Consider the following 72089-nt stretch of genomic DNA (forward strand, 5'->3'; position numbering starts at 1 on the left):
CTATTTATTTCTATTGTTAATAACCAGGACTCCTGACTTCTTGGGATTCCTTATGTTCAAGACTTCTTGAAATGGCAAACACTTTTTAGCATGTTCTATGTACCAGACACTATTCCAAGTACCTTACAAATATTGCCATTTAATCTTCCTAACTACTTTATTATGAAATAAATGATTATCCTTGCCTACAGACTAAGAAACTGAGGCAAAGGGAATTTATAATAGCTTGCCAGAGGTTAAAATCTGAAACAGTGTCTTATACTGAAAAATAATGGCTTCATTCTAGAAAATTCTACATCTTGGCTAAAACCACCTCTCTAATTTACCTTTCACCTATAGGTGTGAGCCCCATGTCTAAGACTTAGCTGCTATGAAGGAAATGCTATGAAGGGAAATTCTATTCTCCTTTTTCTGGTTGAGTGTCCCACTGGCTTCACTTTGTATCTCAGGTCGGTACTGTGATACAGGCTCTTACTTCAGGATAGGATTTACTGTTTTACTTTATTTTCCTTTCAGGATGCCATGCCAGAGTGCTTTTGAAATTTTGTTATTCTCTGCATCAATGATTTGTCCTTTGAAATAGAGAAATAACATTTGTCATCTTGACATTTGTAGATCTAGACTGTGCCATTTGTCCCTTCTTAGCCTTGTTTTAGGTAGTAAATCAGGCAAGGCATGGGGTACCCTGCTTGGAGAAGAGATGTTATCCATAATAAGAGCCTCTTGGTGTCAGCATCTTGGGGATATAAGATTTGGGATTTTTTTTGAACATTTTTACCTCATACGGAAATGTTGTTTTTCTTCTTATAGATTTTTTTTTTTTTTTACCTTCTCCTTTCTTCTTGTCAAGGGGTTCAGTTTGGCTGTTGGGGCCTTAGCTCTTCTGACATAATATCAAGGATATCTCTATTTATTAGTCTTCATTATTTCCCCAAGATGACTTTGGGGGTACAAGTCTCAGAACTAATAATTTGATCTGGCTTTTAAGATGATGAGATTAAATTACCTTTTTATTAGTCTTTCCATATAGATCACAGTTATTTGTGTGTCTATTTCAAATTTAGTAAAATTTAGTAAACAGTTTTAAGAATCTCTCAACTTAAATTTAACCAGATTTTGAATCTCAAAGCAAAATCCTACAGCTGTGATTAAGAGAACAGTAAGTGACTTTTTGGTCAATGTTGATTTTGAACTGTTGTAAGAATCATATTTTTAGATATGTAGGAAGAAACGTTTAAGAATGGAAAACGTTTAACTTTGCCTCATTTTCTAGTTCTCTTTTGTGCTTTGGGTACTCTTGGATCATGCTATGTTTGACGTAATTAGGTTGGTGAATATAATAGAAGGCAATTCTTTCATGTTTTGTATATATATATATTCAGTGAGAAACAATGAGAGGTAAATAATGTGTTGCTGTGTGAGATTTTCTGAAACCCTAAACTAGGGTTGCCAAATAAGTATAGGATACTCAGTTACATTTGAATTTCAGTTAAATAGTGAATAATGTTTTAAATATAAGTGTGCACCAAATATTGCATGCAACATATTTATACTAAAAAAATAATCATTTATGGTGTAACAGAGTGCCCTGTATTTTTATTTGCCAAATTTGGCAACCCTGTCCAAGTTGTGGTTGGATATAACATTGCCTTCTCCCTTATTGGACTCTGATTTTCCTCCTGGGCCTTCTATTCATAGTTAAGAATTTTGGTGGCCCAGGGTTCGCCAGTTCAGATCCCAGGTGCGGACATGGCACGGCTTGGCAAGCCATGCTGTGATAGGCGTCCCACATATAGGATAGCGGAAGATGGGCACGAATGTTAGCTTACGGCCAGTCTTTCTCAGCAAAAAGAGGAGGATTGGTGGCAGATGTTAGCTCAGGGCTAATCTTCTTAGAAAAAAAAAAAAAAAGAAAAAAATTTGTCATTTCTGAAAGTCAAATCAGCCCCAAAATGGGATTTAAAACCATTGTGAAAATGATCAAATAGATAAATAAGTAAAAGATATCCGTGAAAGGGTTGTGATTAATCTATTTCTGTCCATCTAGGGCCCCCAAGGAAGAACCAAAAAAATGCCCCCTATGCCAAATCTGTCCTGGAGACAGACTAGTAGCCCAGGAGGGGAGCACATTAAGGCTTATCCCATCAGCCTGGCCGCCCCACCCAGTCAATTCTGCGGCTCTTGAGTCTGGACTGTTCTTTAAGCACAATTGACAGCAGTGCTGCACAGGATGTGAAAGCAGCTCCAGACCATCTAGTTGCTACTGGCAAACACTGGCAAATTGTGTATTCAGTACACTTCCTTCCCCTTGGTCCCCTGCCTCCTTCTTGTCCCGCCTTTTGTCTTTCTTTGCCCTATACAAAGAGACTTTGCCACATCCATCAAACACTGTTGAGGGACCACAACTTATTTATAATCCACTCCCCAAACTTGCCCCCAATACTTAGCACAATGTTTTGGACCTTGTAGATATTTAAAAAATTGTTACACAGATAAAAATGCTATAAACTTATCACAGCAAAGGCCAAAAAAAAGTATTCAGATTTCATTTAGGATGTTGGATTAAAAAAAATTATTTGGCAAAATCCTGTTTGAAAAATTGTTGTCGACTGGGCTAATGGTGGTATCTGCCATGATAGCGTTGACCTCTGTCGTGGAAATGGTTCTTTTCTATGAACCTTAAATTACCAAGCCCATCCCATACTAATTTATGTAAACGATAGTTGTTATTAAAAGCATGATAAATGCATATTTCCTGTCTTAGACACAAAATAATGAGTGAAAGTGACTTCATCAGGACTAAGATATGAGATTAAGCCTATTTAATTTGATTCACTTTCTCTATTTCGTTTTTGTTTACACAAGATACTTTCCTCACGTTTTCTTAGCTTGCTCTTTCAATTTCTCTAATTGTTGACCTAATCTGTTGAAAAAATAAACTAAAATTAGTCCTGATATAAAAAAAAAGTATAATTTCCTTTGCTGGATCTCATTTCACTCACGTCTTTTTGTCTTTCATAGAGTGTCCATCTTTCTGTGGCTAAAACAAAGTGTCGTTTGTCTGAACTTTGATCCAGACACGCACATTCAAACTTCAGTATTCTTAATTACATCTGGAGAGATGGTTACCAGGAGGGCTTTTTCTCCTGCCTTAAACACTTATCATCTTCAAGAATATCATTGATCCAGGTATTTGAATCATCTATATCTCTTTGTTGAAAAAGAAAAGGTTGTTGGTGGAAAAAGAAACTTCTTAGAAAACTGAGTCTCTTTTTTTAGCCCCAGAAATGATTAACCACCTATTGGAAAACCTTGAACTAAGGAAAATATATTCAGAATACTGACAGTTCAGTCAGGATTGTTATTCTAACAGAAAAATATTTGAACTCTAGGCAAGGACTTTGACCCTGTGCTCTTCCCCCCAGTGGGCTGTCTGGCTGTCAGACACTCAGATAACTTTTTCTATCCTATGACAGCTTCTGCAGTGGAAGTGACAGTCTGTCTACAGGGGGACAACATGTGGCTGCTTGATGTAGTGTAGCAGAGGGGAATGTCATTGTTTTTCTAAGGCTCTCACATGTGACTGGTTAAGTTAATAGTGAGAGTGAGGTCTATGCAGTCACTCCCCAGGGACCAGACAGTTCAAGACAACACACTTTTATTCAAATCAGTTGAGGTAATGGCAAGCAGAGCATTCTTTGATTTTAGTTTTCTCAATTCCTTCTCCTCACAAGGTTACCTTGTGCTGGACACTGGGGTAAGTAGTGTTTCCATCTCATTTCCTCACATATCAAAACTCTAGGAGGTCTTTTTAATCAGGCAAGGGAGAGGGAGGTAGGTGTGAGCAGCTAAGAGAAAGATCCATTACCATGGCCAATATTGTATTGATTTCATCTTTGTACAGAAATGTACCACCATTCAAATATTTTTGGATCCTTTCCTTCTTTAGGGCAGTGTGTGAGCCTTATTGCCTGGAATCATCATCCTTATCAACATATTTATTTGAGGGATTATTTTGCGCAAAAAATAGTGTTCTATAGTGAATTTTCCAGGTTTTAGTCACACGACCTTAAGAAGCCCAAGTTAAAGCTAGTAAGCTGAACTGCCTTGTGATTCTGAGTTTCAGACAGCACAGTAAAGGTCAGAACTTTCACAACTGGGTACTGGTCTCCCAGCTGGAGACTGGGGTTCTTGCCGTGGTTCTACCACACATTTCATGTTTAATCCTGAAGAGGCTTAACTCTGGCCCTGAATTTCCTCATCATTAACAAACAAAAGGGATCAACTGAATGGTCCTTAAAAGATTCTCCAATTCTACAATCTGGTGATGTTAGGTGACCTTTTAGTCAAAGGGCTTCTCGTGATCATGAGAGTTAAGTGACCTTCATTCAGACCCTTATGTTGTGTTACTCTTTTTATTTAATTTTTTTTTGTCTTGTTCTATAGGGATTGTGCTGTGCCTGCACAACATTCTCTTTCAAAAGGCATACTCATAAAGACCATTTTCCAGGTTGAATTTAGAGACACTATCTTCTAAGCATGATATTTATGGCTCTCTCAAGCTCCAAGGTATAATATTACTCAGAATGATCTTCTCGTAAATAGGCAGGGTACAAAACACATAGACTTTTTTTTGATGAGGAAGATTGGCCCTGAGCTAACATCAGTTGCCAATCCTCCTCTTTTGCTTGAGGAAGATTGTCCCTGAGCTAAAATCTGTGCCAGTTTTCGTCTATTTTGTATGTGGGACGCTGCCACAACATGGCTTGATGAGTGGTGTGTAGGTCCACACCCAGGATCCGAAACCATGAACCCCAGGCTGCCAAAGAGCATGTGAACTTAACCACTATACCATCAGGTCAGCCCCTATAGACTTTTTTTAAAGTAGGCTGTGCCTCTATGTGGTTTAAGACTGCTCTTAAGTGTTTATATATTGACTCTATTTTTTTCCCAGAAAATAGCCTTATTCTCCTTGTCACTACTTTGAATAAAAACAACAACAAATTGATTGGAATGCCTCATTTGTGGGGGAAGGTGGAGGGCAGAGAGAAGGACAGGATGTGTGTGAGTGTGTTTGTTGTGTATTTGGGGGAGGTTCAGGGAGGAATATCATTTGCAAAATATTTTCCTGGAGGAACAGTTTAGGATTTGTTTGGTGTAAATTGAACCAGAAGCTTGAAAATAAGAAGAGACTTCATAAACACTTGCTCTCTGTATAACCACCTTCTTAAATAAATGCAGCATTGGGACCAATTCCATTTTTCTAATTCCATTGTACACTTGGGAAGGCAGAAGCATTTTGCATCATGCAGAATCTGGTGTTTGGTTATTTGGAGAAGGCTGCTTTACCCACTGGGTCACAGTAAATGGCTACAGATGCTAAGAATATGTTGACAGTGTCAGCAGTGAAATCTTTGCCACACAGATTGTGAAAAATTACAGGAGGGCAGGAAATAATTTATTTTGCTAACAATCTATTTCCCGTCTGCAGCTTGTACCTGTTGAAGTTGAACGTGTACTCCTTGTTTTCAGCCTGTCCTTGCTGCCCCTCCCCAGCCTGTCTCCTTTCTTTGACAGACATGCGACACTTGAAGCCTTAAGTTCAGATGAGCATTATTAACAGCAACCTTTACAGTCCACTGGGGATTAATTCAATTTTTTTGGTATGTGTTTTTACAATAGTTTCAAGATGCTGGAATGTAGATATTGTTCTTGTAAAAAGTATTTTAGACAGGTTGATTCATTTAGTTACCCAGCAGGGTCTGATTGCTTCTTCTAAAATTAAATTCCAAAGAACAAAATCTTACAACCCCATCCGCAAGCACACACCACACAACACACAAATACTAAACGTAATGTGGTAGCAATGCCCAGATCTGGCAAGATGTGCTGTCCCACATGGAAATAGATTGAGTTTTAATTAATTTTTTAAATTAATTTTTAAATTTTAAAAATACTTGGGCCAATTTTCCCCTTGGATGAGCTATGACATATTAAGTTGATATTTGTATGATTTTGTTCTTACTGAATCCTTATTTTTCAGTAATCGAACCCTCCAGATTCTAGTAGAAATTAAGAGATTGTTTTCTTTATGCTGTGGGTAGGTGGGTGTATTTTATTTTACCTGTTTGGTTGTAGCTGACACAGTTAGAAAACTCTTTTGTCCTATTTTGTCAAGCTGCATGGGAATTCCATTTCAATGCTGAATAGGTAGGGAGAGCTGTAAATTACATGTGTTGTAGATGTGCTAATAATAAGCTATTCTTTTCTTATGGCCTTTCTGGGAAACCATTCTGGAGGAGCAGCAGCGGGAAGTATGTCTTGCTGTTTTTGGAGCACACAGAGAGTGACTGATACTCAGAAAAAAATGAAAATGTTTAATTTTTATACTTTCACCTCAGTTTGAAATGCAGATGAAAGTTGCATTTTTATTTATGGCTTGAAGGATAGCAGGGCCTGATAACAAATCATGAAGAAAGATGGAAGCCTCAATAGCAAATTTCATGCTGAAATTTTCATCATTTGTCACATCAGTTGTTTTACAAAAAGGAGGAAAACCCTGAATTTGTGCAATACTCCAAACTCCGAACATGGCTGAAATTGTGATGTGTGTGAGGCCATTTGAAAAGCATATGCAAAGACCTGGGCTGTTCTCTTTTTTAAAGGACAGTGTAGAAAAGTGGAATGCCCCCAGCACTTTCTTTTATCAAAGATATGTTGATGTATTACAAAGATTTTCCCTAATGCTCAATGCCTTTGGTCATGTAAGGACCCATGGTTTGCACAGAAAGACAGGGGTCAAAAAGGGAGCTAGGAATATTGAATTAGTGCATTTGACAGTGTGGAGGTTAGAGGGCAAGCAGCCTCAAGATTTCTCACGGTCACCCAATAGTGGTAATGTTCTGTAAAATTAACCCAATTTAGAGCAGTTGGACTCCAGGCAAACCTTGAAGTAGAAGTTTTTATACTGAGCATTCCGTTTTAATACCTCACAGCTATCTTTTTTCCTTTCTCCAATGTCCAAATAATACTCTGCACTCTTGCCCACCATCCACAAACACACGGACACAAAATAAGACAGACCCAACCCCTGTTTCTGTTTGGACTTGATCTCACCAGATTTGCTAGCTGATGTCCATTACTTTCCTTCTAAAATGTTACCTGATCATAGTTAGATGTGTGACCCTGAGGGTGGCTGTGTTACACAAGATTGTATGTCACATAAAGAAATAATTGGCAGTGGAGAAGATATTCTGGGCTGGGGGTCTTTTCAAACACTATCATACACATGGTTACTTTCTCTGTTTGAAAGAATGACAAAACTTAGATAATCAAAGATTGATGGAAATAAAAGAGATACAGAATAAATAAAACATGGCTTCTTACTTCTTAAAAAATAGGATTATATTTCTATAAATCCTTTTTTGGGTCATATTTCTTTTAGAACTTTAAAAAAATATTTGGACAACATAGGGAGACCTGACTGATTAGAAATAAATTGAAAAGATTTTAAATGTTAATTTTTATGCTATGATGTAATAAATGGAAAGACAGTGTCTACAAGTAGACATTGGAATCAGGCGACCTGGGTTTTTTATCTCAGTTCTCCCTTCTGTTAGCTGGATGATCTTGGGCAAATCGTCTGGTTTCTCTGAACATCACCTCCTTTGATAATAAAATAGAAATGGTTATCAAAGGATCCTAATGAGCCTGTGCAAGTAAAAGTCTATATAAACATGGTGGGTGTGTGAAAATGTTAGATATCATTAATAATAAGTAGTTTCCAACCCTTTTTAGAAACATTGTCTGCTTGCAAGTTAATTAAAAACCTATTAACTATGATATGTGTAGTGGAAAAAAGAGTGAACAAGGAGTGGCTAAGCAGACTTCTAAAAGATTGGGACAATTATGTAAATAGCTTGAATTTATTGACTTAATGCTAATTATTTTTAGCTTGAGTGAGTTTGTCAGATATATAATGTACATTAATATATCTTAGCTAGTTGAATTGGTTTAATTTTCCATGTAATTTTCAAGGCAATATTGAGCAGCCACTAGCTATCATATGGGATATTAGAGAACATTGCAGTTACTTTACACTAAAGAGTTATCATTTTGGGCAATGGTTTCAGAGAAAAGTATAGTAATGAATGCACTCTTAGATTTATACTTAGCCATTCTATTGGAAGAGGTTCGAAAGAAAAGAAAATAAATATCAACAACCCTAATGAAGTCAGTTTTATTTCAATGATTTACACATAAAACTTTCACTCTTAATACTATAATGAAAAGAGAATAGTAGAGACTGTCAATTCCACTAAAGATGACTGTTAAAGTGGTACAAAACTTCCCTAGTTGGAAACAGAAGAGCCACTCTTCATAAATAAGGCTAGTGCCCAAAATATCCTTGACCAGTATTCACAGAAACTAGTGACCGAAATTTGTTGCTGGAATATGTGATTTCTTAATAAAACTTCTGGAAATCCCTAGGCCTCAGGGGAGTATATGTAGGCTAGGAGAAATAAGAGTAAACTATTTCTGTGGCTATTTATAAGAGGAGTTTTTAGAGAAGCCTACAAAAGGCTATAATTCATCACGAGACACCAAGAAGGGGCATCCAAGAAATCGCTCCAGTGTCCTCCAAGGTGCATACTATGTTTAACTTTCTGCAGCTTCCAATTATGTGCTAGGGCGTGTGTCTGGATTCCTGTTGGAGACAGTGACAGGAACAATCCTTAAGCTACCAACAATCAGAGTGCTAGAAATTCAAGAGCCTTTAACATCGTCTGATTTAACCTTCTTGCTTGGTAAATGAGATAAAAGTAGTTTGTCTGAGTTTCACAAATACTTACCGCCCCAAGAAATCAGGGTGAGGGTAGTTAACAATTATTATATACTTGTTATTTTCAGTATATTCTATGCCACAAGCTATATTTGGGAATTGTTATATCTATTTCACAGATAAGAAAATTGAGGTTCAATGAGGAGAAGAAACTAAAAAATTTCACTTGTTGGTAATTTTCAGGATTTAGACCCAGAATGATCTCATCTTTCCACTATGTCACAGCATCTCCTCAGAACTAGAATTAATTATAACAAGGAAATCCACCTTGATTTTAAAACAGTGGTTTCTTGTTCTTTTGTATTATGATTTGCTGCTAAAGGGTGGAATATGTTTAGACAAGGCAGAAGAAATAATTCACGAAAGGAGACAGGAAGGCAAAAATTCTATGGAGATGAAGGAATACCACTACCAGGATGAAGAAATTGGTAAGTGGATGAATGTGACAAAGCAAAGTAAGAGAAAAGAAGAAAATTCACTACTTTGAGAGCTGTGTAAAGACCTGAGAGCCTAGAAAATTAAGCTTTACCTTTACTGGAAGATACAAATACTAGACTACGTGAAATCCTAATGATGCACGAAATGCATGGGAATTGGTTAGTAGATAAATACAACTGTAACTCTTAAGAATTACTGGCCGTTAATATCTTTCAACTGAGGATTCTAGAAAAAGGTAAATTGACATTATCCAGGAGCTGAGCTGTTTTCTGAGGGCATAAATCTAAGCTACAAATGAGACCTGCTTAGACTCATTAAACCCACTAATCAATTAAGTCCAACTGGGATTGAAAGAATAACCAAGAGATTTGTTTCTAAACCATTTTCCAAAGGAAACTTCCATAAGAAGGGAAGAAATGCTCTGTGCTGCAATAAGCTCAGGCAATATTACATGCCAAGTCTTTGCTCTTGGACCGTCTCAGGAAAGAAACCTGGTAGACTTTGTTTAGCCCAGAATTTTCCAAAGATATTTGACTATGGAACACTTTTTCAGTAATAGATATATTAATGTATGGAACAGAGTTTTTCATCATGTGGTTCTTGAATACATGGGGATACTCATTGACTTGTCAAGTGATTTTATATTTACAAAGGAAAAAAGGAAAGATATAGTTTCGTTTACATATATTTCACATCTTTGAAATAGAAGATCAATTATTAGATTTTCAGAAATTCCAGTACTTTTTTACAATCTTGTATGTGCTTCATGTACTAAATTGTTAAGTTCATCTTGGCTCAAATTCAGTTATTAGAGAATAATTTGTTTTGGCTAAAGTATTTGCACATCATTTGCTTATTGTTTAAACTAAGTTCACATTTTATTTTTACAATTGTTGTGCATTTTAACCCCAATTCATGAAAAATTGATTGAAGTGTTTTATAAAAGCATAAAATCAGTGATAAAAATTGTAAAGTAAATGTATCATCTCAAAATAATCATGTGAATATAGAACATAAATCTATATGTTCTCAGAAAAAAATTATCAAATGTCATAAAAGTTCACATAAGCAGCCAAAAAGAAAAACACAGATAAGACATACAATGAATATTCAGATGAATATGTGAAAATGTAGTTTATGGTATCTGCAATCTATTTATTTCTGGAATTTTATCAAATATAGGCAAAAAGTTATATTTACTATGATGCTATTATCAAAGTACCGGTAAATCAAGCAATGAAATCAAATAAATACAGATTTTTCTCGAACAAGAATGAGAATAAAACTGTTTATTCAGAGAACACTGGAATCTCCACGTTGTTGGAGCACAGCAACCACAAGCTTTGGTGATTAGAAAGGAAGAAAAAGTTAACTGATGAAACTGAAAAGCTGGAGAAACTCCAAATATTTGAGAACTAAAAAAAATTTTTACTCTACATAGGAAATTATTGAGTCTTATCATCAAATCAAAGAGGATACAAAAATTACTGCGGGATTGTTTTGATACTGCATTCCTCAAAAAAAAAAGTACAAGTCCTGATATTGCCAAAAAGATTATAAACTAGTATAATGTTGAAAAAGAAATAAAAAATTATTCGTAAGTTACAATTTTTGAATCAAGACTTTTGGATGTTGCCTATATCAAGCACTTATGACTTAGAAAAGCAGTTATTGTAATGCACTTACTAGACACTAAGCAATTTCAGTTGGTTACAACCGGTGATGTGCTGAACATGAATACATCCTTAGTAAACATGCAGTGAGTATATGAGAGAAAAGTACTCAGTGACTCTACATTTTGGTCCTCACTAAATATACTGCTGCAGAAGAGATTTAAAAAAATTGTTAATGATTATCTTTGAGCTGTGCTGCAGAGTAGAAAGGTTCTTCTGAGATTGGTAGGGCAGAATGTGAGCCATTTGTACAGGAAGGAATAGCATTATTTGGTGGATAAGAGATTGCCTTGAACACCACGGAATAAACGGCTTAATTCACAGTAAACATTTGATTGGAAACAATTTCTTTTCATTCAATGAAATGAAATAGTGAAAATTGTGAATACAATGAAATTATTGTCAGTGTTTGTAGTTCTTTTTAGTGTGTTTGAGAAGAAATGGACAGAATTTATAATAATGGTTTTCCACTGGAGTATTCTGGCTATCAATGGGGAACAAGTGCTCTCACCAGTTTTTGAAATGAAGATGATATGAAATATTTCTTCTTGATACTTATTATGTCAATAATTTCAATGGCTTATTCAAATGCTGAATCTTAGTGATAGGTTTGAATCTGGAAAAGGCTAAACCTATTGCTTAAAAACAGAAATATCATGACTTTATTTTTTGAAAGTATAACAGGATTTTAAAAAAGACTAAATTATGGAACAGATAGTTCAAACCATGAGTTTGATTCTTACCCAGTGCTTGATGATTTTCTTCACCTGTCAGAGAAAAACATGGGTAACATATCATGATTATACTTTACATTGATATCTAAATGCCACCACAAAATTACTTTCCAGGGCCAAATACAATGTAGCAAACGAAAATAAATCTATTTGCTGCAATCTTCCAAATTAAATCATTTTCATGTGGTGTGGTTGCCAATTTATGTTCTGAAGGAGGATTAAAAATAGCATTTGATGTAAAATCTCTTCATAATTTTTGGATCAATGTTTAACTTTTTAGCCAGAACTATCTAAATTTGCTGTCATTCTGGTTGACTTGTAATACTAAGAAAATAAAACCAGTCCAGATGGGTACCTAACCTATATCTAATTTTACTATTTATCACTGGCATGAGACAGAGATCTCAGTGAAAGATTAGAAACAAGATTTTCCCTATTATTGATAGGAAACAGTACTAATTTCAGCATGTTTTATTTCTGTAGCTTAAAATCATAAAGCTTACCTAAAACTACTGATATGGATGTGTGTTGAATAACTAGTACATATTTTGTAGATAAAATGTTTGAGAAACACTAATGTAAAAGAGTATTTTGGAAAATGCTAGATGAGGAACTCAAGGGTTTGAAGGCACTGAACAGAAAGACCACTAGCAAAGGAAATCTGATGGTTTCCAATACCAAAATTGAAATAAGAGAAATGGCATCAGATGCTCAGGTAATTCCATAAAGAGAGTTCCCGAGGACAGATGTGACTGAGAAAAAACTATACTGGAGAAATACTAGTGGGAATTGGGAAATAAGAAAGAATGGAGGGAACAACACTCTTGAGTGCTGATTCTTTACTAATTCATCCAATTTATAATATAATAGTATTTTCTAAAGCTAGAGAGGTTAAGTAGCTAGTTGATACAGAATTTGGTTAGCTGTCTGAGGTAAGACTAGAGCTTGTGTCTGTTTGAATCAGAACCAGTGCTCTGGACCTTCGCTGACTGCCATTGACTGAATAATATGACCAGAACAAAGACCATGTTTTGAAGACATTTTTCATAAGCTGGACTTGGCTTGTGTGAAATCAAGGGCCTATGAGATATCTGCCTGGGATATCAATTATGCAGTTGGATATAAAGGTCTGGTGTTCAGAGGAGCTGTCTGAGCTGGAGTCATCAAAGTAGCTGTCATTGTGTTACATACAAACCCTGGAACTGATATAAATTCAACTAAGAAAAAAGTGGAAGGTGCAAAGAGACAAGAGCCTAAAAGAAAATAGTCAATATTAAAAAGTTAGATAGAGGAAGAGAAGCAGTAAGAGGAAAAGAACAAGTAAGAGGAAAATCAGTGGAGTGTGATGTTACAGAATTTGGAAGAAGAGAGTGTATGAGGAGAATGGTCAACTATGTGGAAGTCTGCATAGAAGTCAGGAAAAATGAGGAGGGAAAATTTCACATTGGCTTTAATGCATACAGGTATTGTTGAGGTTTGCAAATCGGTGGAGCATTTATGACAAAGCACTGAATATGGGTCTAAAAAGAAAGTATGGATAATAGATGCAAATTTAGACTCAGGATTCTAGCAGAAGTTATCCATATATCTGGATATGGTTAGGTTTAAATGAATTTGGATGTCAGCTGGACCCTTTGGGGGTCCTCTATTTAAGAGTGATTGCATAGCCTTCAACGTGTAGGATACTCAACATTTGCATTCTGGGCCCACAAACACAAAGTTTAAATAGGGTTGATTCACCATTTGTTCCTCTTCCCTTTGGTTTCTTTTCACACATCAATCTCCTATTGAGGGGTGTGTGTTTGTGTGTGTGTGTGTGTGTGTGTGTTTGAGTGGGCACAGTTTAGGGGGTCATGGGATAGTTTTAATGTTGGAATATGGAATTAGGAAAAGAAATGTTTCCAAGTTATTCTACGGGACAGTGTAATGACATAACTGAATTTAAAGGCAAATTTTCAAAGTTACTGTCATAGTTGAATAATATGTTTTATGTTTTGATGAGGAAAAGTGTTTAATTTTATTCTAAAGTTATAAACAACTATACCAAGTTCTGATTTCATAAATATGTTTATTTTTAGAAAAGCAATTGTTAACAGCCCGTTTCTGCAAAAATATTATATGCAAAATAGCAGTCAAGGAAAAATCTTCTCTCTTTGACCATTTTACTATATATATGAATAGGGATTTATTTAATATTATATTATATTTTGTAAAATAAAATTATTATTAGGGGCCGGCCCAGTAGCTGAGTGGTGAGGTTTGTGTGCTCCTCTTTGGCAGCCCAGGGTTTTGCTGGTTGGGATCCTGGGTGTGGACATGGCACCACTCATCAGGCCATGCTGAGGCGGCATCCCACATAGCACAACCAGAGGCACTTCAAACTAGAATATGCAGCTATGTACTGGGGAGCTTTGGGGAGAGGAAGAGAGAAAAGAAAAAAAAAGATTGCAACATGTTAGCTCAAATGCCAATCTTTAAAAAAAATTATTAGAAAATAAAGAAATGATGAGAGAAAAGGACCATCCTAATTTATTAGAAAGTTTTGCTCATTTTATAAAAAAATCTTTGCTTCCTCATCAACTCTTTCAAACATAAAGCTTACACCATAGAAGCAAGGTCATCTAGGTATTAGGGGTACAAACTGTAAGGTTGTCTATTTTGTCTGGGTTCTTAATTAGTGAGTCTGCTCCATATGGTACCCAAATTTATAGACTCTGCCTGAGTCACTTTATGATTTTACCCAAGATTTGTAAAATTTATTTTTGATGTGGTAGACATGATCCTACTTTAAATTATCTGTGTATTTATTTCCTAAAAAAACTGAACATACTAAAAAAGTATTTTGCTTTCAAAACAGAAATCAATTCTGGTTAAATTTAAATGGAAAAGGTATTTGTTTGGAAGAATTCATTCATTCCTTCCATTTATCCGACAAGTAGCAACTCCGCACCTGTCACAGGCATAGCCTCACTCTAGGCTTAGGGGAGAAAAGAGAACAAAGCAAAGTCCTGCTCTCAGGAAGCTTATGTTTCCACTAGGGAAGATGGTCACTAAACAAACCAACATGTATTATGTTGAATGGTGAAAAGTGATGTAAAGAAAAATAAAGCAGGGTTTGCAAATTGGAATTGATAAGAAGTACATGAATTAGGCTCAAAAAAACGGGAATTGTGAGAGGTTAAGCACTTATGGTCACAGCCAAAACAGTCTGGGAAGGATGCTGCTAACTCTACGTTGGAAACTGTGAGCACTGGGAACTCATGACCCTACTTGTGTTCCTTGCTCCAGAGTCAGAGACTGGCAGAGGCCTCTGACGGCTGAGTCTAGGTCTTGCACTCATACCTGAGCCCTGTGGAGAGATCATCTGCTCCCCTACGCCTTCTAGTGGAAGTGAGTGTCTGTCACCCAACAGTCTTAGGTTTTCCCCAAATTGGGGATGCCAGATAAAATGCAGGATAACAAGTTAAATTCAATTTTAGATAGATAATGGCTAATTTTTTGGCATAAGTATGTTCAAATTTAAAATTTGTTTTTCATAATTCTGACAGCCCTACCCCAAATAGGAAAGGTGTTTGGATGCTGAGCAGTCCCAAAATGACAAATGTTCATTAAAATTAGTTAAATGTCAAGATTTAAGAAAGACCAATACATAAAACCGGTATCATAATACAGTGTACTCAGTGCTGTAATAGGAGTATTTATAAAGATCTGTGGGGGAACATCCGAAAAAGGGATTTTTTTTCTGATTAGAAGTTGGATGGAGATTTTGGTAAAGCCACAGATTGGGGGTGAATTTTGAGCTGGTTCTCAAAATGAGCAGGAGTTTACCAAATAAGAAAGAAGAGAGAGAAGGACTTCCCCAGCAGAAAGAGCACTATGGACCGAGGCACACTGTCATAAAGTGACCGTCATGAGTTTGGTGTGGTTTGCATGAAGAATTCGTGTGTACAAAAAGTGATTGGAGACAAAGTCTGGAGAAGGATCTTGGGGTGAGGTTGAGAAGGTTTTTCTGTAGTAGAAGAAACATGGATTCTTTTGATACTTTTGAGTTAGAGCTTAGTTTTGAAAGCTAGCTTTAACTGCAGAGCTGCTCTTCATGAACTTGATTTTGGTTTTATATGTTATTAAAGCATCTTGAGTCCTCAAGAGAAAAAAAAATGACCTTAAGTCACTCATTTATTATTAAAAATGTGCTTGTTGGGCGGGAAGAGACTCTCTGTGCCTGGTTTGTGGGGGCTTTAAAAGGGTGGCATAAAGCCAGGACAGATGGTAAACCACAGAGTGAATTACAATGTCGGGTGACAATAGATGGTGAAAACCAGTTGGGCAGCAACAGTGTGTTTGGTACAGTGCACTGAGATGGCAATTAGGCCAGCTTAAAATGAGTGTAAGACAAGAAAGGAACCTCTGAGGTGACAAGTGAGTGAAGGTGCATTAGATGTGTCGCAAGTTAATGAGGTGATGAGTAAATAAGTATAATGACTTTCTAGGACTTTTCCTTTAACAGTGCGTTTATCCATTCGCCCTGAGCAACTCAAGGAAGAAAAGCGGAACCCTTGAAGTTAAATCATAGGTTTTACTCTTTCACTCAAGGAGAAAGTGTGTGGTAGCAGAATGCGTAGTCGCTGTTTTATTACTTCAAGATTTTTTATTCTGAGAACAGACTCCTGTGGACTTTGGTAAATATTTGTCTGTGGTTTTTCAGGGGAAATCGGTAGGAGATTTTCGAATAGCTATGCATGCCAAGACAAATTCACTTCTCACCCAACTGGCTTGTAGTTTGAAGACTTGAATCAAATAGAAGTGTGATCTCAATTCTTTTTTCCCTGGCTTAAAATAATTTTCACCATATCAGTTTTTGCTTCATTCAAGTGCCATTTCATTGGTTTTTAGACATATTTCAGGCACTTTAAGTCACATCAAGTCTGAAGACTTTTTGATATATCAAATTAAACACTTCCCTAATTTCATCTTTTAAAAATATGTTTGCATATTCTACATCTTTGAGGTATATATTTTTAATGCTACCTCTTTCTCAGGATATACTGATATATTGGAGAAAGAGAACTGAGGGACAAAACAATTAACAGTGTCATGCTTTAAATGGCTTTTCAAGAATTGTTAAGAAACTGTACTTGATTACTTGTAAATTTCATTATTTTTAAATCTGCCTCTGCCTCCACTTCCCAAATTAATATGAATAATGAGGAGTTTGTGTATAAAGATTCTGAATAGTCTCGACAGTTATGCATGTGACAGATTTATACCATTATGTTGTAGGAGATATATACATACATGTATATACACCTTTATTCACATGCAATGCAAAGGCGCCTTTTGGGAATTCATGTTTTGTAAAGAGCCAATAATTGGTGTTGAGCACAAATAATGGAAGAATATACAAACTAGGGTCAACTTTGCTAAAGCGTAGGAAGTGTGCATTGAGATAAGGGAGGATTAAATAGAGGTGAAGGAAAAACTGGACATAGTGAGAGGAAATGTTGGGAGAAATATTTAATCTACTTTAACTTAGCTGGGTTTCTGAGAATATAGACTTTCTTCCAAAGGAATAACCTGTGAAACCAGTGGACAACTAGGGGAAGTAGGGCGCCATGTTGAGGGTACCAAGGGAGTGCCAGAAAGGCAATTTTGGCCTGATGCAAAGGATTGTAGGCCTTACATGGTCAGAAAGGACTCTACTTTTGAAGATCTGTTATAGAACCTCACTGACCACAGAACAGAATGTTCTGGAGATTAGAAAAGAGCCTATGTCAGATAAAACTGTATTCATTTCAAAAAAGTTCTACAGTTTCCCTGTGGAAATCCTGACTATCCTTTGGTAAATCTCTTCTTTGGTGCTCTGTATTTGATGCTACTGTAAAATGCTGTCTTTTCCTTTCAATTAAGTTTTCTAGTTGTTTGCTGCTCTCATATAGATATGCAACTGACTTTGTATATCCAGCCACCTTGTCAATAGATCCAATAATTTTGAGTTTTTAAAATACAGTTGAGATCACTTGCAAATAATAGCAACTTTATTTCCTCTTTTTAAATCTTTATGTTTCTGATCTCTTTCTATTGTGCTAGTTAAGGCCTCTAACTCAGTACTGAATAGAAATAGTAATAATGGGCATTCTCGTACCATTCCTGACTTTATTACTATTTTTAAAATTTTATTTTATTGTGGTAAGAACCTTTAACATGAAGTTTACCCTCTTAACAAATTTTTAAGTGTACAATATGGTATTGTTAACTATAGTCACAATGTTGTGTAGCAGATCTCTACAACTTATTCGTGTTGTGTAACTGAAACTTTATGCCCACTGATGAATTTCCCCTTCCCCTGGTTCCAGGCAATCACCATTCCACTCTCTGTTTCTATGTGTTGACTATTTTAGATTCTTCATATAAATCGAATCATGCAGTATTTGTCCTTCTGTGACTGGCTTATTTCACTTAGCATAACGTCCTCAAGCTTCAACCATGTTGTTGCATATTGCATAATTTTCTTCTTTTTGAAGGCTAAATAATATTCCATCACATGTATGAACCACATTTTCTTTATCTGTTCTTCCATCCATGGACATTTAGTTGTTTCCTCATCTTGGTTATTGTGAATAGTGCTTCAATAAATGTGCAATGGACAGCTGCTATCTCCTCGATTGTTATTCCAATACTTTTGGATAAATGCACAGAAGTGGGATTGCTGGCTCATATGGTAGTTCTATTTTTAACTTTTTGAGGAAGCACCATACTGTTTCCCATAGTGGCTACACAACTTTTCATTTTCACCAACAATATACAAGAGTTCCCATTTCTCTGCAGCCTCCCTCTCACTTGTCTTTTGTTTTTTCATAATAGCCATCCTGATAGGTCATCCTGATAGGTGCGGGGTGAAATCTCGTTGTAGTTTTGATTTGCATGTCACAAGGATTAGTGACATCGAACATCTTTTCACATATCTGTTGGCCATTTGTATGTCTTCTTTGAATACATTTCTTTTTAAATCTTTAGTCTATTCTTAAACTGGTTATTAGTTTTTTTGTTGTTGAGTTATCGGAGTTTGCTATGTATTTTGGAAATGAACCCCTTATCAGATACATGGCTTGTACATGTTTTCTCCCATTCTGTAGATTGATTTTTCACTCTGTTGATGGTTTCCTTTGCTGTGCAGAAGCTTTTTAGTTTGATGTAGTCCAGCTTTTCTATTTTTATTTTGTTGTGTGTGCTTTTAGTGTCACATCCATGAACTCATTACCAAGACCAATATCCTGAAGCTTTCCTGCTGTGTTTTCTTCTGTGAGTTTTACAGTTCAGATCTTAAGTTTAAGTCTTTAATTCATTTTGAGTTGATTTTTGTGTATGGTGTAAAATAGGGATCCAGTTTCATTCTTTTTCATATGGCTGTCAAATTTTCCCAGCATCATTTATTGAATGAAGAGACTATCTCTTCCCCATTGTATATTCTTGGCTCCTTTGTGGAAAAGTAATTGATCATACATGTATGAGTTTATTTCTGGGCTTTCCATTCTGTTCCATTACCTATATGCCTGTTTTTATGCCAGTACCATACTGTTTTGATTACTATAGCTTGGTAATATATTTTGAAATCAGGAAGTGTGATGCCTTCAGCTTTGTTCTTCTTGCTCAATGTTGATTTGGCTATTCAGAGTCCTTTGTGGTTTCATATGAATTTTAGAATTGGTTTTTCTATTCCTGTAAAAACTTCCATTGGGATCTTGATAGAGATTACATTGAATCTGTAAATCACTGTGGGTGGTATGGGCATTTTAACAATGTGTGCCTTCCAAGCCATAAACGTGGGATGCTTTTCCATTTGTTTATATCTTTACCTACTTTCATCAGTGTTTTGTAGTTTTCAATACGTCAGTTTTTCACCTCCTTAATTAAATTTATTCTTCAGTATTTTATTCTTTTCGATGCTATTGTAAATGGGATTGTTTCTTTATCTTCCTTTTCAGGTATTTCATTGTTAGTGTATAGAAATGCAATTGATTTTTTGATCTTTTTTTTTTGAGGAATATTAGCTCTGGAGCTAACATCTTCGCCAATCCTCCTGTATTTTGTATGTGGGACACTGTCACAGCATGGCTAGATAAGTGATACATAGGTCTGCGGCCAGTATCTGAACCAGCAAACCCTGGGCCACTGAAGCAGAGCGTGTGAACTTAACTGCTGCGCCACCGGGCCAGACCCAGAAATGCAATTGATTTTTGTTTATTGATTTTGTATCTTGCAACTTTACTAAATTTGTTTATTATTTATAACAAGTTTTTTATGGAGTCTTTATGGTTGTTTATATATCAGATCATATCATCTGTAAATAGGGACAATATTACTTTTCCTTTCTGATTTGCATGACTTTTATTTCTTTTTCTTGCCTAATTGTTCTGGCCAGGACCTCTAGTTGTATACTGAATAGAAGTGGTGAGAGTGACCATCCTTGTTTTGTTTCTGATCTTAGAGGGAAAAGCTTTCACTTTTTCATTGTTGAGTATGATGTTGGCTGTGGGATTTTCATATTTGTCCTTTATTTTGTTGAGGTAATTTTCTTCTATTCCTAGTTTGTTGAGAGCTTTTATCATGAAAGGGTGTTGAATTTGCCAGATGCTTTTTCTGCTTCTATTGAGATCATGTGATTTTTGTCATGGTGTAAGATCCTTTTAATATACTCTTAAGTTTGGTTGCCTAGTATTTCTTGGAGATTTTTGCATTTTTATTATCTTTATTATTGTTATGGATATTGGCCTGTAGTTTTCTTTTCTTGTGGTGTCTTTGCTGGGCTTTGGTATCAGGGTAATTTTGTTCTCATAGAGTGAGTTTGGAAGCGTTCCCTCCTTTCCAATTTCTTGGAGGAGTTTGAGAAGGATTGATAGAATTTACCAGTGAAGCCATCTGGTCCTAGGCTTTTGCTTTGGGAGGTTTTTGGCTACTGATTGAATCTCTTTACTTAGTAATTAATTTCTTCAGATTTTTTATTTCTTCATGATTGAAGAAATAAAGTCTTGGTAGGTTGTATGTTTCTAGGGATGTATTAATTTCCTCTAGGTTGTCCAATTTGTTGATGTATAATTAATTGTTCATAGTAGTCTCTTATGATCCTTTTTATTTCTGTGGTATTAGTTCCAAACTCTCCTCTTTCATTTTTAATTTTATTTATTTGAGTCCTTTCTCTTTTTTTCTTGGTAGGTCTAGCTAAAGATTTGTCTATTTTAGTTGTCTTTTCAAAATCCAGCTCTTAATTTCATTGATCTTTTCTGTTGTCTTTGTAGTCTCTATTTGATTTATTTCTACTCTCGTCTTTGTCATTTCCTTCCTTCTACCAACTTTAGGCTTTATTTTTTTCTTCTTTATCTAATTCTTTGAGCTGTAAAGTTAGGTTATTTATTTGAGCTCTTTCTTTTTTCTTCATGTGTAGGCATTTATCACTATAAACCTTACTCTTAGAACTGCTTTTGCTACATCCCATGAGTTTTGATATGTTATGTTTCTATTTTAATTTGTCTCAAGATGTTTATTTCTCTTTTGATTTATTCTTTGACCCACTGATTGTTCAGCTGCGTGTTGTTTAACCTCCACATATTTGCAAACTTTCCAGTTTTCTTCTTGTAATTGATTTCCAGTTACATATCATTGTGGCATAACTGGGGGATGGGCATTTTCCCCTGTTTGCTCTGAGCTGAGCCCTGAGTGGACAGCTGTGGTGAATGCTTGCATGCCTGTTAACAACTCCATCTTTGTTTGCTGTGTAGTCTTAGGATTCTGTGGACACACGCCTCACTGGCTTTCAGAGTTAGGTGTTTTAGAGGCCCATCCCTTGGGTGGGAGTCTTAAAAGTTGGGGTGCTAAATGTAGGGCCAAACCCTTTGCTCCTCAGGGAGAAGCTGTGAGTTTGGGGTTGCCTCCTGATTGTATGGCACTGTTCCAGGAGTGGGGCTTATAGTGAGAGTGTGTTTCAGCCTTTCTTATCTCTTTCCATGTGGGTATTTTCTCATTTGCCTGATGTGTAGCAGTCTCTCAGTTAGTTTCTGGATTTCTTTCAGAGGAAATTGCTTTGTGTGTAGCTGTACATTTGGCATGTCTATGGGAGGAGTAGAGTTCATGAGGCTCCTATGTCACCATCTTGGTTGACTCATACACATGTGTTTTAAATTAATATATCCTTTTGGTAAATTGAGGCCTTTATCATTATGTAATTATCCTCTCCATTCTTAATAGTGTTGTTTCTTTTAAAGTGTAATTTATCTGGTATTAAATAGGTATTCCAGTTTTATTTTGGTGGTATTTCCCTGATAGGCCATTTCTACCACCCCGCCCCCCATAGTTGCTTGTTCTTATGTTTTTGATGTGTTACTTACAAACAGCATGTATCTGTCAGTCTTTAACCTTTCTTATACCCCTTCTTGTCACTCAAATGTGGCCACAATAGGTTTCTGTTCTATGCACTTTCCCTCTGACATGGGACATGACATCCAGGAAAGATCCTACCTGTCAATAAGGGACAAAAGGCTGCTGAAACCAGAAAAACCTGACTCTTCATCAGCAATGCTTTTAGAGAAAGATCTTGATCAAAAGGAGAAAATGTGAAAATTAATAAACAGATATCTCATTAAAAAGAAGTTAGGAGGCCAAAAGGGGAAGCCCTCATACCCTAGGTGGATATCTGACTCAACAGGAAGAAGAAAGACTTCCTCCCCATGACCTGCAAGAAGGTCAGCCGATGAGAGACTGTCACAACTCAGCCATTGAAAAGCCACTGCGTGTCAAATTCCATCTCCTCCAATGGACTCTGTATAAAATAGCCCTCCTAACTTTCTCTTCCCCTCTATAAAAGAATTTCTCCTCTCTTTCCTGCTGGAGACTTGCATGTGGCTCACCATGTTTATAGACCCCAAACTACAATTCTTTGCTGATCCTGAAAAAAACCATTTTTGGTGAAGAAAAACCTGACCGTCTATTTGTCTAAGATCACCATTTTCCAATTTAGTATATTTATGCTTATATTAATTATTGATATACTTTGGCTTATTTTTACTAACTTTACCCATTTATTATTCGTTTATTCCTTAAATTCTCTGTTTCTTTTTAATTCTCTATAACTTTTATGATTTGAGTTGGTTGAGTTTATTACTTTTATTTATATCTCTCTCTGAATAAGACAGGAACTTAGAACTTTCTCTATCGATGGATTTCCCACCTCTAAACTAAGATCAATGCCACGCCCCACCCCCTGCCCCCCAAACCTTCTACACACACATGTATAGACACTAGTTCAAAATAGCTCCTCATTATTCTGGGAATTTCACAGTTTTCTTCATTTTCATTCTCTAGTTTTTTCAGAGTTGGTCCTGACCAAGGAATCCAACAGTTTTAGTAGATTTATATCTTATCAGAACTGGAACCCTATTTTTCAGAGTCGGTATTTATTCTACAACTATTTTCAACTGTAACTTGTGTACTTCTGTATAGCTGGTCCCTGAGATTCCTTATGCCATAGTTAAGTAGATTTGGGATTATAACCACTATGTTTTGTGTTTTGCTTTACATAAGGCACTTTGGATGAAGGGTACAAGTGGTCTGATTTCTTCTTCTTTTATTTTGGAGGGGATGTTAAGGTTTAATGTAAACCTTTTTTAAGGTTAAAGTTAAAAATTTATTTCCTCATAAATTTTTTATAATTGATTTTTATTTCAAATTTGGAGAGATAGGAATTACTATCTCCAAATTGGCCTATCTACTCTCACCCCATTTGAAGAAATATTTATGGTTACTCAAAACCATTGGTGTAGTTGAGATGTACTAACCCTTTTTAGGTCAGGGTTATCCACAAGTTCTAGAACACATTTATTAGATACTATTATGCACTTTTTCAATATCATGGCAATATTTAGGTGTTCACATCCCTTACCATGTTGAATTTCCATTTCTCATCATTTGGCACTTGACTGTATGGATATTGAAATATGGTTTTGTCCACTCTCTAAGACACTTTTCTCAGGAGTGAACTCATTTTAACACCTTATCTCACAACTGATATTTTAAAGCAGACTTTCTATTATGTCTATTTATTAAACAAAAATTACTGCTATGGGGACTAGATTACCCTAAGGGTGTTTGGAATGTACATTCTTAAAATTCTTTCAGTCAGAAAATATTTATTGAGAATATGATCTATGTCAGACTTTGCCCAGGTAATGGAAGATTTAATGATAAATAAGTCCAGTTATTTCTGCCTTTTTAAATGACATAAACTTAGGGAACAGAATTACTACTGTAGAAGATTCAGACAATTTTTAAATTTACTATAAAAATTTGCTACACAGGAATCAGAATTTTAAGTCTGTGAGAGTCTCGTGTTCTCCCTTCCTGTGGACACATCAGCATAATCAGCAGGTAGCTGGTATGTGTGGATTCAGAAAAAGGGTTTTGCCCATATATTAACTTTAGTCTAATGCGAATGGATTACAATGGGGATTGTCCTATAATTTGCTGGTTTTTTCTTTTTTATGAACAAAGATGTGAGAATGGTCATCGTCAACATATACCTTGGTCAATCCTCTCAAATGGAGAAACTTTTTCTTTAGATATCATATCAGGAGATAACCTAGTATTACTGGCTTTGGAACCATTCTACTTCATTAGATAAATTTGTATCTAAATTTGTTTTGATTTTTTGTTATGGGTTGGTCTTAAACAGTAGGATTAATTCTCAAGAGGGCATTCTCATTTCTATTTTTCAGGGTTTTTTTTTTTTTGGTGGGGCATCTTAATATAGATACCAAGTACAGATGATAAATTTTATCATTTTCTTTATTATTTCAAAAGTGCTAGTAATTTCATCTTAATTTACAATAAACCTCTTTCAAATAGAATTGTAATTATAATTTATTTTTAATTGCTTTTTTATTTGTAATTGAGCTTTGTCTTTGAATTTTAGATAAACTGATAGTGTGCCAAGGGTTGTGAGTTCTGGGTGTGCCAGTCCTCTGATAAAGTATTTGCAAACGTGGCACTTTTATATATGGAATATCACTTACAGTTTATTCCTTTCCATACATTCATTCCAGAAACCAAATATATAGTGTATTTGATATGGCCAGGCTCTTGTTTGTAGGCCAGGTGTAGTCTAACTTGCTATATGAATATCCTGGCTAGTGTTAGAATATGGAAATATTAAGAAAATTCACATTAAGGCTTGAAGAACTGTAGTGAAAATTAATTGTGGGAACATTCTCTCATTATTTCAATTTTTTTGTTGCCAATCTTTATTTCAATGTTCTTCACCTCAACAGTGTCATATTTGTGTTCCTTAAGTTTATGTCATTTAGAAAATTAGATTGTGCCAAAACACAAGAACACACAATTGGACTGTAGCTGTAATATATTTTTGTCATACTCTCTGTTATAGTTACGTTAGGAATATATATAAAAACCTTTGGTTTACAGCAAATGGTGTTTTATTTTATTCTGCTGAAGTCAAGGGCTGAACTCTTAAGGAAGACACTTTGACAGCATCAAATTTGGTGGTACTGTCAGAAGCTACCCTATGATTTGGTGTAAAGCCTGATTTATTAACTGAAATGAGGTCCTAAAGAACTCATGAAAACAGATATAGTGGAACCAAAATCTGTCCAGATTTGATGGCTAAGCTCATGAGATTCCAAAGTAACCTATGGATAAAAGTTTAATTTCTCTTCAAAAAATGGGCTTATTGTGTACATCTAACTTTAGTAGTTGAGTGAAAGGAAAATTATTTTTTCTCTGTGTGAGTGGAATGGAAAAAAGCAAGTTATAGATTTTTGTATAATGGCAAATTTTATGAGAGGAATGAAATTGAAATTGGTGTCCCTCATTTGCATAGTTTCCAGAGAGTTGTAGAGAAGAGAAACAAAACCGAACAAAAGAAACCAGGAGAGCTCCACTCAGACAAGTCAGAGTTCTGAAGAAGCAAACAGCCTGGACAAGGCCAGGGGGCTGCAGAGCTTCCGTAGCTTTATTGGCAAACCATGTGCTTTAAATTCAGTTGATCTGTGATCTCTGGGTCAAAATCTCTAACCATGACAGAGATGTATGCTGTGAGATGGGCTGGTAGTAAACCTATCATGAATTGCAGAGCTGCTTTTTCAGGGCTGACAGTGTAAAGGGAGGAGTGAATTCTAAAGCTGCCACTTGCAAGAGTGAAAGATGTAAGGTTTGAAGTCATGGACATCTTCTCTATTTGTCTTCATTTGCTTTATAACACTCATATTGACACTAAAATGACTCTTTGGGGAAACATGCTGTGTGTGTGAGTGTAGTGGTAGATTTATGAAAATAAAATTGGGGAAAAGAGAACGAGCTTGAATATTTACCTTTTTTTATAAATACCTGCCTGTTTTTGGGAAGAATGTAACGTATGTCCCACTCAAATGCTAGAGATTGAGGTTGTGTGATTAGGGTTTACAAAAAGAGATTTGTATGTAGGAGATTTGCACTGTGAAAAGAATCTATAAGGATTCTTCAATCAAAATAGCCCCTTCGTCACTTTGAACCTTAGTTTTCTTGCCTTCAGCCAATTAATTTCCTGGATTAAGTCTCCAAGAAGAGCTGACATTCTAAAAGCAAGGCTTCTGTCTGTAGGCCCATGTGTCGTCAACGTGTCTTCTGTGAATCTGGGGGGAAGCCCCTTCCCTCCCCCTTGCACATACACAGTTCTCTTGACATCTTCAATTTCAGAAGCTTTAAGCACAACTGTCGTATGGGGAGGTTTAGCTAACTCTATTTACCATGAGAAATTAGACTGCAGAATACCCATGAGTAACATCTGATAGCAAAGATGAACCACCTGCTTAAATGTTTCCAATTTCAGGAGATGCTGAGATTAGAAGTTGATGATGAGAACCATAGAGAAAAGACATAGAAGTTAGTTGAATATATTGGGAAAAAATAGACATGTCTCAGAACATATTGATTCTTGAGGTGGGAAGAACTGTGATAAATAAAACAAGGAGACAGGATCTGTGAGATGATTGAGCCAATGGGTGTGAAAGTGCATCACATTGGAAAGACACTTGGCTTTCCCAAGGCTTAGCAGGAGCAGAGGTTGGGGTTTGGGATCACGGAGAACGTGGACAGACAGCCAGGCAAGTTCCTCCCCACATCATAAGCCTCCCAACATTCCCTGCACAAACAGCAGCATGATGAAAATGCTCTTTGTGATCGCTTTAGGATGTGTCTGCTGAGTCACTGCTGCTTCCTTGTGAGAGTGCAGGTATCACAGGCTGACAGGTACCGTGTGCCAGGGATTAAGGAGATCCTGGAAGAGTTCAGAGGGATGTAATTCTAAGATGTGGAATAGATGTGAAACTCTCTAAGAACTTGGTTCTCTTCTTCTTATACTTGATAGGACTTTTGGACCTACACTGAAACCTAATGAGCAAAGTGGGTAGGTTTCATTTAGACATAGCATTATAACTTTGATCATAAGGTGTTTCCACTTATTTTTAAAGACTTTATCGTAGTTCCATGTTTTTAATATTGAATTTATGGCAAATTCTTCCACAAAAACTGGATGACATGTTTGTTGAATCAATTTTTTTTTTGTATTCACGTGAATTCTCAATCAATATTCTGTAACCATATATCCCAATTTTTTGTCTAATTTTTACCTATCTCCTATTGTATTAAGTTAACCCAGATGATGTGATAATTTTTTTTCCCTATAAATAATCAGTTGAGCTCCTGATGTGAAACAAATAAAGTTTTCTAAAAATAATCTCTTTCTGTGTGGAAAGGATGACATATGCCGTGGGGCGATAGGAAGGGCTTTTGCATCCTTTGGCCAGGATGTTTCCTGTACTTGTTATCATCACCAGCTCCCTGGGATAATGCTCAGCCTTTCAAATGCAAGTCCCACAATCACTCTTCTAATCTAGAGTCTTGAGGGTGGAGGGGGTAAGTCGAGAGCCACGTGTGTCTAACCAATCAGCCTGGTTGATCCCATGGGCTTCTCTTTCTGCCCGTATATCCCACTGCAAGCATATGTGATCCCCCTGAGGACATTTCCATCTTTTTCAGTTGAATGACTTACACACTCTTTGAGTTGTAGTTTCCTATTTCATATGTTATGCATCTTCTAGTTTTCCAGGATTCCTCAACATTTCTAGGTCCCTTTGGCACTTCTTCTTGATTTTGGAGGCTGTTATATATTTAATGTAAGTATAATTTAATATCATTTCTACAGAATTCTATGAGAGAGAGAGAAATGTGAGTATGTTCAGTCCATTACTTTACTCCTATCTTGCAGATAAGATGGATTTTGTTTCTCTGGTTGGAAACTGTTTTTGAGTGAAATAGGTTTATATTTCCAATAATGTTCAAGTGCTCTCATACACACATTTTCTATTGTCTTATTTTATTTTGTGTGTATTTGGCATCTTTCTCCAGTCTGATTGGAAGAAGAATTATCCACACTATTTTCACTTCTGTGAGTAAGAGGAGGTCCAGTAAGAAATAGAACTGAAAGAAAGACCAGATGGTCATTTGTCTTCTGAGTCATTTGCATTCTGTTCATTTCTCCATTTGCTGAATTTCTTTCAGTACACACGAGGTTGAATTGGCATGTTATCAGGTAAACAGCCCCAGAAAGATAGATGCCATTTCCATTTTGGGTAGGCAGAAATACACATTCTAGATCAGCAACCAGACTGGAGTCAAATAGCATAGTGTTTTGTTATGATTGATTTAGTACTTCAAATCAAGAGAACCCTTTGCATATTAAGCCTAGCTTACTGCAGAAGCCATCCTATTTAATATTCTATTTAAGGCTTTTTTTTTTGGTCCTTAGCAATAGATCCCTTTTGCACAGGACTGAATATTCTGTGTCCTGGCAAGCCCATCACTGTATTCAGTGATAACTGGCATTTTTAATTTCCCTGAGACTTAGCTACTTTGTTTCAGTCTTTCCCTAGATCTATGAAAATGTGTTTTCTGTAATCTGATTCCTTAATAAGTATCAGGTAGCAATAGAGAAATAGAGTTATAGAAACACAAGGCTGAATTATCTGTTGGTTTGGAATGTTCAATTCTCTTTTTTTTTGGTTCTATATCCGATTGCAGGAGGTGAAATATATGAACAATGAAATTTTTATTTCTGTATTTCTGGAAAAATAATTCTATAAGATTGGCAGTAAAATTACTGCAAGCTATCAATTTAGGATTTGGTTTTTTTCTTATCGTAAATTGAAAGCTTTTAATTTTACCTTATTGTTTCATTTTCTTTGTTTTTCAGATATGTGCTTTTCTGTATGATCATCTTTTATTACATATTATCTTTTAACTATATATTAGAAAAGTTATAAAGAAATTCTGCTGAAGAATTAATATGTGAAAGGAGTTCATACTCAATGATATTTGTAGAAAAGTAAATCTAGTAATATTGGAGTATTGGAAAAGAAAATTGGTAATGTGCTTCCATAAACAAATATTTATTGAGCGTGTTCTTCACTCAAGTCCCTGTTGTAGGAGTTAAAAACAAAAGTATAAGGAAATGTACCTGTGCCTTACTGGGCTAACATTCTACAGAGAAGAGGTGACATGTAAACACAGACAAAATGAGATAACAATAATGAAGGTGCTAATAACATAAAACAAAGAAATCTATTGAAAGGTAAATTAACTTCACTAAGCTGAGGACAATTTTTACCTTATTTAAGTTTCTAGGAAATCTCTTCCTCTAATATCAGAATTCTGTAGCTGTCTGAAAGAGTTTGCACATTATTGACCTCTCTTTTGGGGGGAAAAACCATATTTCCTAAGTAAGCATATCAAGAAAAGCTTTATACATTTTTAAACTATATTGAAATGGTATTATGCTTTTTGATTTATCAGTCTCCAAAATTTTTTAATTTTGATGTCTTACTTTTTAACCCTCTTGTAACCATCCAGCATTTTAAAAGTATCTCTCCCATCCTTATATAATTAATATTTGTTTAGTGCTTACTATAAGCCACACAACGTGTTACAACCTTTATGTTCTTAATCTCCTTTGATCCTTGTGTATGATCACATGAAAAGGATGGGTGCAGTTGAGAGTTTAATCACTGAAGTTTACTATGCTGTTGATTTGACAGTATAATGTGTCACCCTAACAATGAATTCAATCACATTGTAGTTGAATATATTGCTGTATAACATGTGGACATTCAATACACACTCAATGATTGACAAACTGGTGACTGTTGATGACATAGAGAGTCCAATGCAACTTTCACATTATCTCTGTTTTATTTTTTAACACATCATCTGAGTTCATTTTAGCAGAAGAAATCTAATAAATCTTACTGACTAGCCTTGGCAGGCCCTGAAAATCAAATTAGAGAGCAGAACTGGGAGATATCTACTTTCAGGGTTTTTGGGGCTATATAAAAAAGTGATGCCTTTTCCCATTTCCAGTATTCTAGTTCCCTCTTCAAATTTCCCTAATCCTCATGTCAGAATAGGTGGCCTCCTATCTTATAATCAATTGGTTCTTCTGTATTAACCAATTTGTCTTGACAGTTCAGTTAATAGTTCAGACAATCAGCTAGTAACAAATTTTTGATTGATAACCTGTGAGTTCAGTCAGAATAGTAAAGCTGGCTGTACAATTAATTGACTTAGTACATATTATGTCATTTTGAGTACACATTCACATGATCATTCCTGTGAGTCACGGGCTTTTTATTAAACTCTAACGCTGACCCTAGCATACCTTGTCCATTGTATACTCAAAAGGGAAAAATCACTAGATTCTTAAAGTAGATTGGAATCCCCATATACATGTCTCTTTTGTTTTTCTCTTGGGTGTTCAGAGACACAGCACTAGAGATGCCATATTTGTAATAGCATGCAAGTACAGATCCTGGCTAAATATTATCAGCATTGAGTATTTCTTCCAGGCCATGTTTTACCATTTGTCTTGAATTGCTAAACATACAAGACAGCATGTGAAGTATATTTATGCAGCTGTAATTGTGATTATTATCTTTTTTCCCCCCAAATCCTGCTGGGCAATCAATCTTTCTAGAAGAAACACAATCACCTCTTGTTTTTTGATCAGCATACTGCATAATTTGATTTCAAGTTAACGAAGAAGATATACTGACTTAGTTTAATCATATGGGAATATGGTCTTCTGGATTTAATGAAGATGCTTTCAGAAGTTAAAAATAATCTGAAAATAAGGTGGAAGCCATGACATATTTTAGAACTAAAGAGATCTCTTCATGAAGGCTGGCCAGTGATAGTTCAACTTCTGTCAAGTCTAACCATATGTCATCATGATATTGAATCAAAAACAAAAAGCACAGTTAAATGACACAGATAATGGAGAGAAAATGACAGGGTTCAGATGCCCTTTTACTTATGTGTTGTGTTATCTGGATAATTTCTAAATTTTTCCAAACAGACACCACGATAGTGAAAGAGTCTGTGGCTTGGTTTTTAAAATCATATTTAGTAGATCTAAGGCAGTTGGAAGACAAATGGAATCTTTGAATTCCTTTTGGGCAATTTCCACTACAGCCTTCACATTTTCAATACAGATTGAGGTGAATGAAAAGTAACTCCACAAGCCACAGAAATAAGATATTAAACACACACAGACATACACAGAGTCCTCCCTCTCCTCCCCCGTCATCAGAAATGGAGCTGTTCGAATTGAAATGATGTTATTTTTGAACATCTTGTGGTGTTCAGGAATTTCTTCCCATGGAAACTAAAACTGTTCCTTTTAATTTTAGCAAAATTAATTTTGTTAGGTTCTGGAGTTCGACAAATTTGGAGTCCACTTAGAAGCAAGTAAGCTCTGTTATACTTCAACTACTATCATATAGTGGTGTATATAGTAGTCATACTATATTAAGATAACTGCTATCTAGAGCAGATCATTTGTTTGATCTACATTTCTGTTTCCTTATGTGGAAAATGGGGATAATAATAGCACTTAGCTTATAGGGTTGTTGAGAAGATTTAAAAAGTTAATAAAGCGCTCAGCAGAATGTAAGTTTGGTTGGTCTTATTTCTGTGATCTCAACCGTCTGTTTAGGGGAGGCCTTTCTATCACTTTCAGACCCTTAGGTGACTATTTTATTGAACTCATACTGAAGAATGAATTAAAAGAGATCTCAGAGGTGTTTAGATACATCATCTTATTTAGTCCCAGATCCTGTTACTGAGATCATAGGCAATGTTAACACTGAGTCATGAATTGATTTGGGATAAAGTGGCAAAGAAACAAGGTTAAGGATTTAATTTCTCTTTGGACTGGTCACCCACAAGGGCACAATTAAAATTTATCAGTCATTTGCTATATGCCAGCCATTACCTAAGGTATTTTATATTTGTACATTATCTCAGGTGAGCCTCATGACTATTTTGCAAAGTAAGAATCTGAACCTCAAAAGGTGAAGTAACCTCTACTAAGTCAAACAGACAATAAACAGTGAAGCCTAATTTTAAGCCTGGATCTTACTCATTTCTTTGAATAAAGTGCATATTCTTTGCAGTATGGTCCCCTGACTCTATGACATTAGATTGAAATGACAAACCCTCTACACTGTCTTACAGATGCAAGTTATTTAGCACAGAGGCAGCTGTGTGTCTACGTGAAAGGATCTGAAGGGGTGTTTAGATATTTAAACCTAAAATACAGCCAATTGCAAATCCTAGACAAGAAAGTTCTATCAATTTGTTCTCTCATTCTCTTCCCTTCTCTGTTAGAGAAGAATTCATTGTTGTGTTTGCTGGTAATAGCCCATATTACAAGTCTCAGAAGAAATCTGAAATAACTCTAAATTGAATCATTTAAATAAGCCATTTAAATTGCAAAATTCTTAGTTATGTTTTAAAACAGATTTTACTCAAAGTTGGGGCAATTTCTTCCTATATTACAAGTGTTCTTAATTCTTTAGTGAAAATGGTATTCCTTTAAATCAGATATAAAAGAAGAATGACCTTTAGTGAAGATAACTAAGAAATCTAAAGAGCCACATATATATGATACTAATTTTTTTCCTTACTTTTGTTCCTCATTTAAAAGTTAAAGGTCAACTGTACTTTTCAATGAGCTCCCAAATTTTATAGATTGAATTATCCTCTGTCTTTAGACTCTATGTCTCTCATTATGGATCACAAACCATATGCAAGGGTTTCAAACCATTGAAAGAATCATCATATGGTCTGAAGAGGATTCTGGCCAGATTCAGAACTTTGTTTCAGTAATGGGCACCCATCCTTTTTCTTCACTGTATTTTCATTCTGTCTAGTATTGCATCTGACAAATACAGGCAATTTCTCTTTGCTTAGTGGATTCCAAGTGAGGTAGGTGTGTGAAGCAAATACATTGTCTTGAGCTAATGATGCCCTCTTGTTATTTGGTCCACCATCTGATTTTCCTTTTCTGACTTATTTCTTTTGGGGAAATCTCTAAATTTTATGAGATCCCTGTATATTTGGGGGTATATGTAGATGGGGGTAGTATGTGAGCAATTGCTTAAAAGCCAAGTGATGCAGTGGTAGGATGCCTATGATAAGGAAAAGTTTGAAATCTTGAAAGAAGTAAAAGATGAAAATAATATTTAAATGAGGTTTTCCAGTTTTGTCTTTGATATTAAACTGATGAGGTAAATTGCTTTCTGAAGTTAAAATAGAGATCTAAAGGTTATAATAATATCAATGCAAAAATAGCCCAGAAAGAGGAAGAGATGGAGAGTTCATTTAAATATGCAAATGATTTGTGGAGATGTAATGGCTCTATTAATATTAATTATGCCATTATCATTCACTGCCTTCCAAATGGAAAATTACCAGTCTATATCTTACTGGCAGAGATACCAAAATGTAAATAGAAGCTGACAACCTTGCTCCTCCACATACAGGTTGCCCATGTTTCCTAGTTTAAAAAATTCTAACCAATCTAATGTTGGTTAAAAATGCAATTTTTTAAAGAAAAAGTGTTAGACCTAGAACCTAGAAAATCTGGAAAAAGAAAAGTCTACATTTGGCAGAAAAACTCTGGAAGTGAAGAATTTGTTTCCAAGTGCTGCTTTTCATGGTGTCCTGAGCTTGGACTTCAGCTAGCTTTTGGAGTCCTGAAGCTGCCTGGTCTCAAGTTCTGGTTTATCCCTCACAGATCTTCATCAACCCCTTGAGAAGACATGGGGGAAGAAAGAGAGCACTGTCAAGCCTTCTGGAGGGGCTCGTACCAAGGAGGATAGTCAAAGGGACTAACACTGTTTCTGACTAGCTGGGATGAAGGGGATGGCCTGTTTCAAAAGCCATTACTTACACTGAAAGTTTTTCTTTATTTGGAGGTGGTTATGGGTGGAGATAAAGAATTTTATGCCTGAAAAACTATCCCATCCCAACTATCAGGGATAGGATAGTCTTTTACCTCTGAAAATTGGTATTTTTTTCTTGAAGCAATTGACACATAATGAGAAAGAAAACAACATTTTGAAGGTTGTATTTATTTTTTTAATAGTGCGACTGTCCTAGTGTTTGGAATATAATGTTTAAATGTGTGTGTGGTCTACAAGATTTGATATCAATTTCAATCCTAACAGATACATTTCATTAAATTCTCAAGACTTTGGTTTTCATCTCATTAAGTTCCATTATCAAAATTACCAGGTGATATCTTAAAGGCTTAAAAGTTGTATCTCTAATAATTGCACGAGTCTCTTCCTTTTTTTAAAATGTAAAATGCTATTTTAAATGAATCATAGTGTGTGTTTAGCTGCCAATTTGAATCCCCACATCTGGGAATCGTCCCAAGATTATACACTTCCTGTCTGGAGGAGGTAGCATTCTCAGTATGAGCATCACCAGCAATGATTTGAGGCAGCAATAAAAAGAGGCACCCCTAGTGAGTGCGTGTGATAAAATATGGGAAAGGGGGATATGGATGTCTTGGGTCCTCAACATATGAAGATAATTAAACCTCCAAACTCTAATTTCTCCTCTTCTTTTTATAACTATGCCTGGCCTAAAGAAAAAAAAAAAAAGATTTGAAATATGGGCAGAGGGGTGTGGTGCCATATGGAAGCACAAACAAAATTACCCAAACACTTCAAAAACAAGCAGGGTACGTTTCTCCCTGCGTTCAGTAACCATATGTGAGCTCAACACGTGAGAAGCTCCCTTCAAGTTGATTCAAACAGACTCTTTGTCTTTTGGCCTCCAGTGTGTTTCTTTGAAACAAAGACCAGGGGACCTTGGAGAGGAGTTACAATGAGGTCCCTGCAGGGTCTAAATCCAAACATTGTAGAACCCTTTGAAGTGAAAGAATTTTCTGAAGAAGGAGGAAGATATTTAAGAAAAGAATCGCTGTCGTCAACAAGAAGCAAGCCTGCCTTTGGCATTGGACTGTGCTGGGAGTTGTTTACAGAAAATTAAAAAGACATATTCCTGCCCTAATGGGATTTATCACTGGAGAAGGATGGTTTTGGTTATGGCAAACAATGGGCGCACAGATCTTTATAAAATCACGAGAATAAATTGATTAGCTAAATGAAGAAGCAATGAACCATACAGGAAATATTAGTGAAATGTGGTTAGAGGTGAATCCTTGACTCCTAACCTTTTGAACCCAACCTTTCCTTTTCTTCTTGCACAGCCTGTCATTGTGTGTGTTTTCTTGCTGACTTCCATCACAGCACCTCCTTTGACCTTTTACTTTGAAGTGTTACCATTTGGCTTATTTAAAACATACATATTGCCTCAGGACCAGGAAACCTTGTGCCATCTGTGGGGTTATATACACAATATATAAACTACAGACATAAAATTTAATTGAGAATATAATATAAATCATAGGAAAGAAAATCCCAAGCGGTATTTACCAGAAGAAATTAGAACAAAAAGGAGAATTTCTAGAGGTCTGGAAAGGTGCCTAATAAAGCTGAGAGGGAGACAAAATTTAGACATTTAGAAGGATCCTGTCTTATTTATGGAGTCCTATTTGTGTGCTCAACAGAAGACCACTGATTTTTAAAGTAACTGTTGAATGGAGTCGTTGGGGAAAGCTGTAAATGGCCAAGTTAATGAATGACTCAATTCAATAAACATTTTTGAACACCTGATACATTTTAGGAAACCAGTTTGGTAAACATATTTAGTGGCCTCACTACAGGGCAATTTAAACAGAATAAAAGCGCTAGTTACTTCATTTTTGTTAGCTGTGCAGTTACCACGGTATTTAATCATTTTGGGAATTTTTATTATACACGTTTTAATGTTCAGAAGTTTTTGAACTTTTAACACCACTGATTAATCTCTAGTTCTTTCTTTAGTGTATATAGCATCATGCTAGTTACCAAGATAGTAATTGAGTTACTGTAACACATTATTGAAAGATCAGATTCTTGCCAACCTCAACTCTATTTAGGTTCATAATAGGTTGAATTTTAATATATATCCATCCTTACACAAAATATAGCACACACACTTGGGTCTAAATATCCATCCAATGAGACAATAATATTATTAACTGCATGAAGATGACTTTAAAAATTAAGAGTAAAAGGGGCTTTGAAATATCTGCTGGTCTAGAATATTAATCACTAATTGCCCATTTTCTTTTCCAAATTTCTTCCATCGTCCCTGAGAAGCTTGTGAATGTTCTGGCTTCTGTAGCATAATCTAACCCTAAACTTGCTGGGAACACAGAGTTGAACCACCTCTGAGGCCAAAGAAGCAAGGATGACTCTGGGTCACTGACGTGCATCTTCGGAGTCCAGAAGTAGGCCTTTCTTCCCTTGCCTGTTTATTTGTAAATTCTCTTTTGAAAATCAAAATTTGCAACTGCCAAAGTAGTTCAACAGTTAACTAATCCATAGTTCATTTCGATTGATCTTCATGAAGTTCACAATGATGCACTTTTCTAAGTGACTGGCCCCCATTTACGTGTCAACACGAATCAGTGTAGATCATACCAGTGACCCAGAGCTCTGAAGGAACAGCTCTGTACCGGCCATCTAAAAAGTTATTGGAACAGACTTGCCCTTTGGTAGAAAGGCATCGGGATGGGATAATGTCTCTTTTGCCTGAAGGCAAGCACTTAAGTGATGTCAGCCGTGCTTGAGGAGGGCATCAAGGCATCTTCTATTTAAACAAATAGAGCAACAGAATCTAATAGCAAAATAAAGTTACCTCCCATGACTCCAATGTGCTTTATCATGGATGTTCTGTAGTTTGCTTCCCTTAGTTTATTTACTAATAGAACTTTCAGTATGACTTGAAAATGTTCCATAGTTATTAATTGATTTTTTAAGTTATGCATTTTTTGTATTATTTTGGAAAAAGCAATATAAAACATAAAAACTCCTTACATTGTCCGACTATGAATGGCCTGTAGCAATAAAGTAATATGCTAGATGCTATTTTGAAGTCTTAGACTTAAGGGATGAGACATTGGAGAATAATAATGATGATGAGTTCTAGATGATGATGTGTAAGGATTACCTAAATCGATAAAGAAGTGCGATACAGGTGACATGCAGCTTGACTACAAGTTTAGTGCATGGCAAAATCACCTGTATCATTTGGTCTTAAAATTGCTTATTTGAAAATAAATTTTATTGCTAAGGTAGTCAAAAGGAGTATTTGCATTTCTCAGGCATTAGCCATGTATTGTGAACTTCGATGGTAGGACACAAATTAGCTATTGGAGGCCTGTTCTTTCAGAAGTTATGCTTAATTTTGCTAACCTTATCTAGGCTATTACCATCTTGGTTAGAATTTAAGGAAAATATATTTTATTGCTTATTTTAGATTGCTCATAAATACATAAAAGTTAAATAAAACAAAGGATAAAAATAAAAGTGTTAGAAACAATTCACCATGAAAGACTTAAAACTTCATTGAGAGCCCTTTGTTTATTATCTGCCCTTGTTCCTTTACGGCTTATTGCTCTATGCTGGGTTTTAAATCTACAGGTCTTTGTGACTGCTTTCTTGTAAGCAGTTTATTATTACTTATTTGGCCTGACCTCAGAGTTGCAATTGTATATTTATACAGGTGGTGGACCACAACCCAGAAATCTCTACGAATCAAGAAACTTTGACTGTGAATTTACTTTGAATTCTTAAAATAAATGAGTTTTCTGCTTTCCCTTTTTTCAAATCGTCAACCTTTCTCAGTGGAGGGGGAAAGAAAGCATAACTAGGGCAAGGATGCTAGTTTTCCCTGTTAACATAGTTATAAAAAGTGGTTAGTGACTCCCCTCTACCAAGATGGCTGAGTGAGGAATCTGAATGGGAAAAAATTATGCTGTTTAATAAGTAGTTAATGAAGCAGTGTTTGTCTTGAATGAAATTGCTATCTTTCATTCTGATCCTTTTGCTTTTGGTAGGGGTGTATGTCACAGAATTATTCAGTGTGTATTAAACTTTTGATCTTTCCCCTATGAATCTAATCTGCCTGCAGGCTTCCGGGCTAGAGTAACTATAACTCCCATTGACCCAGAAGCCCAAGCCAGAAACATGGGAGTGATCCTGGACTCCCCCAGCCCCAAAATCCATATTGACTCCGTCTACTTCTCTTCATCCTCACTGTACCTCTAGTCCAAGCCACAGTCACTTTTACCAGGACTATTTCAGTAGCCTTGTAACTGGTCTCTCCATCTTGCTCTTAATTCCTTCCAATTTACTTGTTATGAAGCAGCCAATACAGTTTGTTTGTTTTTTTTTGAAACAATAAAAAAGCTTAAAATGCCCCCAATGGTTTTCTGTTATATTTGAGATAAACATAAAGTAGGATATCCTTAACACTGCTTTTTAGGCTGTGTGCAATCTGGTTCCTCTCTACTTTTCTGTGTTTATCTTGAGCCATTCTCTCCTTTGATTAATTGCTTTCTTTCAAATACACTGGCCTTCATTTAGTTTCCAAAGGGACAAAGCTCTGTCCCATCTAAGAACATTCACATTTGCTACTCCCTCTGGTTGAAACACTCTTTCCCCTACTGTTTGCCTACTCATCCTTCAAGTCTCAGTTTAAATGTTACTTCCTCATTGAGGGGATCCCTGAAGGACCAATTTAAACTAGATATACCCTGTTAATCTTCTTTACGGTGTGCTGTAAAGTGTTAATTCAGCAAGCCAGGGTGCTAAAACCCTGCACATTCCAAAGAAAGGCCTGTCTTTAGGACTAACTCCTAGAAGATGAATACTGAGTCCTTTGGAATATCCTGCCTGATAGGAGATTTTTGTATTCCTAAGGCCCTGGGTATACACGGTGCCATTTGGGTTACATAGCTTACCCTAACACTGTGATTTATGATGAATGACTGCTTTTGCTTTGGGGAGCTAGATTCTGAGTAGTGGAGGACAGTCATGCAGGAACTACATACCTACGTGAATGGCTCCCAATGAAAACCCTGGACATCAAAGCTTGGGTGAGCTTCTCTGGTTGGCAACACTTCAAATGTGTTGTCTCACATCACTGTTGTGAGAATTAAGCACACCTCCATGCAGCTCCACTGGGAGGGAACTCCTGAAACTTGCACCTGGTTTCTCCTGGACTTCGCCCCATCTGCCTTCTCCCTTTGTTAATTTTAATCTCTGTTTTTTTCTCTGTAATAAACTGTAACCATGAGTATAACTGCTTTTCTGAGTCCTGGGATTTCTTCTAGTGAATTGTCAAGACTGAGAATGACTTAGGGACCCATAATATCTTGTTTGTTTCCTTCAAAACAATTATCTCTATTTGTCATTATATATAATTGTTTACTCTTCTTGCATGATTTCTACACATTCTGGTGAAAATTCGACAGTGTATTATTTTCTGTCCCCTATATCTAGTCCCTGGCATGGCACAATAGGTACTCATTGGAGGATTAAAAGTTAAATATATAGTGTTTAGTGAAAATAAAATTTTAAATAGCTGCAAAGAACTTTAAATAAGATTTGATAACATTGTCTTCCAATTTGATTTCATCCTTTAAATATTATGATTTAGCTTTACTACCTGAATAATTAGTATAGAATCAGAAATAGGAAGTCACCAAGATTTCAATTGACTTTGCATTAATTCTAATAACTGTTTTTTCACTCAGTTCTCTGAGCTAATATTTCGTTGTCTCATTTGTTTGTTTAATCTTTAAGTTTGATATACAGGATTTTAGAGTGACTAATGGAATATAAGGGAGAGACAAAACAATGGAAACAGGATTGTTTAGGTTGGCTTAAGAAACAAAGTGACAGTTATTTATTAGATCCCCAGAACTTTTTCATCTTGCATAACTGAAACTTTGTACCCCTTGACCAATATTTCCCATTTCACTCTTCCCTCAGCCCCTGGCCACCACCATCCTATTCTCTGCTTCTATGAGTTTGGCTATTTTAGAATCCATATATAAATGAGATCAACATATTTACCTTTCTGTGTCTGGTTTATTTCACTTAGCATAGTGTCCTCCAGGTTCATCTGTGTTGTTGCTATAGTAATTTCTCCCTTGTTTAAGGCTGAATAGTATTTAATTTTATATCTGTATCTTTATATCTATCTATCTTTCTATGTATCTATCTATCTTACATTTTCTTCATCCATTCATCCGTGCATGGACATTTAGGTTGTTTCCTCATCTTGGCTATTATGAATAGTGCTGCAGTGGACATGGGGGTGTTACTATTTCTTTGAGATCCTGATTTCAATACTTTTGGATAAATACCCAGAAGTGGTATTGCTGGATCATATGGTAGTACTATTTTAAATTTTTTGAGGAACCTCCATAGCTTTTTCCATAATGGCTATACCCATTTCCACCAACAGTGTACAAGGGTTTCCTTTTCTCCACATCTTCACCAATACTTGTTGTCTTTTTTCTTTTTGGTGATAGCCTTTCTAACAGATAGGAGGTGATACCTCATTGTGGTTCTGCTTTGCATTTCCCTGATGATTAGTGATACTGAGCATCTTTCCATATCCTTGCTGGCCATTTTATGTCTTCTTTTGAGAAATGTCTATTTAAGCCATTTTTTAAAATTGGGTTATTTGTTTTTTTGCTATCAAGATGTATGAAATACCTATATATTTTGGAAAGTAACCCCTTATCAGATATATGGTTTGCAAATATTTTCTCCCATTCTTTAGGTTGCCTTTTCATTCTGATGATTGTTTTCTTTGCTGTGCAGAAGGTTTTTAGTTTGATGTAGTCCTATTTCTCTATTTTTGCTTTTGTTGCCTATGCTTTTGGTGTCATATCCCAAAAAAATCACTGCCTAGACCAATGTCAAGAAGCTTTTTCCTTAAGTTTTCTAGTAGTTTTACAGTTTTAGCTCTCATGTTTAAGTCTTTGATCCATTTTGAGTTGATTTATTGTGTATGGTATGAGATAAAGGTTGAATTTCATTCTCTGGATGTGGATATCCAGTTTTCCCAACACCATTTATTGAAAACACTGTCTTTTCTCCATTGCGTGTTCTTGGTAGTCTTGACAAAGGATCAGTTGACTGTAGACGTGTGTGTCTTTACTTCTGGGCTCTCTATTCTGTTCCATTGGTCTATATATTTATTTTTATGCCAGTACCATGCTCTTTTGATTACTGTAGCTTTGTAATATATTTTGAAATCAGGTAGTGTGATGCCTCCAGCTTTGTACTTCTTGCTCAAGATTGCTTTGTCTATTTGTTTTTTTTGTGGTTCCATATGAGTTTTAGGATTTTTTTCCTATTTCTGTAAAAAATACCATTGGGATTTTGATAGGGATTGCATTGAAGATAAATAAGTTCTGGAGATCTACGATACAACATTGTGACTATAGTTAACAGTACTCTATTGCATACTTGAAATTTGCTAATCACCACCACAACAAAAAGATGGTAACTATGTGAGGTGATGATTATGTTAACTACCTTGATTGTGGTGTTTCTTTTACGATGTATACATATACTAAATCATGAAGTTGTACACCTTCGATATATAAAGTTTCAAATTATCAATTATACCTCAGTAAAGCTGGGAAGAAAAAAAGAAAAGAAAACGAGGCAGTAAGTGATGAGCTGTCACTAGAAGGAGAATTCTAAAACTGTGAAGAGCATAATTAATCAAAGGACTTTGTAACTTGCTCTTGACCCACATTTGAAATTTCAGAAAGTTAGTAAACCAGGACTAGAAATCTCCAAAGAATGAAGTGGAATAACAAAAGCTTAGCTTATAAATAGAACAGGAGTAATGAAAAATTAATTTAGGAGTTTAAAACATATCTGTTGTAGTAACTGATAAGAAGCAGTCCACTATTTCCTACGTGTCCTTGAATTTATCTCTGTGTTCTGAGCAACTTGAAGTTATTCTTCCCTTGTCCAGCAACGCTGTCTGCCATTGGTGGAAACTGATGTGAGAGAAAGTAGAGGAAAGAAATTAGGGAGCTGTTAGAAACCAGCCATGATATGAGTCTCGTAACTGAAAGCGAGTCCTCATTTCCAATGATTCTAGACCTGACTGCTCAGGATACATCCTGTAAAGTTAATGTTAATATGACTCATTTTCCTGATTCAGGCACACTTCGTTTCATGAGTTGAAATGCTCATTTTCTGTCTGTAAAGTAGAGGATACTGAATCGGGTCCTGTTTGTTTTTTGTCTGTCTGGCATACATTCCCCTTGTTCTCATAAAGCATTCTGGTTTCCCATCGAGGATCTGCCCTTGCCTGGCCCTGGCCTAAGCATGTGACATTTGCTGGCCCAATCAGATTTACACCTGGAAGTTTAAATCTGAGGTAGAAATACCAGCTGGCGGCTGGTTTTTCCAGAGGCTGATTTCTGAAGATGGTCGTTAAGTTCTCATATGTCTATTTTCAGAAATGCCCTAATTCTTCATCTTTTCTGAGGCAAAATAATTTCTTTGAGTCAATGAGATACTAAGTACAGACACAGCTGTAGGATCAAGGTTGAGGAGTGTCAATCTCTCGCTAGGAGGATCCACCTAGTGAAGTGAGGCATGGTGGGAAGTGTCTGTGGGCTGATGGAGATTTGTTCAAGCAGATGTATTTTTAGGGTCTTGTAATGTCCCTTATGGCAATAGCACTTTTATTCTAATTAATACGTGATCTATCATTGGAGCAAAATCTTCTTAGTATACTTTTCACTGAAAAATTGGATCTGGTTACTATGGTTCCACAGTAGAGCAAATTCAGTGAAATAAGCTTCTGGATTTTGGCTACTGAACTACTCTTTTGTGTTCACTCATTGTCATTCAATAAACATTTACAGAGTAAATACCGTATATAACACACTGTGCTCTAGGCTAGTGGCGCTTCTTTCTAGTCCATTTTTATATGGGTAAAACGATCAGTTTTTGCTAGACTTGAGGAAAAATGTGATTTCAGACAGCTAGAGCTCTATTATGAAGTTTCTAAAGACTTACGAGACTGCGGTTCTATAAAACAACTACCCTTGTTAACAGTTCCTAAACCAGACTAGTATTAAAGCCTCATCAGACTTCAAAAGATTCTCCTACTAACTAATCTTAATTCTCCTCCTAAAATCCATTTATGCCTCCTCCCCATCATTGCATCTCTGGGATAACTGATTCCTTACAATAATCCTTCATTTAGTTAATAGTGTTAATGAAAAACCTTGACATAGTTAAGGCAGTTACTAAGTCACTTTTCAGCCTTTTTCTTCCTCAAGGTACGTAATCCAATTATGTCAACCTTTGCACCATAATTAAACTCAGGATTGGTTTAGAAGAGTTTAATCACATTTCTGAAATATCCCCAATCAAACCAGGTGCCTGGCAAGGAGAACTCTGGTTAGTGGTCTTGTAAAGCTAAAGCTGTTTCACATTATGTGTTTTCTGTGCTGTAAACTTCCATCTGGCAGAGACCTGAGGAAACAAACAAATGAACAAAACGGTCACAACCGTTGGCTCTCAGTGGGGCTTGATACTTGAGTGAACTACCCAAAACAGGTATGAATCATGCCCCATTGATTAAAAAAACCCTGAGCATAGGACACTCAGTGTTTTTGCAATAATGTGCTAGAAAGTCAACTTCCAAATCAAACGTTTAAATCTGATACCTGTCCAGTGAATCTGAAACTGCCCAGAACAACCTTAGAACCACTAGGCTAAGTGATCTCGTATATACCTCACTCTCTCATGTCTTCTGTCCTATCCTGGGGATAGGGGTGGCAGGGGTGGTTGCTGTATTACCTTACTGTATTACCTTACTACCTTTTCATGAGCCAAGGTATGTGTTTGCCATTCGCATCTCTTTGGCTATAATTGTTCTACACTTTTTAAACTATTCATATCTTGACCTTTAAAACAGCAGACAGATTTTAACATATTCTGTAGATATCCTACACAAAATATATGTTGCAAATAACTTCATGTCCATCAGCCCTCTTTCACCATCTTTTTTATTTCCCCTTCTGACTGCTCTCTAAACTTTAAAATAGGGAAGAAGGAAAGTAGTCTGGTGGTCCCATGCTTCCCTCCCTTCTGACATGAACCTGAAATTTGAATCAGAAACTATGTGACTTCTCAGTTTCAGCTCTTTCCATCGCTACTGTCCTAATAATTGGTTGTCCTGAGGGCCGAGAGTAGGATGAACCACATATAAGGAGTCACTCATTCTCAGAGTGCAAGTGCCAACTCTGAAGGCCTCCTAGGCTGGGCCCTCCTGGCTTTTTTCCAATGAGGTGTCCAGTAGGTGTTCAGACATGTTAGAATGTGGTTGGAGGAGGGGATCATACTTTTGCTGCAATCCGGGAGCAGTTTGACCCATATATCAGTGGAATGAGAATTCTATGGGTCCGGGAGAGGCATCCTGTGTATCAGCTCCCTGTGGCTAAATCAAGATCTCCATTCTGGTCCCCCTGACTTTTTCTCCTCTTTTGACTTTTGCTGATGTTGTGGACTGAATTGTATTCCCTCAAAATTCATGTTGAAGTACCATCTCCCAATATATCAGAATGTGACTGGTTTTGAACACAGAGCCTTTAAAGAAGTAATTAAGGTTAAATGAGGTCAGATGGGTGGGCTCTGATGCAAAGTGACTGGTGTCCTCACTAGAAGAGGGAGAGACACCAGGAATATGTGTACACAGAGGAAGGCCGTGTGAGGAAGCAGCGAGATGGTGAGTATCTGTAAGCCGAGGAGAGAGGCTTCAGGAGAAACCAACCTGTCAACACTTTGATCTCAGAATTCCAGCTTCCAGAACTGTGAGAAAATAAATTTCTGTTGTTTAAGGCACCCAGTCTGTGGTATTTTGTTATGGTAGCCCTTGCAAACAAATACAGCTAATCATGTGGCCAATACTCTGCCAGGAAAGTCCTACTATATAAAAATTTTCCCTTCCTAGCCTGACTGTGACCTTCTGGGGCATCACACATGGACACTTAGTTTTTATCATTTTTTCCTTTACTCTTTAACTTCAAAGAAGCTATTCTTAGATTAAGAAATCCCTTTATGAGATATAATTAGAATTTGAGGCCAAGCCAAGAAAGACCTATAGAGGCTTCTCTTTGCTCTGGGAATAGAATTGTAAATTTTAATGGATGGGCTCAATGTTCTCTAAGTTTGAGGCCATGCCCAGTCCTTGCTGTTATTACTCATAGTAGGGAAAAACTTAACTCACTGTTGTTTCTTGAATGGTGGACTATGCCTTTCTTAAAAACAAAAAGCTGGCTAATTTCCATAATGTACATTTAATTATTGGAACCATTTATTTTTCTTCCCAATTCTTTCACTTAACTTAAGGTTAGACCACATCTCTTCTCTTCTGTCTTACGCACACACGCACATACACACACACGAGCACACACAGTCTATATAAACTCCAAAAATAATAAATTAAAATGTTTAAGGAGGGACCAAAAGAACTTTTTTTCAAGGGACAAAGAAAACCCTAAATAATTTGTCAGGATTTTGGTGGTGTTGAGAACCAGTAAGGTATGATGAAACTCTATGACTGGAGTCCTAGGATTGATTCCACCACCAATTGGCTCAAGTTTCCATATCTATAAAAGGAGTGGGTGTTGGACTAGATCATCTCGAAAATTCTGTCATGGAAGGATTCTATAATAAAACGTAAAGAAAAATAATTAGAAAACTATGATTATATGATCAAATACCAGCTGGTTGGCCACATTATGTGAGCCTCCACTTTATTCCAGCTGAGTCGAAAAATTCAAAGTGAATCTCTTTCTGATCTAGCAACTATATGCCAGCCATACCTCTAGGTAATCTGCATTCAGCATTTGAAATTTACACTTTAAGCCAAAGTTTTCAAACCCAATACCTATAGGTTAGGAAGGGGGCTAAGTGGGAGCAGTGGTGAGCTGAAGAGCAGAGCATATAAACTGTCTAAAGGGTGCACCCAGGATTCTGCCCTCTATGATATGGCTGTCATGAACAATGGTGAGATCCATGGTTACCAGTTCTTTAAATTTTCTAAGAGAAGCCAGACATCCAAATTTTAATATTGAATCTCATAATTTAAAAATGTTGGCAAACAATAAATTTTTTTTTTGAAACCGTGTGTAGGGCAAATAAACATATCTGCCATCACGCTTTAATATTCCCATAATTCTCAGAGTAGGAGCTATGCAAACGTTCCCCGGCACTGGGGTCATGGTGTCCGCCTCTGTGGGGACTCTGCAACAGTGGTTTAAAAACTGTTCCCTCCGAGCCCAGCAGGTCCTCAGGGCTCCTTATATATTTGTCTTATTATTTTTGACTTGGGCTAAAATTTCATTTGAACAAACGGTTGTTTCCATAAATATATGTAAAGTGTTTAAAACAGTACCAGCCACATAGCAAGTACTATTTAAGTGTTAGCTACTATTATTAGTAAAGAGTATGTAAGACATATTCTGTAGGAATCACGAGTTAATGTCCTAATTCTTCTACCATGTTGTTCTGAAGAAAGATGATCCTTCAATTTTCTGAAATTCAAGAGCATTTTAAAGCATGTTTAAAGTTTTTATGATACTCAGAAATAGTTATACTTTATGTAAGGCTTTAATGTGCAAAAATCCAAAGAGAGCCTTTGCTAGTTTGCAACCACTCTTTTGCTATTTTTGCTTTTAGTTAAAAAAAAAAATTTACAGTTTCATTTTTTATCTAGGTTACCCACAGCTGGGCTGCCTTGGGAGATTTTTACCTTTGGATCTGAGTACAGATACTTCCATCAATATTCTATTTCCCAAAGGTATGCTAATTCTCATGAATAATGACAACAAACACGGCAAAGTTTTAGAGATTATGGCTGGATCATTTCTCTGCAATTGCTGTAAAGAAAGTCTGTATTAGAAGCCTTTTAACTTGATGATCCTCACACCTTCTGGCCCCTGACCTACCTTCGCAGAGTTGTACTCCAGGAGGAGGAGTAGTTCACTTTCTTCCTTTGCTTGCATCATTACCTGTGCCCAGAATGCCTCTCGTCTCCCTTTGATTGTCAAAATCTTTTCCATCTTACAATGCTGGTTTCAAATTCTGCCTCCTCCAAGAAACCTTTCCTGCTCTTTCAATCTTATAATTACCCTGTGCCAGCCCTGACATTTTCTCCCTTTGAGAACTCTTAGCTCTTTTTTCTTGTATTTTTGAAGGTGCTCAGCAAGTTCTTATTATGCAAGTTTGCGTACCTTTTATAGCTCCCTACTGAATTTTCCTCTTTGTGACAGTATGTAGACATCTTGTGAAACAGTGCTATGTATGTAATTAAATCAGGAATGACCCTGTGTCTTGGCTTAGAGGTATTGACTCTTGGTCTCTGTTTTACTCTCAGATGTTAAGCCCTTCCATAACCAGTGGTTGTGGTAGTACTTCCTAAATTTTCCTTCAATCATATTTAAGCTGAACAATCAAATGGTGTTAGGGTAAGCCATTTTCTCTTAATTTTGTTCTATAGACAGTGCTTTTTCTTGGCTCTATAACATTCCACATTCTCAGTGATATCTTGAGTTCTTAGTTATCTTAGAATGTTTTATAGATTCCTTTTGGGATTGGTGTAAACTTAGATCATGAAGCGTACCGTTTTTTAACATTACCATAATTTCCCACAGACGGCTATGTAAACCTTGATATTCACTTTCCTAAAGCATTTGGGAGAACCCTTATAATGTTACCTGATCACCAAGCGACTTTCCAATGCTGACTCTCTGGCGTCCACTAAGGGCTCACAGATGACATGTGGGGACAAGCACATCCAAAGTCAGCATGAGTGGCGTGGCAACCTGGGTCTTCTCTTTTCCACCATTCAGGTGCTCATAAATTCCAGTTTGTCTGGAATAGAACCCAGTTGTGCCTGTTGTCCCTGTGTTACTATTAATAGTGACCCCCTCACACCTTCAAAAGCAACTCAGTTTAGATAATAAATTATATGGTCCTTCTACTCATAATAGCCCCTATTTATTATAGAATGTCAGTTAGTACAGTATTGAACACCTGTAAATTGAGAGGGCATCAGGAACTAAACCGGAATAAAGAGATTTCCTCCTTAGAGCTGAGACCTCTTTCTACTTGAGTTCAGTACATTTAATAAGATCCTGCAAGCAGAGTGAGTCCCTGTCTTCACAAGGTATCCCTGATGACTCCACAGGGCTACAACAATGTGTGTGTGTGTGTGTGATGGGTGGGTGGTGGATGTAGAGGTCGGTCCCATTACTGGTAATATACAGCTTATTGATTTTTTTTCATAATGGGGTTGGCACAATTAACAAGTGTGGTAGCCAGGGAACCCAAAGGCTTTGGTAGCAGCTTTGGTGACAATGGGAAATGCCTGAACTGATCATTGTGGCAGAAGGGGCATCTTCAGAAACTTTTTGCCTTCTGGTAGATCCCCGAATTCAACTAGGGGATCTGGATAGTCCCTTTTACGTGAATCCTTTAGTTGGCCCTGCTCAGATTACTTCATAAACAATAGGAGTCACATTCCCATGTTTCTTCCTGAGCTCTATTCTGTAATATTTTAAACTCACTTATCCTTCCAACACCTTTGTGTACTAGAGCCTCATCTCTGAGATTTGGAGATTATCCTCTTTTTCTTGGCCATTCAGTGACAGTCCTATGCAGTCAGATTTGAAGACAAAATTCAGTAAGTTTGAAAAGAGACAGAGAATTCATAATAAAAGAAAAGAATAGATGTCAGAAGGCTTACTTTGGAGTTTGACTACAAAGCTTCTAAGACAGGAGACTTTTCTCAGATTTCTCAGTTTTCTTCCTAACTCCTATCTCCACTTCCACTCACACGGCAGATTCTCAACCGTGTTACCTGAAGACAAACTGATCTAATTCATTGGCTTAGGAATATGATAACCTGGAAATAATTTAGGGGCTAATGGAAACATGGAAAAATTAAAGTCATCTATGATATTTCCTAAATTTTGTGAATAGATTCTGCAGCTCAGTGGTTAAAAGCAGGAGCTCTGTAACTAGGCTGCAGAGAGTCAAGTCTCTATCCCCCCACTTACTAGCTGTGTGGTCCACGCCAAGTTCTTATCTTTAAATCTCAGGTCACTCATCTATAAAATAGAGGTGATGATGATGACAGTATGTACTTTCTAGGGTTGTTAGGAAGCGTGTGTAAGATAATGCATGCTGGGAGCTTAGCACTGTGTCTGGTACATATGAGTGACCAGGTATTTGTATTAACCTTGTGTTTCTGATGCCTTGACATCTGGGGCATTGCTGATCCTGAAGAGACTCCTCCTCCCAGGGCTAGTCAATTCCTAGAGAGAGTATATGACTCACCTGAGAGGGCGCCTGTCACACATGCAAACTAACCAATCCAGAATCCACACGCCCCCACCTCCTCTATTGGCTTCTCACACTCAGGGCCACTGTTCCCCTGCCTTCAGCATCCCAAGGCTAGGTATCAGACAACCAGGGACAACCCTTACGCCCTAGAGCTGGCTGAAATTATTGAAACTAGCCAATTGTAATCCTGCTTTTCCTGCCTTACCCATTCCTTCCCATGGAAACCATAAGAAAGGCTCTTGCCCACATTTTCTCCTTGCTTCCTCTGCCTCCTGACTGACCCTGGTGGTTCCCTGTGTGGCCTCTGTGTGGTGGTGGCGTTCCCCCTCCTGTTGGGAACTATGAGTAACAAACTATCTTTTCAATAGGAAACCTCTCCTGATCTGTTGGCCTCATCATACCTGAAACAATAATAAAATATACATTTTAAGACAGTATTTGTAAATAATAATTACTGTTATTATGTTAAGAGAGGACATAAAACTGATTCATTAACCCTATAGCTAAATGCTTATCTACTAATGTTTTCATATATATAGTTTATCAAGACAGAAAAAACGCCAAATTTTGGAGTTTTGCTTAGAAAATCAGAGGACTTAGAAGCCAGGAGATTTGAATTGTAGATTTAAATCTATTGCTACCTTTTACTTGAGTAAGTTTCTCAGTCTCTTGGTATCACAGCTTTCTTGCTTTTAAAACAAATAAGTAAAATAACACAATGAGGTTGATAAAAACATGATTATTAGAAGGCTAAAATGAGAACATACAGGAAAGGGTTTTGAAAATACAAGATGGGAAATACGTTACAAAGGGAAATCAGTGACCTAATTTGAGAAAGAATAAAGAACCATCCTATTTCCATTGATAAAGAAATGTTGTATATCTCAGTCATTTTATGCAAGAAAAATGAGGCAAAGCTAATACAGAGACTACATCTGGGGAAAGACATGCTAAACTATAAATGAACAATGCATGTGATGAATTATGCATGGTTTTAAATTAGTTAATGAAATATATTCACATTAAATGATAATGAAAGATTTCTGGTCTTAGTTTTGAGTTTGATACTGAAGTAAATCACTGTGCTGGAATTCTTACTGGCAGCCATGGTGGGGTAAATCTGTGTATGTGGCCTGTTCAATGCATCTTCCTTATCGAGGAAGGAGGAAGGAGAGCGTTGGAAGTGTTACAGTGCTGGGATACAGAAGAGAGGCTATGGGTGGATCAGAGATTAAAATGTGTAGGCATTTGCTTACAAAAGAACAATCTCAGCAAAGTCATTTTCAGTTCAGTGTCTGCATGGCCTTAGAGTGTTTGTTCTGCTTTTTCTTTCACTGATCTGACGTCTTCTAGGCAATTTCCCCATTTGTTCTATGTTTTTTGATGTTTCTGTAGTCATCTTGCATTTTGCCTTGAATGTTTTCCTGTGTTCCTTGCTTTGTGGCCAGTTAGCTTAGCTGGTGGTATTGAGGCGTTGGTAAGTCCTGGAGGCAGCAGGGAGGGTCATTTGTCTTTTGGCAATGTGTTTTCTGTGGCTGGAGCCAGCTTTCAGGCATGTTGGCAAGAATAGTGGCCATTTTGTGTGTGTGTGAGTACCTACTAAATATCAGGTGCTTCACACTCGTTCTCTAATTGAATCCTCACGATTCCCCTTTGAGCTGAGTGTTTACCCTCACATCAGGAGACCTGGGCTCCTGGAGGACAAATGATTTGGCCAAGATGACCAAGCTACAAAGTGAGATCAGAGCTCTCTCACTCTGAAGTTTGTACTCGTAACCAGTGATTACTTCTCACATGTTTACCTGGCCATGGGGAGCCATGGGCAAGAGTAGAAGTATATGCCTCAGAAACATTGATCACCACTGGGAAAAACTCCAAGCATCTTGGCTATTTATGGCTTCATCTTTAGATGTGGAAGATGGCATCTGCACGCTTGGCTCCATGTATTTGTACTTGGATCTCTTTCTTGACCTTTCTAGAGGTTAAAAACAACCAAATGACCAAACAAACAACCGCTTATCCTAGTAAATCTTGAGGGGAATGAATCCCTCAAACACACCAGGCTTTTTCTTGCTACTGTTGGAGTATTATTTGCCTCTTCAGGGATGCATCCTTTTCTCACCCCCAAACCTGGACATGGCTCACAGACTGGGGTACAACCTGGTTGTGTTTTTGGATCCTCTGGTACCTGCTTCAAGATTAAGTTAAATTTGTTTACCTAATCTCCTGACTGAAGTGGTGACCCCCAAGTGGGAATTCCTGTACACTGATTTTCTGATCCACTCATTTGGCACTCAAGGGAGGGTGCTGCTGGCTGACCATTCCTGTCAGTACACTGCAGCCTGTGAACCTTTTGAGCACAGGGGACCTGCCATGTTCCTTTTTCTATCTTTAATACTTTGTATCATGCTTGGTACATAGGAGATGCTCAGTAAATACTGTTCTTCAGTTCACCTGACATCCAATGGGCAGATCTGGGGAGTTCTGCAAATTTCACCAATCGAAGTGTGTCTAAGTGCTAATTTGACATAGATAACAAATTTCAGGTTATGGTAAATTGAAAGCTATTCTATAGCAACATTGTGTGAGTAACTGAAACTGGAGCTGCTATACTTGTAGCTCAGTGAAGTACAAAATACTTCATTCTAGTCAGGGAAGCTGTTCACAACTGAATGGAAGCATAAAGAAGAATCCTAGCTCTGATGATTACAAAATCACAAATTGCTTGGTTCCTTCTGTCTTCTTTGTCCCAATCTGCATTCCTTCCCACACGTGTCCTACGGTGTTAAGCCTCTTAGGGATTAAGCAAAGTGTGTTTGTTTGCATGTACTTGGAAGTATGATAGTCTGAAAATCTATACTTAATGTGTATCTAATCCTCTCGGTTCTTTATTGTTTATATGTAGACAGGCAGAAGTAAAAACCTAGCTTATCTAAGGAGTAAATGATTTGGTTTTCCACTTTCCCTCTTTCAATATGAAGAAAGCAGGCACAGGCTCTTTGAAGATTATGCTAGAAGCCAAATCAAAGTCAAGTGACTATCATTAAAAATTACAATGATCCAAATTATAATAATCAAGTAATTCTCCATTAGATCAATGAATTCAGGGAAAGGTCTCCCTTGAATTGTTATCTTGTTAAATCTTCCCTTGAATTCAGCAGATAGAAGTAGATTATATTTTACAGAGTTTTCTGAATGAGACTTTGTAGGATAGAAGCTAGCTTTTCCTCCTTGTTTCTTACTTATGATGTCTGTGTATTTTCTGTCTCAATCCTTCATAAATACCTACTAACCGATTCCCCATTGTACTCTGGCAAAAGTATATAATTAAAGTAATTTAAAAAAATTAATGGAACAGAAGCACTGACTATACCCTGTTTTTTGTTACCTTCTCATACCCTTCAGTTATAAATCTACTTCCCAGGCACTTACTAAATCATACTTTATGAAACTTTATGACTTCATTTTACAATGATTTCTTTAAGGTACTCTATTAGAAACTTCTGAAAACATGCCTCTGAACACAATGATTTTACACAGCATGTGTATTATTAATTTTTGAAAATGCGACCTCTAAAACCTATTACATTTGTCACACTGTGATGGAAACATTTACTGCTGGAAATGGTGTTTAGGCTGTAATGGCAAGCGGCCTCAGACGCCGTGCCATTATCGTTACCTTATCTGTACATGCATCCTCTCCTGCCAGCCACCAGCTTTCATCAGGTGAGGAAGTACACGACGAGGCAATGACAACGTTAAGTTTTGCAAACGTTAAGTTTTACAAACGTTCATTTTGGGAGTTGGCATTTTGTTTGAGCCATTCCCTCCTGCCTTAGTCAGCTCAGGCTGCCATAACAGAATGCCATAGACTGGGTGGCTTAAACAATAGGAATTTATTTCTCATAGTTCTGGAGGCTGGGAAGTCCACCATCAAGGTGCCAGCTGATCTGGTTCCCCAGTGAGGACTCCCTTCCTGGCTTGCAGGTGGCCACCTTCTCATTGCGTCTTCACGTGGAGGAGAGAGAGAGCAGTTCTCTGGGGCCTCTTCTTATTAGGGCACTAATCCCTCATCTAAACCTAATTTCCTCCTAGAGCCCCATCACATGACCATCACATTAGCGGTTAGGGCTTTAACATATGAATTTGTAGGGGCACAAGTCAGTTCACAGTACCTACTCTATTAAAGCCGTCATGGAGGCCTAATATTTCAAGGAAACGTGACCATGAACTCAGCTCTGACCTTTCTTGCGGGTCTGGCCTCCTCAGGTCTTTTCAGTTAATTGGGCTTCCATCCTACTCTCCATCCTGCTCATCTCTATTTGTGCTCAGGCTATTCTCTCTGCTTGAATTTTCCCCTGCCCCGTCATGCCACACATGTCCAAATTCTGTCATTCAACATACATCTCAAATGCTACCCTTTCTGAGAAGCATTTTCTGCTTCTCACAATCAGAAATCATTTATTGATGCTCTGAGATCCCTGACCTCTGTAATCTATACCCTTGAGGCACCTGCCACTCTAAAGAATGTCTTCCCTACGTGAGGTTTGACTTCTGTTTTAACTGCACCTGGATTTGTTTTAATCAGGTATTGGTAAGACATGCAGATACAGAAGTGATCATGATGAAGGAAGAACTTTTTGTTATATTCACAGTCCCCTGGAAATAGGAGGTGTGGCATACCACGCAGGGCCACAGGGGAAGCACAGAGGAGAGATGAGCAGGTGGAGAGAGACAGGGGCCTAGTGGACTGCGGTTTCCACAGGAAGAAGGAGGTGAAGAAAGGTAAGCAGGTGTGTGATTGGGTAGTTTGAATAATTTTCGTGGATTCTGGGCTATAGGGTCTATCCTAGTTGTCTGGTCTCTGGTCCTGGAGTGATTAGGGCAGGGGGACAGTGGTCCCTGGTCCTGGGATGAGAAGGGCAGGGGGATAGCGGCCCTTTGAAGAGAGCCCCCTTAAAGGAGGTGGTTGGAGATATGAGCTCTGGATTTGTTGGTTTACATATCACAGGTGCTCTGGAGGGCAAGTCCTTTTATTGTCTCTAGGAGTTAGCTAGCCAAGGGAGGGGCAGTCCCTCCTGGGTCAGCAAAGCCCCAGACATCAGAGCATCAGAAATACAGAAAGTAAGAAAATATAGTTAATACACCTTCCTTTGTTAGAAATCTCTCTTAAATAACCCCTTTAACAGAGGTGCTTATTGGGAAGATCAGGAATGAGCATTTGAAAGCTTAAGTAAAAATAAAAACGTTAGGTTTTGGTTAAGCGAGGGCTGAGGGGGCTGGCATTGGAAGGTTGTTGAGAGACATTCTCAGATCTGCATTCTTTTGCTCTCTGTGCGCTCTTCTCTCTCACTCTGCTACTTCTCTTCCCACTCGTCATGGACGGCCTTGCCCTCTACTCTGGATTTTTCTCTTCCTTGTAGCTATTCCCTACTTGTGCCTCTTTCTTCTCGTAATTTCTGTATAAATCCCCTGGTCCCTCATGGCCCTGTTCTACTTGTATCTTCTCTTAATACAACCTTTCAGCTGCTGCCCACCCCATTTCTTTCCACATCACATGATTTGCGTTCCTAGAAGAGGACTGCGTTTGACTTCACAGCCCCATAGAGCAAAGTTTGTGGTACTTGGTGGACCAGGCAGTTGCCCTCAGAAGATGTGGTGGGTATGACAGGCCCATGATTAATGTGTGTGATCGGTATTGAGTTTAACAAGGGGAAAAGACATGGACCTTCACCCTCAAGAAGCTCCCAATCTAGAAGAGAGGAAATGGTCCATATGAACAATGTAATTCATGTGAAAAAGCCCAGTGCAAAACAGCAAAGTGATATATGGATAGCATTCCTTTATTTGTAATAATAATAATATCTAACATGTACATGTTACCTCAAATGCCAAGAAATTGTTCCATGTGTATTCTCATTTAATCCTCAAAACAACCCTGCCAGGGAGGTTTTATTAGTGTAATCATTTTACAGATGATAAAACTAAGGCAGAGAGAAGTTATTTGCCCAAAGATGCACAGATAGTATCAGAGCTGAGATTCAAACCAAGGAATTCTGAGACAATTCCCTATGCTGATAACCACAATACTATACTTCCACTATAAGTGAAGGATATGTCCCGTATTCTTCTGATGTGACATATCAGACTTTATATGAGAATAACTAAAGGCCTGTATGTTAAGCAATTTAGTAGTACATGCAAACCATTTTACTTGCTATGTAACTTATCTGAATATTAGTAAAGTTATTACTGCTGACAAATGATTTCAGTCTAAGGAAAGAATGCACATGTATAAGAATGCAGAGATGATGTGGTTCATATGCTTGGTTGACGTCTTTAGACATTCGTAGCTTTCAGGGAATGAACGTTTGGGAAAATGTACCAGGTTTTCCTGGTGACTCAGGCTTACGCCTCCCAGGAAGGCTGAGAGCTGCCATATAAACAAGATTCACTTGCTTCTTGTTAGGAAACAACATATTCTTCCATGGGGAAAATATTACATTGACATGTAACAGAAAGTTTCATTTAGTGAGATTTTGCTGAACCAGTCGCAGTCTCATCCCTGCCTAGTTCAAACAAAAGAACCCTCTCCAGCATTCAACCCAAACAACCAGATGGTGGACTAGTACGTTCTATACATGTTGCCACTCGAGTATGTTCCAACATCTTGGCTGCCAGGGGGTGCCGTTGAAAGCATAAATATGTCATTGATAATTTGTCAGTTTGCCCTATTAATGACAGAAACTGTAACTATCAAAATGATTACAAAATTGTCTAAGCAGTAGCTGTCAACCCAGAAATTTCGAAGTGTGTCTTTGCAATGGAACAAGCATGAGGATGCCAAGTGGAGTATGCATTCTTCTAGATCTTAGTAGGTACCCGTTTAGCTTCATGGAGGCCATCTAATTTCTACTGGTGGCTTATAAGAAGAGCCCTGTGAATTCAGTGCCTTTCTTACATGGGTATGTGTGGGAAAAGAAAACAAGGCTTCCATTAACATTTTATGGTATTCTAGAAGTATACAAGTTCATTGCTGTAGTTTCTTTTTTTCTTGTTATTTGTATGCATGTCCCAAATCTAATATACAAAGAGAAATTATTTATTAAAAACAGAATTATATTCATTTTACTGAACTAAGAAGTAATGTGACCTTTTAGAAGAAAACAGAGCCCATCCCATGTTTCCTTTGATCCATAAACAAGATGAATGCAGTTGTATACCTTGAACAAAGCAAGGGACACACAATCACCTCGAGAAATACACTGAGTTGAAAGATTTACAAACAGACAGCAATCCAAGGAAAGATAAAATGTTGACTATGCAGTTCAGAAGCTGGGTCAAGAAAGAGGGAATAAAAGAAAAAAGATATATATTTATGGTAGAAAACAAAAAAGGAAAAATCCCCATCTTGAAAGTCACCCCCATAATATAGCAAAATTGATAACAGTCTACTTGCTGCAATCCACAACTCCTCGGCAATATTTTAATATATTCCAGAAAAATCATTGAGATCTGCTATGCATACACAGCTGCTTCAGCTCCTTCCCAACTGGAGAAATTTCTCCCTTTTATTTATGAGTTTGATTATAATGTTAACAAAAACCACAACTAAACCCAAATAATGTACTGGCCTGGGTATAAGGCGTACAAACTGCAAATAAATGTATTTAGTAAGATATTAGTACCTTGGATCAGAAGTACATTTTAAAATATTATTGCACTGCTGCTTTGCAAAGGAAGTTGGTTTTGTTACTTTATTTACCTCTTAGGTTTTATTGCAGGCCGTATTATATTTTGACAGTTCTATATAGTGGAAGTGTATTCTGATGCCACTTAGGACTGCAGAGTGGTGCTAAATTCTCAGATAATGGAATAAAACTGCTTGGAAAACATATGCTTAAGTCAAGTATGGTTTGCCCACTTTGGTTTAGAAATGACTTTGCCTCAGAAGGAAACAGTGCAATTCCACGAAAGAGTAATGATTTTAAAAAGTGGGAAGAGGAATTAAAAACATGGCTTTTATGTGTTAGAGAGAAAGTGTGGCAGGCCATGAGAGAACTCAAAGGCTGGACAGCAGTCATTCTTTTGCAGAAAACACAGGAGGTGAGCGGAGAGTGGGCCGCAGGGAAGTGCGTCCCTGTTGTCCTCGGGCCTCCTCCTGGGCCTTGGGAAAGGGATCCAGTACTACCCAAGTTCTTTGTTTCCTCCTCTCAGATCCCAGAGCTCCCTGTGGTGGCATCCAGTACAAACCTGGAGAGCTTCCAAGGAGGAGATTCCTGTCTAACTCCTCAGTGGGTCTAACATTCCAGCAGGCTGCTGAGGGGAGAGAAAGTAGGGCCCTGGGTACTAGTATGGCTACCTCTCTTATCTACTCTATACTCCTGTTCCTTTTCTCATTGTGTCCTCATGAGTTTTATATTTGGACTCTTTGTCCTGGTATTTTGATGTTTCAAATTATACAAGAATGAAGTCATCACCCTTGGTCCTTTAGTCAGCTCTCACTCTTCAAACCTGATCTAAAGAGTGTGAGTACAGAGTCTAGTCTTAGTCCTGTTATGAAATGAAAGGTCATTTTAGCTTACAAAGTCCTTGTCCCTTACTCTAAAACATTTTTCTCTCCCAGTATTAAACTCTTGCTCTGAAATTTAACAACTTTGCAATTTTCATGAACTTGTGAAAGCCATATATGTTAGCACTTACTGACAAGCTGTAATGACATTAGAATAAGTTGAAATTAGTTTAAAAATAAATTTATTTGGCAGTGAATATATAAATGTGACATGAGTGACTGAGTTTGCTAATAATTATTCTTGACTTACAGGCATGGAAATTCTTTTGAAAGACTCTTGGGAAGGGAGTGATAAAGGAAGCAGGAGATGAACTCCTAAAGTTTACTTTGAAGAGTTTCTATTTAAAAATTTTTTTTTTCAACATTTTATTTTTTTCCTTTTTCTCCCCAAAGTCCCCCGGTACGTAGTTGTATATTCTTCGTTGTGGGTCCTTCTAGTTGTGGCATGTGGGACGCTGCCTCAGCGTGGTTTGATGAGCAGTGCCATGTCTGCGCCCAGGATTCGAACCAACGAAACACTGGGCCACCTGCAGCGGAGCGCGCAAACTTAACCACTCAGCCACGGGGCCAGCCCCATGAAGAGTTTCTATTTTTGAAACCATATCCAAATTATCAGTGCTTTGAAAAATATCACATGAGTTAAAGTAAATTGGCCTGGTTAAAACAGAAAAAAAGACCATCAATAATTGAATTTTTGAATACAACTTGAAAATATGCCTAACAGTCATAGAGATTCCTTGTGCTCTCAGCTGTTCAGGAGGACAATAAACTGATGGGCAAAGCAAAAGAGAAATCTAGAAGATGATATAAAAAATACAAAATTGCTATGCTATACTGCTTCAGCTAAGCCTCCAGAGTGACTCCCGTCAGGTGGCACAGAGGAAGCATATCGTGGTGTTCTACAAACAGAAGCTATCCAAGGTTACAGGGTCACACAATGGGAAAAGTCGGCCACCTTAAATTGTGAAGTAGAAAATAGGATATTCCTTCCTTTACCAACATTTGATTGCCTGTTGTTGGGGGAGTCCAACCTGTAAGATCTCTCTCCTTTCTCACACTGAGTTGGAGGATGGGCCTAACTTTTGCCTCTGGGTTCCTCTGTAGACCAAGAAAGTGAGTAGAAGTCCAATGGTGATGTAAAAGTGGTTCTGGAATTTTCAGAATACACAGGTCAAGGAAGGCCACTGTGGAGAGATGATATATGAACGAGACATAAAGGTGGCAAACAGACAAGCCATGGGAATATCTGGGGGCAAAGCATGCCATGCAGAAGGACCTATAGGACAATGGCTTTGAGGCTGTCATATACCTGGTATATTTGAGCAATTGTGGGGAGGGCAGCATAGCAGGTGGGGAGTGAGGGACATGGATAATGGTAGGAAATTACTTAAGAGGAGTAGGTCGGTGTAAGACGGTATAGACCATGATAAGGACAAAGAATTTTATTGAAAAGTCTATTTTTTTCCACTGATTTGTGGTGCTTCCTCGGTTCTATGTTGAGTTCATATATGCGTGAGTCTGTTTCTGGTCTCTATCTGTTCTACATCTCTATTTGTCTATTCTTACGTTAATACCACATTGTCTTAAATATTTTGGCTTTAGAATAAATCTTGATATTTGATATTACAAATATTCTTATCTTGTTCTTTTTCTTCAAGGAGGTCTTGAAGACATTGCACTTTTGTATAAATTTTAAAACTAACTTGTTGAGGGGGCTGGCTCCGTGGCACAGGTTAAGTGCACATGTTCTGCTTCTCGGTGGCCTGGGGTTCACTAGTTTGGATCCTGAGTGTGGACATGGCACTGCTTGGCAAAAGTCATGCTGTGGTAGGCATCCCACGTATAAAGTAGAGGAAGATGGGCATGGGTGTTAGCTCAGGGCCAGTCTTCCTCAACAAAAAGAGGAGGTTTGGCAGTAGTTAGCTCAGGGCTAATCTTCTTCTTCTTAAAAAAAACTAACTCGTTGAGATCAGCAGCTACGACAACAACAATAAAAATTGACTGGGATTTAGTTGGGAATAAATTGAAACCATAAATTGATTTGAGAAGAACTGAAATCTTTAAAATAGTGAGTCTTCAATCCATAAATATAGTACCTCACCATTTATTGTCTTCTTTAATATTTCTCAGTAAAGTTTTCTAAGTTTCCTTGCAGAGGTCTTACATGTTGTTTTGTTGTATTTGTTACCAGACATACTGTATTTTACACCATTATAAGTGGTATCTGTTTATATTTCTTTAAATAAACAAGTAATAACTTGTATATAGAAGTAAAATTTATTTTTGTAAACTCATTTTGAATCTAGCAATCTCAATAAACTCTTATTAAATCAAAAAATTTATTTGTAGATTTTGGAAATTCTGCATATACAATCGCATCGTGCAAAAATAATGAGGCTATTGTTCCTTCTTATCAAATCCCTATACCTTTCATTTCCTTTAATTCCATTAGTGCCCTGGATAGGACTTCCAGTCTCATAACCTCGACTTGAACATACAAGGGAAATATTTTAAATATTTAATCATTAAGTATATATAGTTTTTCTTTAATTAAATATGCTTTATCAGATTAAGGAACTGGCTCTATTCTTAGTTTGATAAGAGGTTTTTTCTTTTAATAGCATATTCATTATAATTTTGAATTTCATCACTTTTTTGTCACATCTATTGAGATGATAATTTTCTCTTTAATCAAATAATTATTATTTAACTTTCTAATGTTTAAACACCTGTCTTCTTGTCATATAGTCAATTTGGTTATGATGTGTGATCCTTTTCTATATTGTCAAATTTCATCACTTTTTGTTTTTAAGATTTTTGTATGTATGTTCATAAATGAAAATGGCAAGTAATTTTACTTTCTCACTTTTTCCTTGTTGGATTTTAATTTCAAGGTTATGATGGTCTTGTAAAATGAGTTGGGAGTATTACCCAATCTTTTGTTTTCTGATAGATTATGTAAAACAGGAAATTTTTTTATCCATTAACTTTTGGAAGAATTTTTAAAGATTAAAGATTTCTTTGTAAAAAGGGTTTATTAAAAAAATCAAAAAAATTCTTTAATGGTTATAGGATAATTCAGGCTTTCTCTTTCTCTCCACCCTCTCTTTTGAGTTTTAGTAAGCTATCTTTTTAAAGAAAATTGTCCAATTAAAAGTTCAAATTTATTATCATAAAGTTTAAAAATATTCTGTATCATTTTAATATCTATATTATCAAGAGTGATAATCCTTTGTTCATTCCTGATATTGGTTTATTTGTGTCTTCTCTCTTTTTTCATGATCACTCCTCCCAAAGTTTATTTTTAATTATTTTTAATTAGTGTAGGGGAGGAAGACATTTCTTCTCTCCAAATGTGGGTTTGTCTGGCTGGAGAACGAATTAAATTCACATGAGACAGAATAGCAAGAGAAAATTAAACAAAGCTTTATGAGGAACCATGGCCCGGGGCCTTTCTTCCCGAAGGAAGAAAGGGCACCGAAGAAGTGGGGTGCACACAGTTGTTATATACCCCCAAACGGGGTGTTTCACATGTGATTGAAATGTCCCTCCCACAATAGTCACAAGATTGCCCTGTCAGCACAGTGCTTGATGGACACAGCAGGTAATGGTCTGCTATCTCGGTGGGCGTAGCAGGAGGCAAGTGGATTGTCTGGAGCTGGGCGGTCACAGGTGAGCGCAGCAATCAGTTCCTAGTCTAAGGAAAGATGCTTAATCCTTAAGAAATGCCAACGTTGGGAGTGGGAGGGAAGTCAGTTACGGGAGGTTACCAGACTAGCACAATAAAATGCAGATTTAAGTCCTTGCCTTTGGTATTGATTAAGAGTTTCTGGAGAGAAGGTCATCGCCTTTCTTCTTCCTGGTACAGAGAGGGAGGCACCTTTTACAGGTAGAGATTTACCTTACAAATGTAAATGTGTCCTAATGAAGGGCAAGTTCCATTCCTCCTTCCCTGTCCCAGTTTATCAAAAGCAATCAGCCTCAAATAATCCTGATGCCAAAGAGACATATCTTGGGGTGGCCAACCTCAGGTCCCCACATTAGCCAATTTTTTCTTTACTATTTCCTTCTATTGTGTATTTGTTTTCTATTTGTTTATTCTCTTTTGTTATAATGAACATTTTCTTTATTCTATATTCTTTGAAGTTACTTTGCTCTTCTTTTATTTACCTTCTTGAGATAAATACTTAACATTTAATTCCCAGACTTTACTTCTAATATTTGCATCTGTAGGGGAGGAAGACATTTCCTCTACCTAATGTGGGTTCGTCTGGCCAGAGAATGAATTAAATTCACATGAGACAGAATAGCAGGAGAAAATTAAACAAAGCTTTATAACATGTATACATGGGAGAGGTCAGGCAAGTTGAGCAACTTGCCAAAATGGTTGAAACCACTGCTTAAACATCTAAAGACAAAGGAGGATGTTGGGGGTGGAGGGGGAGTCGATCATGGGAGATTACCACAGAAGTACAGTAAACAAAATGCAGATTTAAGTCCTTGCCTTTGGCATTGATTAAGAGTGTCTAGAGACAAGGTCATCTCCTTTCTTCTTCCTGGTGCAGAGAGGGAGGCACCTTTAAAGATAGAGATTTCCTTTACAATATAAATGTCTCCTAAAAAAAGGGCAAGCAAGTTCTACTTTTCAGTTGCTTTCCTGTCTGCAAAGAAACCAGCTTCAAATAATCATGCCAAAGAGACATATCTTGGGGTGGCCATTTCTAGGTCCCCACACATCTAAGGCTGTAAATTTTTTTCTAAGTATTGCTTTAGCTTCATTCCAAAAGTAGGTTCAAATTATTTTCTGTTTACTATTATAATTTATTTTTGACTTATGGCTTACTTATGAATAGTTTTCTTAATTTCCAAATATGAGAGATTTTCTAGCTATCTGTATGATTTTAGTCCTTTGGAATTTGCTGAATTTTGCTTTATAACAATATTGTCAGTTGTCAATTTAAAAAACTGTTTCACGTGTGCTTATAACTAATGTTTATTCTTCAGGGTTCTATATATATATATCCATTAGATCAATTATGGTTTTTATTTTTGTTCCTCTTATTTCCTTACATTCCCCCCCCTTTACTATAAGTTATTGAGAATTATGTGTTAAAAATCCCCACTGTGATCGTGGATGTGTTTATTTCTCTTTGTAGCTATGTCAATTTAACTTTACATGTTTTGAGGCTTTACCATTGGGAATGAGCACATTTATAACTGTTACATTTTCCTGGTGAATTGAACCTTTTATAATTATTGATACAGGCACACATATATTTTTCCATCTGCTTTATTAATCTTTGTTATTTAACTGGAAGATTTATGTTGGCTATAATTACTGAATATATTTGAAAGTAACTCTAGCATCTTATTTTGTGTTCTCCAATTGTACGTATTGTACACACATATGTATTTCATTGCCTTCCTGCCTGTAGGTTGATTACTTATTATTTCACTTCTTTTTTCTCTGCATTAGTTCAGGTGCCATACACTCAGTTTTTATTATCTTAGCAGTTATCCTAAATTTACAACATGGATTCTTAACTTATCAAAGTCTAAGGTTAATCTATATCTTTATCCTCCTCCTAGATGATACAAGGACCATTTTATCCAGAGTGTCCAGGCCTTTGGGGGTCCTAGTTTAAGGTGGAATGGATATCCTATCACAGTCACCACCTTGAGCAGGCTCTAGGTCATTATTTTTGCCCTTGTGACTTGATGATGCTGCTCCCCTAACTTCAGCCCAAATTGGCAGATTTATGCAAATGCCCTCAGGGCAAAAGTGGCTTAAATCCCTTTAGAATTCTGCTTCTCCTCTGGGTTTATGTTTCTTCCCAGAATTTGGTCTGACAGTTCTTTACTATCTTGGCAGCTTTTCAAAGCTTTTAAGGTATATTTAAAAATGCATTATTTAGTGATTTTAGTTCACCTAAGGAGAAAAGTTGCTACAAATAATGCATTTCATTAGAATGAAAAAGGAAGACCTTTTTTTTAATATATACACTAAAGGTAGTAAACTTTTGCTCCTATGTTTTGACAACTTTTTGAATTTTTATTTAACATTTTCTTTGAGCATTCTGCCTTTCCACATATGCTAACAAAGGTTATTCTACCTTGTGGTCAGATACTTATTTACATTTTCTTCTAATTTGTTATTTCTTTAATACTAAATCATTAATCTACCTGCATTCTTTGGTATAAAGTATGTCTTGAGGAACAAAATGGATTCCTTTTCCCAAATAGCATTAAAATCTTACCAGAATATTTTGTTGAAATTACCTTCCAATATTCTATTAACTTGGAATACTTCCTTAATTTTACGTATTATTTTCTTCCACTGACACAAAGGTCTCTACTTGCAGTAGTTGCATGCTAAACTGTTTCACTGTGATAGCATATTTTAGTGTCTTTAAGGCCAGGCTCCATTTATTCTTCTTTTTGTAAAAACCAGTATGAGTATTTTAAAATTTACAACTTCAAAATATTAATTTAATAAGGAATGATAAAAGCATATTTATCTTATAATTATGATGCAAAATAATGCCTTTGGCTCATTTATACTTACAGAAAATGGAAACATTAATAACACTTTTCAATACCTATAATTTAGGGTATATTATCAGCTATTGCTATAAATATTGTTGGCCTAAGGCAGACTTTGAGGCACATATCGAGGGTTCATGTTTATAAAATGTACGCACTTTACTCATTTCTTCTGAGCCTCCTAAAATGAAATCATAAAGAAATAAGATCCATAACTTTCTCACTGTCTGTATGTGTAAAAATAGAAAAAAATACAGGTTAGATAAGCGACTTTAGACAAATTACTTATACAATTACAAGTACTAGTAAAGAAGACTTCTGTCAGCTACTTTTAAGTTCAACAATAAATATGTTTCCTGGATTCTTGGTTATTTTCAAAAAATCTGATGTACCACTCAGAGAACATATTTATTTTGTAATGGTCAATAAAAGAGGATTAAAAGAAGAAAGTCTAATGTAGATGATTTTAAAAATCCATTGACCAACTTTTGACAGGAGGTTAATTGAGAAATCTGTCAATGTTTATGTAGAGAAGTCATATTCTTTTTATTCAGGCTGACGATTCTGACAAAATAATATGTACTCTTTCAGATATGTTAAACCATAGCATATAACCTATTCTTCATAATAATCTTTAATTCAAGAGCAATGTGTTTCAGGTTGCTTTAGATGTTCTCTGATCAAAAAAACGGTTCTAGGAAAAATTATGATTGATATGTAGCTGAGCTTACATCACCATTTCAAAAATCCTCCATCAAGTTGTCTACATTTAGTCTCATATTTTCAATAAATATAAGAACTCTATTAGGAAAGTCAGAAATCTGTTTCTTAATGTTAAATTTATGTTCCTAATTTTAAAGAGAGTCATTTAAAGAAAGGCTTCTGCACCGACCCTGCCGTGAAGGCACTGGTTTCTGTGGAGAAATGAGACAGCGATCTGAGGAAGAGCTTTTCTTCAAGGACCAGCATATTCATTATTTGTGACAACAAGAACTTCTGAGAAAATGTGTTCCAACAGTGGGGCAAAAATTAAGTATAAAAGAATAAGATACCTAGACTGCTGTCTTGTAGGTCAGAAGGCGTATTTATTGTTATTATTATCGTGAGGCTTAACACTATTAGTGCCACTTTTAAAAAATTCACAAGTACATGTCACTGGTTGTATCTTATGAAGTGTGGAAACAAAATAAAAGTTTTAAAGTGCTAGTTAAAAACATTCTAGGAAAATTTGTAAACAAAAAATTTCTTGAGAAATCAATGTCTTAATTTTTATATCTAAGACAAGAGCTCATTTTGAGGAAATATATACTGTACCGCACAATTGTATGTTTTAAGTAATCAAAACTGAGACAAATACAGGACAGAAGAAACTCTGACATCAAGTGAAAAATTAAGAAATACATAATCACAATTTAAATTACTCACTTTGTAATCACACTAGATCTTCCTGAAATCAATTTTTTTCTTTTGCACAATATTATCTTTGCTTTTCTGGAGTACCTTTGTCAGAAAACTTATTCTCAATTAATTTTTAAGCCATCTCAATGACCTAATGCAGCTTACAAAGGATCGAATAGAAACTTATCCAAGAAGCATCCTCAGGTTCCCGGAGCTTCAGGAAGTAGTTTCTAAGGTGGAGATCATTTTGTCATCACCCTTCTTGGTGCTGTATTCCTTTCTCCTTTCCCTTTGGCCTGGCCTTATGGACATTCACTACCTCTCTGCGGAGGGTGTCAAAAGCTCACACAGCCACGATGTGACAGTAAATTATCCCTGTAGATCTCAAAAGGCAACTGAAGTAGTGAAGTCTAGTTGATGTCGAGGAAAATGGTACAACGAATCGTAAAATAATGAACAAAGAGAGAGAATTGAAGTTTGGACCACAGGACTTCTATCTTTGAACTTATTAAGCATGGCCTCTGGGATTTTACTGAAAAACGAGAGATGGCATGGGGAGGCAGGGTCTGAGTTGACCGGATACAGAATTACAGAAAAGATACATTCATATTACAATATTTTAAATAGGAAAGAACTGTACATAATAGTAGTTCATCACAAAAATGTATTTGAAAATCTAACACCTTGCTATCAAAAGAGAGAGAGTCAGTACACAAAAACCATTAGTTAGAAACTTACACTGTTCCATACTTGATTTCAGAATATCAGGATAAATAGTAAAAAACTGTTCTCATGTGCATGGGTTGGCCTGAAATTCCATGTACTGCCTTGATATCTTTGAGCCTCATGGGCTCCAAGAGCCAAACTGTGAGTTCCCTGCTCTTGTCAGGCCGGCCCAGGCCCAGTGAGAAAGGCCTCCATCCAGCTAGTTCTCTTATCTGCTGGACCAGCAGCGCCCGACCTGGGCCTCAACCTAACGGATTCCACTTCCTTGCCAGCCAGCAAAATTATTCAATAAGCCCATCCCATCCTCTTGCGGGAACCAAGGTCACCTCCCCATCTTGCTGCTACAAAGCCGGCCTCCCACAGCCCCTGCTGGTTCACTCTGCTCTTGAGTGCTACCCCGTGCGGCCCTGCATGGCGTGCGGTATCCTCCTCCCCCAGGCTGTGAGTATCTGTGACTAAGAAACTGCTGTCGGTGTGATCTGTCCAGCGCTGGGGCTTGTGCATTTGGCCATCTCAAACCTTTTAGGGCCTGGGATCTCGCTTTCACCAATAGGTGAAATGGGAGGTGATCAGAATAGCATGTACACGTAAACCTCAGTGTCTTGCTTATCTTTTCCCAAATACATGCTGGCAGCTCTTTGGGCTCTAACCAAGGTCAAATCAGGAGTTAGTCTCTTAGAAAGTTTTTGTTTAGTTGCCAGTTTTTGCAATGATTTGTGTGAAGTTCTCCCAATGCACTGCAATGGTCTATTCTTTTTCTGCCTATAAAAGATAGTTCATTAAGCCCTAATCCAATAGTCCAATAAAAAAGGAACAATAGAGACATAACAGTTGGAGAAATCATCATGCTTTTTATTATTGTTCCTTGAATCCAGTCCAAACTGGACTGGTTAGAAATCAGTTTCTAAGAAGAAAAACTACTTTTTAAAAGAATAATTCTTATGAATCCTTGTTAGTATGCGTGGAGCCGAACTTTGTGAACTATATGAAGACAATAAATCATTCTAATATGTTTACCAAAGCTTGTAGTTACCAGTGACAATGAGAACAGGAGTGAAGTCCATAGATTAGGGGCTGCAAACTCAAATAATGACAGGAACCAGCAGGTAATTAACTGGGTGAGGCACGGTAGATCATGATCTAATTTTAAATATTGGCAACTAATTAAAATGTTTAAAAAATACTGTATAAGCCAAACAAAACACATCTGTGGACCACATGTCCAAGGGTAACCTTAAAACAACTTTTGAAATCCTACTCATTCTTCAAGGCCTGCATTGTATGCCTGCCTTTCTAAGAGTCCTATTATGGCAGAGGCAGCCCATGCTGATCCTGACGTTTTTGGAGCTTTTATTTGACTAATAATCAGAATAAGAAACTATAGCACCTCTGTTCTCTCACAATTTCCTCCACGGGGCTTTTATTCCTCGTGAGACTGAAGGTCCCTGAGACCAGAGACCATACAATATGCATCTATCATTTTCTCATTGGTAGTACTTTATAAGTACTCAGTCAATAATAACAGTGATGATAAAAATAATAATAGCAGGGGCTAACATTTATAAAGCTCTTTCCGTGAGTCTGGCACATTTCTATTAACCTGAACATATATTACTTAATCCTCACAGCATCTTTGTGAGGAAGGTACTACTATCATCTCCTTTTACTGATCAGAAAACTGAGGCACAGAGAAGTTAAGTGACTGGTCAAGGTCACACAGCTGGTGAGGGCTGGAGCCAGTATATTTGGCCAGTCTGATTCCATAGCATGTTTGCTTAGCCATAAGCAACTATAAGCATAGACTATAACAATTAATTCAACATAACTGATTCTATCCAAGAGTTTAAAACTTTTTTGTACCAAAACTTTTACCATAGTGTTAGCAGGCCTTAAGCTGGCAGACTAAAACACCATTCTGTTTTGTTCCTATTCCTATTCCTTTTCAGTCTTTTGTCTGTTTTTGATTCCTAATAAGAAATGGAATAATAGAGTTAACATAGCACAAATGGGCCCATGAGATGTCAAAACAGTAATTTGTTTAAACTCTCTCTTCAAAATTAAGTGCAATATGAGTTAAATTCACCAGTCTGGTAGTTTTGTGTGCGCAATTGGCAGTTTAACAGCCAAGCAGGAAATATTAAATAGTTTTGTGAGAAGAACTTAGGAGGAAAGAGGAAAGTCCTTGGTGGTGAGGAAATTGCTCTTTCTGCAATTGGCTGCTGTGAATAAATTACTGGTGGGATGAACAGGGTTTTCTGATTGTAAGTATGCCAATATTTGGTCCTTGCTTCATTAGTGTTTCTTCTCTGCATGGAAAAGAAACTATTCATGCATTGGGCCATTTCAGTGTGTGTTCAGGATTATATAAATGTTTGATAATCATTTATGAGAGCAAGTTGATCTGAGACTGTGTTACTAATTGTTACTAACTATTCTTTGCTTATATAACAATAGGGCTCATGTTGTAACACACAAAGACTGTATCTTTCCTCTTTGAATTTAAGATGACAATTTACCCTTCATGCGCAGTCATGTATGTTCTGGTACATTCTGAGATCATTTGAGAATTGCTTGGCTCTATGGCTACTGAGAAGTCTTAGTTTCGTTTTAGTGCACTGGAGGAAGCTAAAGAAATACACAAAGGTGGACTCCTTAGTCCTCTCTATCCTAGTTCCTCTCTTGGCCAGAATAACTTCCAACATGTCTGCACAGTCACAGACACAAGCAGCTCATGGACTTTAGACATGGCCCTTTGACATGGCTGTGGACATGGGGTGGCTACTTTGATATTAATCCTTAAGGCTTCCCACTGATGACCGGCTGACACCCGCTGCTACCCCACCACATATATCTGCGCCTAACATTTCATCGACACCACCATATAGTTCAATCTTTCTTCATTCAATCAAATCTTGTCTATCTTAAGTCCCATTCCCTCCAGACCATGCATTCTTTTAAATAATAATGGGTTTTAATGGAATAATTTGATAGACTAAACTCTGATAATGTTACTCTTCTTGAGTAAAAGTCAATGTCAGCCTAGTTAAAATGCACAGCACCTTTAGAAAGTCTTTAAGGAATGACAGGAAAATTAGAAATTTCTGACAGACCAACCAAGAGGAGATATTTTGGTGAGTAAGGCCTTTTGTAACTCTACGACTTATGCCAGCTAAGTAGAGAGCAGCTTCCTGAAACTTAGATGCACACTGATTCATGTAACAGCGAACTGGTCATTGTGTTACACATATACACACCCACATACACTCCCACACTGATCCTCTCTTGTCTCTTCAGGGTGTATAAACATTAACATACTTGTGGACTGACTAAAAGCATAGCAATGAAAAGATATGAATTCAAATAGTATAATAAGAAATGTATAGAAAATGTCATCCAATTTAATTTGTCATTTAAAGATTTAATTTGGCAAAATCTGATGATGCTCAAAAACTTTCAACAACTGAAATATTCACCATTGAAGAATGTTTAAATATATTTTGTTATGACCAACAGTGAATGTTATATTATGCAATTATTTAAAAAGTCACAAAAGAAGGTTAAGAGAAAAAAATTCAATAATATATATGTGTGTATAAATGTGTGTGTGCATGCATGTGAACACATGCAAATATGTATACTTATAAAATCCTACATATTCCAGTATAAGACAGGAGGTCTGTAAAATGATACCTGAGCAATGTTTACGTATCTGAGGATGTTTTTAATGTTCAGTTTTACATTTCTTTGAATTTTGGAAAATGAGCATATATTTTTAAAAAAAATATTTGATAGACAAATGTGATGATAACGAAAGAAGTAAGACTATATGTGTCATGACAACATCACCCCTTGGTTTGCTGCCAGATAAAGAAGTAGACAGGCCTCCAGTCGTGCTTCTCCTCAGCTATGAGGTGTACTATAGCAACTCAGCCCTGAGAAGTGAGACCCACTGTTTCTGTGTATCCATGGGAGAAAGAAATGCATGGCTAGTGCCTCCTGAAGCTGGAAAGCCAGGGTGGACACTCGAGCTTCCCCTACTCTCAGAAGAAGTGAGGGTGCAGGAGCATGCCTTGATGGCTGCCCTAGCTTGGAGGACAGCATGTTCTGCTGCCTCTGTAAACTCAAGGCATTGCCTGAACCAACTTCAGTTTCCGGATCTTCCAATAGCTTTATTTCCTGTAGGAAGGTAAAAGAGCGCCAAGAAACTAGCCGTACTAGTTGAATGGCCTCTGACTAGGCTGACTGGGCAAACGCACTTTGACACTCCCAAATGGCTACTTTAGGTCGAAGTCTTTTGTGTTAGGGCAGCTGCAGACTCTGGCCTCTGTGATGACTCCAAGATCCTCTAAGTCCAAGGAACCTTTTTTTAGTGTCCTTTAACCTCTCTGTCAAGTTATGTAATGAGGAACAAATAAATAACAAAGATTTTTTTATATTAAAACAAAAAGTATGAGAATTCTGTTTCTGTCCCTGATGGAGCAAGAGAGACTTGATTTGACCATCCACCTTAAACAACTAAATCCAGACAAAATAATTCAAACAATGGATTGCAGAGATAGCACATGAGGCAGCACAGGATACTGATTCCTAAGAGAGGGGAAACAAACAAGATAAGTACCAGTGGTTGTCCTACCTTACTTCCCAGAGAGAGTTTCCATGCCATGGAACAGAAAAGGAGAAGACAGAGGAGTTCACTAGTCTCCCTGAGTTGGAGAGGCAGACTTCAAAATTTCATTAAGCCAAGGTGGCTGCAATTTGCAGGACAGAATACTGGAGAGGAGACAGCTACACAAAAAAATAAAGATACACAGAGAACCCTGGAGATCTGCTCAGGGCTTCCCCGGAATCTTCCCCTGATATTGACCAGTGCACGCATCCGAGGAAACCGCTTGAGACTGGGGAAAGAGCCACTAGTAAGGGCAGACAGAACAAGCCACAAAGTTTGCACAGGGCCGAGAAGAGTTCCTGACCTTCCAGACAGCATGGAGAAACCTCATACAGCACGGGACATCAGATGGAGCGCTCAGAAGGGCGGTTGGTATTGGAGCCAAGTTAGTCCTAGACTAAGAGCTGCTCTGGTCCCACCTCACAAAGCTTGAAATAAAGCCTTGAAAGGATTAAACTCTTTCTCAGTAATTTACACCTCAGAACAAGGCTCACACATATTTAAAGGAATATGAAAATATCCAACACTCGAGGTAAAATTCGCAAAGTCTGGCATCTCATTTCAAATTACTAGTCACGGGGGCTGGCCCCTTGGCTGAGTGGTTAAGTTTGTGCGCTGTGCTTGGGCCCAGGGTTTCACTGGTTTGGGTCCTGGGTGCCGACGTGGCACCGCTCCTCAGGCCTTGCTGAGGCGGTGGCCCACATGCCACAACCAGAAGCACTCACAACCAGAATTGCAACTATGTGCTGGGGGAGAAG

The sequence above is a fragment of the Equus caballus genome, chromosome 14, assembly GCF_041296265.1.
Source record: "Equus caballus isolate H_3958 breed thoroughbred chromosome 14, TB-T2T, whole genome shotgun sequence".
Taxonomy (NCBI): Eukaryota; Metazoa; Chordata; class Mammalia; order Perissodactyla; family Equidae; genus Equus; species Equus caballus.